At 41.9% G+C, this 63,413-nt stretch overlaps 1 protein-coding gene across 3 annotated transcripts; it reads left to right on the top strand.

Annotated features, from left to right (window-relative positions):
- Nucleotides 1–10,029: 10,029 nt before the first annotated feature.
- Nucleotides 10,030–59,121, top strand: LOC139570874 (apoptosis-stimulating of p53 protein 2-like). 3 transcript variants are annotated; one of them, XM_071393168.1, is made up of 20 exons: nucleotides 10,030–10,531; nucleotides 26,224–26,371; nucleotides 29,550–29,663; nucleotides 34,085–34,155; nucleotides 34,672–34,773; nucleotides 36,784–36,943; nucleotides 37,080–37,261; nucleotides 38,725–38,889; nucleotides 39,129–39,170; nucleotides 44,707–44,754; nucleotides 45,415–45,610; nucleotides 49,215–49,325; nucleotides 49,568–49,692; nucleotides 49,905–50,310; nucleotides 52,451–53,289; nucleotides 55,839–55,976; nucleotides 56,314–56,447; nucleotides 56,644–56,810; nucleotides 56,981–57,180; nucleotides 57,314–59,121. In XM_071393168.1, the coding sequence occupies exons 1-20, from the start codon at nucleotides 10,505–10,507 to the stop codon at nucleotides 57,353–57,355; spliced, it is 3,417 nt and encodes a 1,138-aa protein (XP_071249269.1). In that variant the 5' UTR covers nucleotides 10,030–10,504; the 3' UTR covers nucleotides 57,356–59,121. The 3 variants fall into 3 exon arrangements, with proteins under 3 accessions (XP_071249269.1, XP_071249270.1, XP_071249272.1); XM_071393169.1 differs by lacking the exon at nucleotides 39,129–39,170; XM_071393171.1 differs by lacking the exons at nucleotides 39,129–39,170; nucleotides 44,707–44,754.
- Nucleotides 59,122–63,413: the final 4,292 nt, after the last annotated feature.

Here is a 63,413-nt window from a genome sequence, read left to right on the forward strand (position 1 = left end):
GCTCAGTTAATCCCTACCATTGTGACAATGAGTCGTCATAATGCTGCATCAAATGTACATTGTCTTAGGGGGGTTGGCAGACACAATGTAAGTAACTTAATTTATGTTCCCCTAATTTCCCTGAATACCTCTGATCCTACAGCTATTGTATGCAGTAATCATGAGCCTATGAACCAGAGTTACACTGTTAGCACTGAGGTGGTGTGTCCTAGTGGGAAGACCACTTTGTGCAGCTCACCCTGCACTATCAGCTCCAATATAAATAACATGAGTAAGTCTACTTCTGTGTATCTTCCCAATAAAGCATTAAAAACAATCAAGCAACCCAGAGAAGTGCAAAAAAGAGCCCATATTAACATATGCAGCCTGAGAAACAAGGTTCATGAAGTCAATAACTTGCTTGTAAAAAATTACATTCATATTCCGACTATCTCTGAAGCTCACTTAGATAGTGCCTTTGATACAGTGGTAGCAATACATGGTTATAACATCTACCGAAAAGACAGAAATGCCAACATGGTGGTGTTGCGGTTTATATTCAGAACTGCATTTCTGTAGAGATAAGAGACAATCTAATGTTAGATACTGTTGAGGTAATATGGCTACAAGTTCATCTTCCTCACCTAAAGCCCATTCTTGTGGGAGGCTGCTGTAAATCACCAAGTGCTAACTGTCAGTATCTGGATAATATGTGTGAAATGCCTAATGGTGTATGTGATAGCAACAGAGAGGTATATTGACTGGCTCTCAGCAAGCTGCCACCTCAAGAAAGGACTTCAAACTGTTGCCAGTGCCTGCAACCTGGTTCAGGTAATCAATCAACCTACCTGTCACATTCTGACCTTAGTTCCTTTTTTATGTCTCCTTTTTGGTTTGGTCAGGGTGTGAGTTGGGGTGGGCATTCTATGTTTCATTCTAGGTTTTGTTCTAGGTTTTGTATTTCTGTGTTTGGCCTGGTATGGTTCCCAATCGTTGTCTCTGATTGAGAACCATACTTAGGTAGCCTGTTGTGTTTGTGGGGAGTTGTTTCCTGTTTTGTCACCTGATAGGACTGTTTTGTTTTTTTGTGTTTTCTCCTTTGTTATTTTTGTGTTCAGTTCAATAAATTTAACATGGACACGTACCACGCTGCATTTTGGTCTGATCCTTCATACTCCTTGTCAGAAGAAGACAATCGTTACACTACCGGGGTATTTAGTAGCACAGGAAGGAAATCATCAACATGTATTGATCACATCTTTACTAATGCTGTAGAAATTTGCTTTAAAGCAGTATTCAAGTCCATAGAATGTAGTGATCACAATATGGTAGCCATGTCTAGGAAAACCAAAGTTCCAAAGGCTGGGCCTAATATAGTGTATAAGAGGTCATATAATATGTTTTGTAGAGATTCTTATGTATTTTCTGGTCTGTGCTGTGTAATGAGGAGCAACAAGATGCTGCACTTGACACATTTATGAAATTGCTTATTCCAGTTACTAATAAGCACGCACCCATTTAATAAAATGACTAACAACTGTTAAATTTCCTTGGATTGATGAGGAATTGAAAAATTGTATGGCTGAGAGAGATGAGGCAAAAGGTATGGCAAATAAGTCTGGCTGAATGGCAATATACTGCAAATTAAGAAATCATGTGACTAAACTAAATAAAAATAAACTATACTATGAAACAAAGATGAATGATAAAAAGCTTTAAAGCACCTTAAATTAAATTTTGGGAAAAAAAGCCAACTCGGCTCCATCATTCATTGCCTCATTCATCACAAAACCCACTGACTTTTTCATTGACCAGATAAGCAAACGTAGGGATGACATGCCAGCAACAAACGCTGACACTACACATCAGAGTATATCTGACCAAATTATGAAAGACAAGAATTGTACTTTTGATTTCTGTCAATGTGTAAGAGGTGAAGAAATTATTGTTGTCTATCAACAATGACATGCCGGATCTGACAATCTGGATGGAAAATGACTGAGGATAATAGGTGACAATATTGCCACTCCTATTTGCCACATATTCAAATTAAGCCAACTAGAAAGTGTGTGCCCTCAGACCTGGAGGGAAGCTAAAGTCATTCCGCTACCCAAGAATAGTAAAGCCCCCTTTACTGGCTCAAATAGCTGACCAATCAGCCTGTTACCAACCCTTAGTAAACTTCTGCAGAAAAAAATGTGTTTGACCAGATTTAATGCTATTTCACAGTAAACAAATTGACAACATACTTTCAGCACGCTTATTTTTTACCATCAGCTTTGAAATGCAAGACAAAGGCCATAATGTATTATTCCAGCCCAGGCACAATTTAGGTTTTGGCCACTAGATGGCAGCATTGTATGTGCAAAGTTTTAGACTGATCTAATGAACCACTGCATATCTGTTCAAAATGTTGTATCAAGACTGCCCAAACGTGCCTAATTGGTTTATTAATACATTTTCAAGTTCATAATTGTGTACTCTCCTCAAACAATAGCATGTTATTATTTCACTGTAATAGCTATAGTAAATTGGACAGTGCAGTTAGATTAACAAGAATTTAAGCTTTCTGCCCATATCAGATATGTCTGTGTCCTGGGAAATGTTCATGTTACTTACAACCTCATGCTAATCACATTCGCCTACGTTAGCTTAACCGTCACATGAGATGGACACCGATCCTGTAGAGGTTATAATTAAAACCCTGAATGGGAGACCAAAGGGTAGCTCTAGATACATAAATTCTCCAGTAGGTGCTGCCCAGTCTATAGTTTTTTTTTCTGACAGTGGATATAAGGTTGAAGACCTGACATTGTTTTAAAGGTACAAATCCCCCCAAAAATTACAACGTTTGTCTATGTTGAAATTTGGTTACCATGATTACAATCCTGTGGTTGAAATTTCACCCTCAAAATAACGTTGATGACTTTATTTCAAATCCAATGTATTTGACTGCACGTTTGTTTATTCCATGTGTAACTTTGTGTTGTTTGTGTCGCTTTGCTTTATCTTGGCCAGGTCGCAGTTGTAAATGAGAACTTGTTAACAACTGGCCTACCTGGTTAAATAAATAAAATAAAAAATGTGGTTTGTGACGTATTTCAACTCTCAATTATACAAGTCGTTTCTTAGTCTCACCACTAGGTGTCTCTCTTTACCATGACACTATTCCCCTCATTTCAAAAGTTTCGACATGACGTGTTAATGGAAAAATCAGTTTCTATCTATTTTCTACTGCAGTCTCAAAACAGCCTCCTTTTCTAATTACTAATTTATATCCATTCCACTGCACAATTTGAGATATTTCTTGATATTCAATCATCTTTGGTTTTGCATGTATAATTGATTATTGAAGAGTGTGCCTCGTGAGCTTAGTACAACAATATTGCCATATCACAACCCAAAATATTATTTTTTTGTATTTTGTCTTTGTTAACAATAGCCTCAAAATATGTAAAATCATGTCAATTATGGACTGTCATCGCTTGAATCCATGATTCTGAGAGTGTTTACATGTGTCCTGTCTGTCTCTCTGATATTTGAGACCATCTGTCAAATAAAAGTGTTGTTCTGGAGGAATGATCAAGCAGGGAGGTAAAGGTGGTCCAACCATAGGGGTTTGTCGTCCAACTCAGTTGACTCCGTGGCTGTGAAGATGAGTCATGATGACTGCTCATGGAAAGGTGAGATTCATTATACTCAACCCAGTAGCGTCAAAAAAAACAACGATATGACATGTAAGCCTATCCTATTTTACATGGTTGATGATTATTTTAATGTACATGCTAAATAATGTGTCAGAGGCACTCAAATCTGCTTCCATACGTGGCCACTATGTCCCAAGGAAAACTATACTGAATAAAAATATGAATGCAACATGATTTTACTGAGTTACAGTTCATATAAGGAAATCAGTCAATTGAGAAAAAAAAATATTGGGCCTAATCTATGGATTTCACATGACTGGGAATACAGATATGCATCTGTTGGTCACAGATACCTTTAAAAAAAAAGGGGCCTCAGGAATTCGTCACGGTATCTCTGTACATTCAAATTGCCATCAATAAAATGCAATTGTGTTCATTGTCCGTAGCTTATGCCTGCCCATACGATAATCCCACCGCCACAATGGGGCACTCTGTTCAGAACGTTGACATTGGCAAACCGCTCACCTACATGACACCATATACATGGTCTGTGGTTGTGAGGCTGGTTGGATGTACTGCCAAATTCTCTAAAACAATGTTGGAGGCTGCTTATGTTAGAGAAATTAACATTAAATTCTCTGACAACAGCTCTGGTGGACTTTCCTGCAGTCAGCATGCCAATTGCACGCTCCCACAAAAGTTGAGACATCTGTGGCATTGTGGTGTGACAAAACTGCAGTGGCCTTTTATTGCCTCCAGCACAAATCAAATCAAAGTTTATTTGTCACGTGCGCCGAATACAACAGGTGTAGTAGACCTTACAGTGAAATGCTTACTTACAGGCTCTAACCAATAGTGCAAAAAAGGTGTTAGGTGAACAATAGGTAAGTAAATAAATAAAACAACAGTAAAAAGACAGGCTATATACAGTAGCGAGGCTATAAAAGTAGCGAGGCTACATACAGACACCGGTTAGTCAGGCTGATTGAGGTAGTATGTACATGTAGATATGGTTAAAGGGACTATGCATATATGATGAACAGAGAGTAGCAGTAGCGTAAAAGCTGGGTTGGCGGGTGGCGGGACACAATGCAAATAGCCCGGTTAGCCAATGTGAGGGAGCACTGGTTGGTCGTCCCAATTGAGGTAGTATGTACATGAATGTATAGTTAAAGTGACTATGCATATATGATAAACAGAGAGTAGCAGCAGCGTAAAAAGAGGGTTTGGGGGGGGGGGGGGGGCACACAATGCAAATCGTCCGGGTAGCCATTTGATTAGCTGTTCAGGAGTCTTATGGCTTGGGGGTAAAAACTGTTGAGAAGCCTTTTTGTCCTAGACTTGGCACTCCGGTACCGCTTGCCATGCGGTAGTAGAGAGAACAGTCTATGACTGGGGTGGCTGGGGTCTTTGACAATTTTTAGGGCCTTCCTCTGACACCGCCTGGTGTAGTCCTGGATGGCAGGCAGCTTAGCCCCAGTGATGTACTCGGCCGTACGCACTACCCTCTGTAGTGCCTTGCGGTCAGAGGCCGAGCAATTGCCGTACCAGGCAGTGATGCAACCAGTCAGGATACTCTTGATGTTGCAGCTGTAGAACCTTTTGAGGATCTCAGGACCCATGCCAAATCTTTTTAGTTTCCTGAGGGGGAATAGGCTTTGTCGTGCCCTCTTCACAACTGTCTTGGTGTGCACTTGTGTAACGATCATGCTGTTTAATAAGCTTCTTGATATGCCACACCTGTCAGGTTGATGGATTATCTTGGCAAAGGATAGATGCGCACTAACAGGGATGTAAACAAATTTGTGCACAACATTTTTGCAAAATAAGCTTTTTGTGAATATGGAAAATTTCTGGGACATTTTATTTCAGCTCATGAAACATGGGATCAACACTTTACATGTTGCGTTTATGTTTTGGTTGAGTGTAGTTTAATTACTAGTTGAACTACATTAACGACTCCAACATTACACATCCTTTAGTGATTAGCATAACAGTTTACAGTATAGTCATCACGATGACATAAGATAGATTTCTTAAAACAGATCAATATCTTTGGTTTTGTACCGTTGATTTTATCACACGTGCTGGGGTGCGCAGGACTTAGAATGCAGAGTTCATTTTCGAACTCTCAACCCACTGGGCACATGTCGTCATTTCAATGTTGAAATCTGGGTAATAATTGGTTGAGACTTTAATCAATGAGATGTATTTAATCAATGAGTGAGATGTACCCACTCAAAAATAATTCCCAATGTGTTATCACTATGCTTCAACCATCTAAAAGCACAACGAGTTTCCAATGGAAAAACATAATCAAACATAATTTATCTAAATGTGATAGAACTGCGCTTTCAACTATTTAAAAAACACAACAAGGCTCAAATGAGAATACAACATCAGATACACTTTTGGAAAAAGTACCCAATGTCATACTTGAGTAAAAGTAAAGATACCTTAATAGAAAATGACTTAAGTATAAGTAAAAATCACCCAGTAAAATCTACTTGAGTACAAGTCTAAAAGTATTTGGTTTAAAATATATTTAAGAATCAAATGTAAATGTAATTAGTATAAATCATCATCTCAAAAACCAGACGTCACCATTGTGTATGTATGTATATGTATATATACACTGCTCAAAAAAATAAAGGGAACACTTAAACAACACAATGTAACTCCAAGTCAATCACACTTCTGTGAAATCAAACTGTCCACTTAGGAAGCAACACTGATTGACAATAAATTTCACATGCTGTTGTGCAAATGGAATAGACAAAAGGTGGAAATTATAGGCAATTAGCAAGACACCCCCAAAAAAGGAGTGATTCTGCAGGTGGTGACCACAGACAACTTCTCAGTTCCTATGCTTCCTGGCTGATGTTTTGGTCACTTTTGAATGCTGGCGGTGCTCTCACTCTAGTGGTAGCATGAGACGGAGTCTACAACCCACACAAGTGGCTCAGGTAGTGCAGTTCATCCAGGATGGCACATCAATGCGAGCTGTGGCAAAAAGGTTTGCTGTGTCTGTCAGCGTAGTGTCCAGAGCATGGAGGTGCTACCAGGAGACAGGCCAGTACATCAGGAGACGTGGAGGAGGCCGTAGGAGGGCAACAACCCAGCAGCAGGACCGCTACCTCCGCCTTTGTGCAAGGAGGTGCACTGCCAGAGCCCTGCAAAATGACCTCCAGCAGGCCACAAAGCATGAAAAATCATGCTTTGTGGTATTTCGCAAAGGCTCTATGTTAAACAGATCGCACTATACGTTTTTGTGCGTGTAGATATGGTTGGCCTTGTTTGATAGACCCATTGGACGTCTTTCAGCGATGTTCCTATCGGCGAATTCATTGCTAAATATGCAAGCTGACACAGTTTTTCCACTCTCTGAAAGACTACAACTGGAGTGGGGTGGTGCTTCGTGCTCTGGCCTGGTCCCTCCCCCAATGTGGGCCTTTTTGAAAGGGATGCGGATAGACCGCAATGGCTTCAAATGATTCCTCTCATCACCACAAATCCGACATTGGAGCAATTTTCTGTGTACTACTAGCTACATGGAGAGATTCAACTATACATGTTTCAACCAGAGTATACAAATATTTTCATAAGCATGCCATATCTTTCTATTAGCCTAGTTATCGTTCTAAATGTAATCTCTGTGCCTGTGCACATGTATGCATGGTCAACTATTCTACCCTAATGTTGATGTTATGCTGACACAGTTCAACTGTCATTCACACTGTATAATTGATTTAATTTATTTGCCTTACAGACAATACTGGGTGGTGCCTGGGCTTCTTCCTGCAGTGGATTCTATATAGATAGAAACAGAATTCCTTTGCCTGCGTGTGTCATTGAAGCAGAACGGTATCCCTTGAACTGTATCTCTTTTGAAGATCATGCTGGATTTCAAGCAGAAGATGACTCAAAATGAGCTGAGTGGCAGTTTGACCATGACAACACTCTGCACACAGCTGTACAAATATTCCCTGAACTTTACTACACTGATCATACTATATTTTCTTACTATATGTGGCTTTGTGAATGGCATATTCATCATGACCACCTCTCCCATCATCTGCTGTTCACCATTTCTCTTAGCTACAGATTGTTACACCAGATAATGTGATTTAACCCCAGAAAATGTGTATCCATTACTGGGAGGTACAGGATAGGTAGTGTTTGGTGTAACACAAATAATGTTTTTACCAACCTTAGCTTGGCAATGCTGTCTTCTTCCTCGATTTGTGGAAAAAGGAGGCTCATAAAAGGTCCATGTCCAGTTGCAGGGGATCAGTTTGAATTAAAAAAAAAAGCTCTGTTATTAAAATAAATACTTCTTTTGCCCCATTAAGTAATCCAAGAATGTGTACGCCACCATCTTGTCTATTTCAAGTCTTCTCTCATTGATCGAGACAGGTGGGTGTCCACCCCAAAGTGTCGCATGTCATGATGACTGACACCTGCCTCGATCAATGAAAAATCTTTGGTTAAATCACATTATCTGGTGTAACAATCTGTAGCTACAGTTCTCTGCACTTTACTACACCTGAGACACACTCAAACACGCTGAACTGTACTACAATGTTCATACTGTAGTTTTTTGTAAGTTACTTTTCTCATATAACATTCTTGTTGAATACCCAATTCTCTTTTTGAGTTAGCATTAAATAGTGTACACTCCCCTGTATTTTAGATTTTCACAGACATTCTTTGGACATACGTATTTGAATGTCTATCATTTATTTGGTGCTACAGAGCCCTGTACAGTTTATATAAATCTATTCTGGGAATCTATGAAGGCAGACAACTTTCGAAGGATGATAGAAAAGATCCATACTTATTTTATGTTGGTTCTACGTGGTCTTATGCTGAGCCATACTGGCTGCATTTACACAGGTAGCCCAATTCTGATATTTTTTCCACTAAATGATCTTTTGACCAATAACATCAGATCTTTTTCAGAACTGATCTGATTTGTCAAAAGGCCAATTAGTGGAAAAAATATCAGAATTGGGCTGCTTGTGTAAACACAGCCATAGTCCTTCATCCAGCTTCAGTACACTAGCAATGGTGTTTGGCATGGTGGGCTGTGGAAGCTGACACTCTTTGTGCTTGTGGCGAATGGTCTTGTCTGAGGTTTACGGCCAGCTGGATAAGACTCTGCCTAAAGTGGTGTAAGGCTCATAGACCTTGACCACCAACTGTTTGGACCTCTTGCAGAAGATTGTCTGGTACTGCACGGCTCCTGGGAAGACATGGTTGTGTTATGTGGTGATACCATTTTACACTTTTTGTGGAAGGGACGTAAGGCAACACGCCATTGTCCTTGGGTGTGTTTACAGACATATTCAATATCTCGCTATCCCAGTATGCTGTCCCCACTTGCTTCAAGATGTTCACCATTGTTCCTGGAACCAAGAAAGCAAAGGTAACTGAACTAAATGACTATCGCCCCGTAACACTCACTTCTGTCATCATGAAGTGCTTTGAGAGGATAGTTAAGGATATATGACCTCTACCTTACCTGACATCCTAGACCCACTTTAATTTGCTTACCACCCCAATAGATCCAAAGACGATGCAATCGCCAACGCACTGCACACTGTCCCATTCCATCTAGACAAGAGGAATACATATGTAAGAATGCTGTTCATTGACTATAGCTCAGCATTCAACACCATAGTACTCTCCAAGCTCATCATTAGGTCGGGCCCTGGGTCTGAACCCTACCCTCTGCAACTAGGTTTTAGACTTCCTTACAGTCTGCCCCCAGGTGGTGAAGGTAGGAAATAACACCTCCCCTCCGCTGATCTTCAACACAGGGGCCCCACAAGGGTGCATGCTCTGCCTCCTCCTGTACTCCCTGTTCACCCATGACTGTGTGGCCACGCACACCTCCAACTCAACCATCAAGTTTGCAGACGACATAAAAGTAGTAGGCCTGATTACCAACATTGATGAGACAGCCTACATGGAGGAGTTGAAGGCCCTGGGAAAGTGGTGCCAGGAAAATAACCTCTCACTCAACGTCAACAAAACAAAGGAGCTGATCATGGACTTCAGGAAACTATTACTTTACAAATTTTACAATTACTATTACAAATTTGATTTGATTTGATTTGATTTTACGCACCATGTTGCCCTTATCCTACAGTCGATGGAGAAACCAACTTGAGTGTTCAGAGATAACACTTCCGTTATTCCGACTGGCATGGAAGTGGCTAGAGTCTTCCGAGGTTGAAGGATAATTAGTCTGAAACTAGGGAATTTGGTGCAGTGTGCGCCCTCACTGCTTGCACCCGGTTCAGCTTAATCGAACTCCCTCATTGTCCGAAACGAGGCGGGGCTTAAATTCCAATGGGATGAGTTGCCTCCTGCTACGTCACTCTGGGATAGGCTGCTAGCACTCCACCGAACTAGTACGCTGTCAGCGGTGTTTCAGGCTGGATAGGCACCTACGGCCTCGGGAAACTATTGCAAAAATATATAAACAAAATCTTCGCACATATCCGTGTTATTTGATCGGTTTGGGTAATGGCCAGGCAATAATTTGAGATTCAAACGCAATGCGTTTCCGTCCACGACTACCAACTTCTAAGCAATACAATCGCCACTAAAAACTTTCTTTTCCAGAAGGCCTTGCATTTTGTTACAACAGGTCCACGGCATTTGAAGAGAGGAGACTGATTAGGCTATTAGACAACGAAATACATTGTATTATCTTTGGCCTTTTTTACAATTCAACAACAAGAAGAGAACTCATCGACTCGATTTTATTGGACAGGCTACGGGACAGGATCAGGATTAAAAATACATTGAGCTGCAACGCCACCAGCTTTCCTAGATACTACGATCCAAGGAATTATTTAACTGGTTAAATGCGGTACGAGGCTAAAATGATGCCGGTGAGAAATTCTGCCTTTAATTGCTTGAGAAAAGTTGTCACCATACTCGCCTATTTGCCTCTATGGTAGAGATATCTTACGCAACATTGTAGCGTTCTCGTCGGGCATTAAATTGACACATGGGGCCTAGCCATACTGTTGGTTACATTGTTGTGATCTCCACCAATGTGTTTTCAGTCATAAAGAAAAACTCAAGTTGCATTACACGTTATACATTACAATTTACACCGTTTTAATTGTATGTATTGTGTGTGTGTGTGTGTGACTTTCTTTCTGTAGGGTTGATGCAATTTAATGGTAGATTGCCTAATTCACGACAAATTCTAGACATTTAACAGATTTTCAGATAGTGTTCGTTCTTTTAAAAACGGCACGTCTTGATGTTTTTGTAGAGCCTGCTAGGCTAAAACTTGTATGGTGGGAAACCTTTTAATAATTTATTCACTAGGAAGCTATTATTATTGTTTACATTGGAAATACCCATACACAGCACTAAGGACTTGTAGTGAAGCCTAATGCATAATCAATCACCCGAGTGTCTACATTTATGTCCATAGGAGATTGAGCATTTCTCATCGATCTTTGTTCAAAAGCTCATTAATCCGATAGTTTTGACACAGATACATCATTTTGAACGTGGCAGTTATTTCTTTCCTTGAACAAGTCACCAACCAACTCTGTAGTAGAGGGCTGCATTCCCGACAGATAATTGCAGGTCCCGACAGATAATTTCCGCGCGGTCTTTTTTTACATGCTGCGGGTGGTCAGACAGAACTTTTGGATTAAACGATAATTTTCTACCTATTGTATTAAAAGCAGCTCTGTTCCATTATTCACAGACTCAGAATTGACTGCGTCAAGTTCAGTAGCCATTATAGCCTGATGAAGACAGCTTCTCTGTCGAAACATTGGTTATTCAATTATTGCATCGGAGCTCCTAGAGTGCGGCTATAGCAGAGATACTGACGAGATGCTTGTCTCCGCCCTAAGAATGACATTTCTTGACCACAGAGTGGAACGGCGGGCTGTCAAGCGCACGCCTATTCCTACCTTGGAATTGTTAGATTCATCTTGTTATTTGAATATTTTTTTTAAATATTCGATGAGGGGTGTTGACGTCATCTGTCTGTGTTCAATGGAGAGTGAGATGTTATGCTAGCTTTCTGAATATGCATAGACCATTTCAAACTCCCCCCCCCATACATAAACTGCTTGCTTAATTATCTGCTTAAAGTGGACAGATTTTTGGGCTGAGTAAACCCTCTTGCTTTGCCTCTTCTCTGGCTATATGAAAGAGTAGGCTGCCTTTGTCTATGTATGGGTGTAGAATCAGGTGGCAGTTATCTTTCCAAGGAAATTAACTAAAATATGATTAGGCAATAGTGAACTACATTGCCTAGAAATAAATATTGATCCCCATCTGAAAATCGTCCCACTACTAAAAGACAAGTTTTGCATATAGCCTATCTCAAGAGAAAGTGCAAGTGTCTGCTCTCTCAACTCTTCTCCCTTCAAACTGCGTTTAGCCTATTGGCTGATATAGCCCAGTAATACCGATAGCCTAATATATTGGGCCACGTGAGAATCCCTTTTAGCACATTTTGATTTAGCCTTTAGTGTGCAAAAATGCTGGGACCATGGTTGGCAGGTGAGCTGTGTCACATACACCTAAAATAACATTGCAGGACTGTGGTTGGGTTCGGGAGCGGGTGGGAGTTGGACAAAAAGCGAGCGGGTACGGAATAAAAAGCTGCTGGCAGGAGTGGGATGAAGTGATCATTCCCACACATACCAGTTGGTAATGTGGACCCCTGCCAACATGAGAGATCCATTCCTTTTGCTGCAGTGCTGAGCTCCATCTTTCAACACTTTTATTGAAATAGAGTATTACTTACTATACAGACGGGTATCCTGCAGTGTGTGCATCTCTCCCCCTCATTCCTCTCTTTCCAGTAACTGGATGAGTGAGTGAGTGAATGAATCATGTTGTCGGGCAGCAGTGACAGAGTACTCTCAGGATGACTCCCGTCTGCTAGATATGACCTAGCGCCACTATTCACACCCAGCCATTTGTTATCAGCAACCTCCGTTCACATGGAGATCAATATAAATCCTTATTCTTACCATACCATGTAGCTCTTTATAGGCACAGGAGACCTTGGGCCCGCGGGGGTGTGTCCGTATGTGCACGTGTCTTTGGTGTGTTAGCATCTACTCTGTGCTGTTAGTACGATCAGCATAATCCCTATCACAATATAGCCACGTTAGAACATGAGGTATTGTCTGTGCTTGTACAGTGCTCTGTGGGAGTTAGAATGTAGCAGCATTGTGGCTGGCTTGAGTGGGGGAGGGTGATAAAGGGGGTCACTGTTTTCTTAGGACAATGGGCAGCGACTCTTTATGATAGTGTGGAATAGGTGATTATGTGTGTCTTGTCGGTCTATGAAAGGAGATGCTCTCCATTTATTGGCACATTGTGGGCGTAGGCTAGTTGTACACAATAGTTTTACTCTGATTTACCTTCTGTCACAGCAAGCAGTGATTAACACATTTGGTCTTGAGCTGTGTACACAGTGTTGTAATCAAAGCTTGTTTTTTTACAGGTTTATTTTAGGGAGGTTAGTGTGGTTTTGAATTGATTAACCCCTGCCATGTTACAGTTTTGAAGGCTAAAGAGGTAATCCTGGTTAGCCTATAGGCCTAACTTTCTTTATTGGCCAAATCTCATGTTTAATTATTTCAAAATGTATACTGTTACAATGAGTTCTTAAACCTATACACATTTGTTCCTAAACAACAATGAAGTGTTCAATGTTGACTTAAACATATTGTCTTAATCAACCAAAACAACAACCACGTCAAACTAGGCTTGTGGGAAAATTAGGTAGTGTTGTGAGCAGCCCTGCTTTACTTTGCTGTATGTCAACAGAAACTTGAGGAGGCTTTCTTTGTGTCATGACTGACTGGCTTTGTGTTGACTCTCTGGGAGGGCTCCTTCTTATGCAACACCTGACATTCACACCAGTCAGGTGGAGGTTGGCTAGGCTGGGAGATCCAAGGACACATACAACTGTAAACAAATGGACCTCCACATGAAATGATCATGGGACCATGATCATGTTGTGGCCAATATACCACGGCTAAGGACTGTTCTGCCTGGAAGCAGCCCTTAGCCGTGGTATATTAGCCATATACCACAAGCCCCGAGGTGCCGTATTGCTATTATTAACTGATTACCAACGTAATTAGAGTAAAAATAAATGTTTTGTCATACCCATGGTATACGGTCTGATATACCACGGCTTTCAACCAATCAGTATTCTGTGCTCCAACCACAGTTTTATAAATATATTCATTAACTTTAAGCCTGAGACCCAAATGAGAAATTCTGTGTTTTCCTGGACCCAAGTTTTCGAAAACATGCAACTATATGTACATATCGGTACATTTCATTGCTCTTATGCCCATTAACAAAGCAACATAGACTAATAACAATTAAATGAAATACCCATAAATAGCTATTCATGTTTATTTTTCCCCCTTAAAAACACTCTTACATATCTGTCTAGGTTGGAACTGTTGCTGTTAAAATACAATAAATAATTACAATTCCTAACTGATTGATCACATCAATCAGATGTAGACCAGAAAACACACTCACAGTCCTAATGAGAGGTGTGTGGCTGGTTGAAGTTTTCAACAAGCAGGTATATTCTGGGCTCAGGTTTTGACAGTGCAACCCTGAGGTCATGCTCAGCATGGAGTCTGTTTCTTAAGTATGCCAGAGATGAGAACCTTGACTCGTATAGGTTTCTGGTGCCAAACTGGATCAGAACATCTACTGCTTTCTCAGCCAGGCAGGATACCGCTTCCTGCTGTAAATGAGCAACCCAGAACTGTGTGTGTTTGCATCAAAAAGCATCTTGTGTCAATCAGTGTATTCCAGTTCAGAATAAAAATGATTACTTGTATTTTAACAGCAACAGTTTTTTGCCATCTTCATCTGTACTGTTACTTAGTGCAACACTATCAGTAGCTAGATAGCTTGCTTTGGATAAAGTTAGGTAACTAGCTATTAGGTGTGTACAAGGGGATTGTTTGAAAGATAAACTCGCATCGACTACTATGAGAAATAGTACTCCCTTCTGCTTATCGTCACTTGTTATAAAATGACAAAAATGCTTTGCTAGCAGATTTACTTTTCCACTGTCGAAGCACTGTTTCCTGAAGCATTCTGCCCTGTTCTGAAAAAACTCCATGGGTTTACCGTCATGCAGTGGATGTTTGGTCAGGACCTGTCATTTTAATCTGTTCGTTTTGAGAGACTCATTACTAAGCACTTCCCTGTACAAAACAGATTGTGGGCGCTCCTCGTTATTTCTCTAAGTTTGTATTAAACCAAGAGAAACACATCGCTGTATTTGCGTTTCATGACAATTGAGCTCAGTCAGAACCTGTGGCTAAATTGAGTCCATTACATGATGGCGAGTTGGAATGACAAGCCAGTGGCTGACAGCGCATCATCTGCTGCTGAAGAAACTGCAGAAAAAAGATCTGGTAAACCGAAGCACTTCGGCATCTTCCACCCTCTCGCGCAGCTGCCAACCTGAGCAGAGACACTGCTGCTAAGCAGAGAGCGCACTGAACCGAGTGCATTTGCACTTGGCCAAAATCAATTCCGCACTGAACCGAGTGCATTTGCACTTGGCCAAAATCAATTCCAGTAATTAATGAAATAATTATACATGTACTGTGACACGTTGCGACCGGTTTCTGGTTGGCTTGAAGGGCATTCTAGAGCGTGCATTATTTCCATTTAACGCACGGTATAATTGTATGGTTTTGAAGTTCTTACATGTTATTTCGATTTTCATAATAGTGTAATGAAACAGCAGGGAGCAGGTCTCGAACCCTCGTCCTTCGAGCCCGAGGTCCGGCACGCTATGGACTGTGCCGCAAAAACATGCTCGTGCGGCAGAGTCGATTTCCGCGCTTATAAACCCAGGGTCGTTACACTACTCCCTCCTTTCAAAGAGCGCGTCCTCTCGCTAGCGACTCTACGTCTTACAGGAACGCGCTCACCGTCCAAGCACACGCACTGTCATGGATGCAAGGTCCGATCACTTCTGACACCAATGTAATGAAACAGCAGGGAGCAGGTCTCTTACCCTCTACTTTCTAGCCCGAAGTCCAGCGCGCTATCGGCTGTTCCGCAAAAGCATGCTCGTGCGGCAGAGTCGATTTCCGCGGTTATAAACCCAGGGTCGTTACACTAGCAAGATAGGATGATGATTTGTTAGCTGAGCTAGAAGTCTGTTTGTATGGTTACCAAGGCAACTATTCTAGCTAGTAAACATGCTAGCTACTTCAGTGGATGTTGTCATCTTTCTACTGGCAAATTAATACATTTCTAACGGCAAATATGTTCATTTATAGCGATGGTATCAAAGGGATAATCAACTCAGGGCTCTGTGTTCTCTAGAAAATAGTGCAATGCCATGGAAGGTCATGCGTTGTGGAACACACCTTCCACGTCTGGTACTATTTTCCAGAGAACATAGCCCCTCGTTGAGTGTCCCTAGACATTTTGGGACAGAAAAACACTTTCAGTATAAACTTAAAAGACTGAAACAGATATAAAGTATGGACCTATACAATTTGTAAATAATATAGGCCTAATCTTTGAGAACTAACAATCACCAAAATAAAAGCCAGACAGTCGGAGAATTGCAGGAAATTTGCATTAAAACTACAAAAACTTGTCTCAGCTCCATGGAGAAATTTGTAGAATTGAAGGAAATGGGTTTAAAAATGTCTACGCCACCAAGATGGGGACTCTAAAATTCAGACGGGCTGATGGTGCTTCTGCCATGTCCACCACCCAAGCCCCTTTTTGATCCCAATAAATCCCTGGAAGTGATTTGTAGAGGAGTGATTATGTTATATGCTAATATTAATATCTAGATAGGTTACTGTGTCATGTACTTTACAGCTGGAGACTCTGCTGAATAGCCTCAGTCATGAATGAGTTTCCTCCCCATAGCAGCTGAATGAGAATGGTTTTAGGTGTAGCTACTGAACCTGACCCTTCAGAAGAAGGGAGAAGGCACAGCACCATAGAATCACCCGACCAGGTGTCTACTTACCTGGCATAGAATCCAGAGTGACTGACGTGACGTCCGTGGTGGATTCAGGTGAAAGGGGCAAGGGTGTGTGACTATACTGTAGAGAGACTGACACAGTGAGGACATTGGGTGTCATGTCAGGGGCATTAATCCTCGTTCACCCATGGGGATGAGAGAGCCCAGAGCAGAGCACTGCAGCAGCCAGGGTTGGTCAGAGGAATTTGGGTCCCACACTCACTCACCTGTGCTAATGATCTCGTTATACTTTATCCTGCTTGTTCCAAATTCAGCTTAATAAAGACATTAAAACCTCTTAAGGATCTGACCCTTTTTAATTTTTTTCATCTCAATTTTCGCCTAAAATGACATAACCAAATCTAACTGCCTGTAGCTCAGGACTTGAAGCAAGGATATGCATATTCTTGATACCATTTGAAAGGAACCACTTTGAAGTTTGTGGAAATGTGAAGTTAATGTAGGAGAATATAACACATTAGATCTGGTAAAAGATAATACAAAGAAATAAAAAGCATTTCCCCCCCCATCTTTGAAATGCAAGAAAAAGGCCATACTATAATATTGCCGTTTAGGCGCAATTTAGATTTTGGCCACTAGATGGCAGCAGTGTGCGCAAAGTTTCAGATTGATCCAGTGAAGCGTTGCAATACTGGACCATATTTGTGCCGAATTGGTGCTGAATTGGTCAATTGATACGCATTCAAGTACATAACTATAGAGAACATACAAAAATGATATGGTAATACAACATTTTTGTTTACACACTACCAGGAATGTCATACATGATGGATCATTAGCTTTATACACTAACTTTCACACGTCTAGATGGCCGGCGTGGTGGGTGTGGAGCCAGAGACAGCAGGGATTCAAACCGTAGAACCCAGTTCTTATATTTGAATATAAAAATTGATTTTATCAATCAAAACTATGCTACATTTTATCTCTGGGACCCTCAGGATGACAAATCAGAGCAAGATGACTGAATATATGTATATTATTATGTGAATGTATCAAACCAGTTGCCATGATACATTTGTTGTGTTGTGCACTCCTCAAACAATAGCATGGTCATTTTTCACTGTACTAGCTACTGTATATTGGACAGTGCAGTTAGATTAACAAGAATTTAAGCTTTCTGCCCATATAAGACATGTCTATGTCCAGGAAACTTTTCTGTTACTTACAACGTCATGCTAATTACATTAGCGCACGTTAGCTCAACCGATCCCGTAGAGGTTAACTTGTCCCTTCTAAAATATCAATAAATGGGATTGGGGTTGTTGATCAACTCATTTGCCTAGTTAAATAAAAAATAAAAAACAGTTTGTCTAGGATAGGGAAGAATACGATTCTTGTTAGTTGGCTCATTCTGATTAATTTGGCTCCCATTTCTCTTTTCTCTTGTAGAAGGCTCATGTTTGCCTCACATCACAGTATAAAATGCAGAATGGAGAGACCATGAAAGGAGGAGTTTGGAGGGAAACATGGTGCAGTGCAGACAGAGACTGGAGGTTATGCTGAATTTAAGTAGGGAGTGACGTAGCCTACTGCAGACTACAGCACAAGTTGTTAGCTACCGCTCTCACCAATGACCTTCTCTCCTCTGTCTTCCACTTTAGTGGAGGTAGATGAAAAGGAATAATGTATAGAATATTCTGCCATGCGTAGATGAAAAGGAATAATGTATAGAGTATTCTGCCATGCGTTTTTGAAGGACTGCCTAGCTGGAGCAGATCCAAGTCTTCAGGCCCAGAGTTCTGCAGAGAGGACGGAAAAACAGATGCACACACCGAGAGATGCAGCCTGTCTTGATGCAGTCTATTGACTTCCTTAGAGGGGGCTCGTCGCTCAACAAGACCTAGCTGGATCGCTTTATCACCCTAGGAATATATGTAATGGACAGAGACTGTGTGCGCTTGCATATGTGCGTGTGGGACCCGGCAGCATGTCGTAGGTAACTCTGACTAGGTGCACACGGTGGTATTGATGTTTGCTCTCTAAGCAGGCCTTTAGTTATTAACTAGTTACTTTGACATTGAAGTCTATAACTCTTACTGTGCCTCATGTTTAGTCCTGGGGATCTGATAATGCAAACTGCTAAGGGGACAGTTTTGATACCCCCCCCACCCCCTCCCCTTCTCTCATGGTAACTCAACAAAATAGATATTGAGTTTGTACTAAAGGAGAATAACATACAGCAGTATCGACCCTTATTTTGCGGGACAGTGTAGCCTACATAAATCGTATTTCTTTTGCAGCACCACATGTGTCGTAGGTAACGTGTTCATTCTGTTTGAGTGGGAGCGGCACACACACACACACTGCCCTCATCCTACTTGTAATTGGCTATTTTAAACCCAGTAGATCTGAAAGAATGCCTAAACAACTGGAGAGGCCTGATAAGCCGTTCCCCCAGCAATCTGCCTTAATGGTTAACGTTAGGATTGGGAGTAGACCTGTCTGATCTTAGATCAGGGCAGTCAATACCTCAATCCCATTGGGCTAGGTCATCATGACTCTACAAGGAGGGTGTGTGCGTGTGTGTGTGTGTGTGTGTGTGTGTGTGTGTGTGTGTGTGTGTGTGTGTGTGTGTGTGTGTGTGTGTGTGTGTGTGTGTGTGTGTGTGTGTGTGTGTGTGTGTGTGTGTGTGTGTGTGTGTGTGTGTGTGTGTGTGTGTGTGAGAAAGAGAAAGGCACAAAATTGCCCACTTGGTCAATCTTGTTTGGAAGGGCAGCAGGGTGTAGCATGCACGCAACACACACATGTGCACACAGGAACCCCCTGGGTCATGGTTGAGAGGGTACGGTAGTGTCATCAGCTGTGGCTGCTCTCCTGCTCTCAGAAGTGCTTTCATAAAATGAATCATAGACAGACAGGCTTTGATGTTGTTCTGCGTACCAGCGGCTTTCATCAGACAGACCCATGCCTGTCTAGTCACAACAGGATATTGTGTGCACCTGCTAATTTGACTGGCAGCTGGCACACTCTTTTAGGACATTATTAGAAACCACCCATGTTCCTCAAGTGGGTAATGCAGCACAGCATCTGGTTCCATCCCCTCTTTTTTTGGTTATGATACTGAAATTAAACCTTCACTTTCAGGGCTGATATACTAGGCTATGTTTTTGATAGTGTATAACTATTGTATCTTAGTCATTGCTCCTGATTGCTGACCTGTGCAGGTTTTTGTCCCTTATCTCCATTCAGACCATGTAGTACCCTTGGCCTGTGTGTTACTGGAGATCTACGGTGATGCTGAATCTGCTACACTCTCTCTTGGGTGAAAGTGTCAAGGTTTAGACTAGTACAGTCAGTGGTTCCCAACCGGGGTACTAGGACCCCTGGGGGGTACTTCGCCTATCCCCAGAGGATACTTGAGAAGACTCATGAGACCATAGGCTTACTGGTAAAATGCACATGAGGGGGTACTTCTGAGCAGAGCATAATTCAGTTGGTGGTACATTAACCGAAAAAGGTTGTGAGCCACTGGACTAGTACATTGCTTTTTTATGGCTTGGGTTAATTGTTTTGATACTGAATAGGAATGTCAGATTAATGTAGGCCTATTTGTCTTAGACATTTTTTGCTCTGCTTTGTTAAACAGCTGTTATGCTGTTTTGTTATTTCTTAATCGACTCATTAGGTTTTTATTGACCTGTGTTTATTTCTCTGGCTGTGGCGTTAATGAATATTTTAATGAGCTCTGGGGTAGTGTCTCAGCACCACTCTCCACACTTTAGTGCACTTTTCTACTGCACTTCCACTCTCCCGTTCTGCTCTAGCATTTGTATTAACTTCAACATTATTATAGATCATGTTGACATAAGAGAATGAACGTCATAGAAAATTGTTTCATCAGGACATTGATAAAATAAATGGTATTTACAGGTAACTGCCAAAATAAAGGAAACGCTAACAACTTGACATAATAGGGCATTGGGCCACCACGAGCTGCCAGAACAACGTCAATGTACCTTGGCATAGAGTCTAGTGTCTGGAACTCTATTGGAGAGATGTGACACAATTCTCCCATGAGAAATTCCATAATTTGGTGTTTTGTTGATGGTGGTGGAAAATGCTGTCTCAGGCACCGCTCCAGAATCTCCCATACAGTAAGTGTTCAATTTGGTTGATCTGGTGATTGAGACACACACACCCTTTAAACCCCCTATGGTCCTTTGAGACCTCTCTTTGAAAGTCACAGATCTATCCTAGCCATGGTAGCCCAAAAAATGGGTAACTGGGCATTTCTATACATGACCCTAAGCATGATGGGATGTTATTTGCTGAATTAACTCAGGAACCACAACTGTGTGGAAGCACCTGCTTTCAATATACTTTGTCTCCCTCATTTACTCGTGTTTCCTTTAATTTGGCAAGTTAACTGTATGTGCTACTTGTTGGCAACAAATGGGCAATATACTGGCCATAATATGCAGTACTGTATATTTTTTGTATCCACCACTCCTCTCTAATCTCTTCCTCTTCCTCTCTCGTGATATATTCAGAAGTATTTTACATACAATGTATTTTGTGTGAAAGGGAGGGAGAGATGGAGGGAGGGGGATGAAGGTCAGGAGCAGAAGCCACCAAGTGCCAACTCATCCAGTGTAGGCTGAGAGAGAGCGCAATGGCATGGTCTGTCTGGATCATTAACTTTAGTGCTGAGCCCCAGAGGGCTTTACCTTATGTCACAACTCTTTCTCTCTCTCTCTCTCTCTCTCTCTCTCTCTCTCTCTCTCTCTCTCTCTCTCTCATTTCACTCTCTCTCCCCCTCCCTATCCCTCTCTCCTAACATTAACAGAGTCCTCTGGATGTCCTACATTCCTTGCAAGAGCTGATGTTGTCAACTGAACTCCATGCTTGTCTTACATGATTTGTTGCCCCCACACAACAACCAAGCAGCCATAAACGATCATGTATCTGGGTCACTGTTATTTGAAACGTTGCAGAGCAAATCTGGCAAACCCCTCCTGCAAAGCTGAAGCTTCTACCCTCCTAGAGCTGTTGAATGATCCACACACGCTGTAGTCCAGTGGTCCAAAAATCGAATCTAATTTTATTGGTCACATGCACACATTTAGCAGATGTTATTGCGGTTGTAGTGAAACGCTTGTAGAGAAGTGGAGTGCTGGCTCGAGGTTGAGGTTTCCCTTCTGCGCAAAGGCTGATCCCAGATATTTGGCACAGATCTTGGATAAGCTTTAAGCACAGATCTAGGACCAGGACAAAAAAACAACAGCAACTAAAAACTCTTCCGTGTTTAGGAACTTAATGAGGGCAGGGGGCTCCCCTTTTAGGCGACGTTTGTGAAAGATTTGTCTGTCATTGTTAACCCTTTCTCTTTATCTGGGGTGGTACTTTGGAGGGTTGGCGTGAATCACTGAAACCACTGTGACCCTTTCATTTACAACCCCCCCATCACCCTACTGTAGTAAGCCAAGCATGAGCTATGGCTTATTACCTAATTGTTCTATAAAGTGTCCATTTGCGTCCTAATTTACCAAAGCTACTGGTTAGGTCTGGACCACCTAGATTATCTGCATCATCAGCAGTGATTTGAATTGTTTGTATTGGGCGGTTACTTTTGATTACTTACACCTGCACATTTAAAAAGAGAGAACATTTATGGTTAGAATGGACTCTGAGAAGTATGGCTACCTAGTTAGGACAATGTCAGTGTTCTGAAAAGACAGAGTAAGTGAATGGAATGTAGTTGATGCCTTTTTGGAATCTGCTCTAACTGTTCTGGTGCTCTCACTTAAAGCCACACAAGGATAGGAACCCATTTTAGACCATTGAGATCCAGTGACGTGTGTGGAGCCCACTCCTTTGAACAGTGTGCCTTCGGAAAGTATTCAGACCCCTTGACTTTTCCACATTTTGTTACATTACACCCTTATTCAAAAAATGTTAATCCCTAGCATTCTACACACAATACCCCATAATGACACAGCAAAAAGATATTTAGAAATGTATGCTAATTTATAAAAAATAAAAATCATACCTTATTGACATAAGTATTCTGACCCTTTGTTATGAGACTCAATTGAGCTCAGGTGCATCCTGTTTCCATTGATCATCCTTGATTTTTCTACAACTTGGGAGTCCACCTGTGGTAAATTCAATTGATAGGACATGATTTGGAAAGGCACACAACTGTCAATATAAGGTCCCACAGTTGACAGTGCATGTCAGAACAAAAACCAAGCCATAAGGTCAAAGGAATTGTCCCTAGAGTTCCGAGACAGGATTGTGTTGAGGAACAGATCAGGGGAGGGTACCAAAACATTTTTCTGCAGCATTGAAGGTCCCCAAGAACACAGTGGCCTCCATCATTCTTAAATGGAAGAAGTTTGGAACCACCAAGACTCTTCTTGGAGCTGGCCACCCGGGCAAACTGAGCAATCGAGGGAGAAGGGTCTTGGTCAGGGAGGTGACCAAGAACCCGATGGTCACTCTGACAGAGCTCCAGAGTTCCTCTATGGCGATGAGAGAACCTTCCAGAAGGACAACCATCTCTGCAGCATTCCACCACTCAGGCCTTTATGGTAGAGGGACCAGACAGACGCCACTCTTCAGTAAAAGGCACATGACTGCCCGCTTGGAGTTTGCCAAAAGGCACCTAAAAACACGATTCTCTGGTCTGATGAAACCAACATTGAACTATTTGGCCTGAATGCCAAGCGTCACATCTGTGCTCTTATGGGAACTGTCAACTGTAGGACCTTATATAGACAGGTGTGTGCCTTTCCAAATCATGTCCAATCAATTGAATTTACCACAGGTGGACTCAAATCAAATTGTAGAAACATCTCAAGGATGATCAATGAAAACAGGATGCACCTAAGCTCAATTTCGAGTCTCAGAGCAAAGGGTCTGAAACTTATGTTAATAAGTTATTTCTGTTTAACATTTTTAATATGTTTGCAAAAATGTCAACCGTTTTTTTGCTTTGTCTTTATGGTTTATTGTGTGTAGATTGACGAGAAAAACTATTTAATCCATTTTAGAATAAGGCTGTAATGTAACAAAAAAAAAGAAAAGTGAAGGGATCTGAATACATTCCGAATGCACTATACACTTAGTGTACCAAACATTAGGAACACCTGCCCTTTCCATGACAGACTATCCAGGTGAAAGCTGTGATCCCTTATTGATGTCACCTGTTAAATCCACTTCAATCAGTGTATATGAAATTTAAAGAAGTAATTAAAAACCTTGAGACAATTGAGACATGGATTGTGTATGTGTGCCCATTCAGAGGTTCAATGGGCAAGAAAAAATATGTAAGTGCCTTTGAACGGGGTATGGTAGTAGGTGCCAGGTGTACTGGTTTGAATGTGTCAAGAACTGCAACAGTGCTGGGTTTTTCACGCTCAAGTGTCCCATGTGTATCAAGAATGGTCCACCAGCCAACTTGACACAACTGTGGGAAGAATTGGAGTCAACATAGGCCAGCATCCCTTTGGAAAGCTTTTGACACCTTGTAGAGTCCATGCCCCGACAAATGTAGGCTGTTGTAAGGCCAAAAGGGAGTGCAACTCAATATTAGGAAGGTGTTCCTAATGTTTTTCTATTTTCAGTGTGTTTATATGGACACACCTACTCGTTTAAGGATTTTTCTTTAGTTTTACTATTTTCTACATTGTAGAGTAATAGTGAACACATAAAAATTATGAAATAACACATGGAATTATGTAGTGACCAAAAAAAGTGTTGAATAAATTACAATTTATTTTATATTTGAGGTTCTTCAAAGTAGCCACCCTTTGCCTTGATGACAGTTTTCTACACTCTTGACATTATCTCAACCAACTTCATGAGGTAGTCACCTGGAATGCATTTCAATTAACAGGTGTGCCTTGTTAAAAGTTAATTTGTTGAATTTCTTTCCTTTTTAATGTGTTTGAGCCAATCAGTTATGTTGTGACAAGGTAGAGGTAGAATACAGAAGATAGCCCGATTTGGTAAAAGACCAAGTCCATATTATGGCAAGAACAGCTCAAATAAGAAAAGAGAAATGACAGTCCATTACTTTAAGACATGAAGTTCAGTCAATCTGGAAAAAGTCAATTGTGGTCTCCACAATCACCCAACATCAACCCATTTGAGATGGCTTGGGATGAGTTGGACTGCAGAGTCAAAGAAAAGCAGCCAACAAGTGCTCAGCATATGTGGAAACTCCTTCAAGACTGTTGGAAAAGCATTCCAGGTGAAGCTGGTTGAGAGAATGCCAAGAGTGTGCAAAGCTGTCATCAAGGAAAAGGGTGGATACTTTGAAGAATCTCACATTTTAAATATATTTTGTTTAATACTTTTTTGGTTACTACATGATTCCATATGTGTTATTTCATAGTTTTGATGTCATCACTATTATTCTACAATGTAGAAAATAGTAAAAATAAAGAAAAATCCTTGAATGAGTAGGTGTGTCCAAACTTTTGACTGGTACTGTGTGTGTGTGTGCGCGCTCACACAGGTAACTGCCAAAATAAAGGAAACACCAACATAAAGTATCTTTAGTAGGGCGTTGGGACACCACGAGCCAGAACAGCTTAAATGCACCTTGGCATAGATTCTACAAGTGTCTGGAATTTTATTGGAGGGATACGATGCCATTCTGCCACGAGATATTCCATAATTTGGTGTTTTGTTGATGGTGGTGGAAATACTATCTCTAGCGCCACTCTAGATTCTCCCATAAGCATTCAATTGGGTTGACATCTGGTACCCGAGACAGCCATGGCATATGGTTGACATCGTTTTCAAACCATTCAGTGACCACTCTTGCCCTGTGGATCTGGGAATTGTCATCCTATGGGAGCATAGCCATGGAAGCCAAAATAATGGTCAAAATTACAATGTTAAGCACTTTTAGTACCTCAGTAGGTAGAAAGACGCTATATAAAGCCAATCCATTATTTTTATTTATTTGTTTAATTTTATTTAACTAGGCAAGTCAGTTTATAACAAATTCTTATTTACAATGACGGCCTACCAAAAAGCAAAAGGCCTCCTTAGGGGTCGGGGGCTGGGATAAAAAAAATATATATAAAATATAGGACAAAACACACATCACAACAAGAGAGACCAAAGACAACAACATAGCAAGTCAGCAACACATGACAAAACAGCGTGGTAGCAACACAACATGGTTGCAGCACAAAACAGGGTACAAACATTATTGGGCACAGACAGCAGCACAAAGGGCAAGAAGGTAGACAACAATACATCACGCAAAGCAGCCACAACTGTCAGTTAGAGTGTCCATGATTGAGTCTTTGAATGAAGAGATTGAGATAAAACTGTCCAGTTTGAGTGTTTGTTGCAGCTCGTTCCAGTCGCTAGCTGCAGCGAACTGAAAAGACGAGCGACCCAGGGATGTGTGTGCTTTGAGGACCTTTAGCAGAATGTGACTGGCAGAACGGGTGTTGTATGTGGGGGATGAGGGCTGCAGTAGATATCTCAGATTATTGTTAAGATGGCCTGCCCAGAATTTCATGTCATCATGTTAATATCCTGTGTTTGTCTCTCTCTGCCCCTCAGATGTTCTTGACAGTGTACCTCAGTAACAATGACCAGCATTTTACCGAGGTGCCCGTTACCCTGGAGACGCTGTGCCGGGACGTGGTGGAGCTGTGTAAGGAGCCCGGAGAGACAGAATGCCACCTGGCTGAGATGTGGCGCGGATCTGGTGAGCCTTCTCCCATTTACACCTGTAGATGCCTGTCAATCTGACAACTAACACATGTAGAGGCCTGTGAGATAAGGAACCTGGACCAGTAACAATACCTATGATCTAGTGATTACATGAGGAAAACACATCTAGGCTAATCTTCTAATCAAACTTCAAGAGCATATGAAACATAAATAGGGAGAGTTTTGAGACAAAATACTATTTTGGAAAGCACACAAAGAATAGAGGTGTGCTGACTGTGTGCCAACTGGCCAGACTTGATGCTTCCTCTGAAGAGCTAAACTTTGTCTGTGTCTCTGTTGCTAATAAACTGGGTGTGTTATTCCCTAAAAAAACAGTTGCACACTGTTTTGGGGTCTGCACTGATGTAAAACTTTCTGTGTGTTCTAGGCTTGGGCGATATACTGTTTATACAGTTTTTTTTCTAAATTATTTGGTTTGCTAACTTTCTAGCTAAGTGGCTAGATGTCAAGATCAAGCTTTTTGGTTACAGCAGAGACATTCAAACCCCTCCTGGATCAAGATCCCTGTTGCCTAAATTGTTTTATTCGTCAAAAACATTAGCACACGTTGTGTGCAATTCCGGTAATACCGTATGCCCCGGTATGATACAGAAACGGTATGACGGTATGAAAATCTGGATACTGCCCTACCCTAGTGTGTAATGTCCTGATTATTTGACTGTTCTTTTTTTGTTTAAGAGTGACAACATGATCGATATGGTTGGAACATTCTAAATACATTGCTGCAATAATCAACTATGTGATTAGTACTTCTGTATAATGAAGAGAAGATGGATGAGGGTGTTAAAGGTTGGAGTGGTTGACTAATAGGCCTGTTGGATCAGAACCAGCTCAGCTGAAAGCATCAACAACATATCTTTATCCTTCCCTGAGGCACCACCTCTCTGGGACATGAAGTGAAAATGTGACTCGTTTCAGGAAGCTATGCGTATGTCACGTGTCACTACTTCACTGGAGAGGCATTTGAATGTAAACATGTATTTTTTTAATCAAAATGTGTTTTTTGGTAGAAATGCCTTCTGGAACGTGAACTGCCTTAATAAGAAACTTGTATGCCATCTGTAAATATGAATACAGTTGTTACATTTACGAGCCTAGTTGGTTTAGCCACGGTAAAAGTCAGGAACCTTCCCACTAGCCATGCTTGGTAGAGATAATGGATGGGCTGGACATGCCGAGAGATGAGTTCGGATTGGTCTGCTATGTAGCACGTTTCTGTCTAATAACAAAGGGCTACTCTATGTGTAGGTAATCCTTCCTAACACAGCTTTTTTTAAAGATATCACAATTAACTACAAAAGTGTTGCTCTCCACTTTCTGGAGGACAGTTTTGAAATCAGTGGAATGCCCGGTGGAAGCAGAGTGTGATAGCTAAGGAGATGGAGAACATTCTGGTGTTTGATTGCAAATATGTGTAGGGAGTCAAAGAGAACACACGAAGGCTGTTGTATAAAAAAACCTGTCTCCGGATTACATCTTCAAACTAAGGGCAACCATGGCATCCGTGACAGAGAGGGAGAAGAGTTCATCCATGGTTACTGGTAATTGAGTCTAGTTTGCTACATTTTCAGATATTATAAGTTTCTCTAATTTTATCCGAAAGTCGTTTCCAACAAGTTAAAGAGTACTGTTAGCTAGCTAGTTAACATGACCTAGCTGGCTCACTAGCTAAAGTTACATGTATGATCTGTGTAGTAATATTATTTGTATCTCAGAGCCATTTGAATTGCTACATGTCTAAACAAAAGACTCCACTATGCAAGGTACCATTTCACTGTATCGTTTACACCTTCTGTATCCTGTGACAAGTACATTTAGATTTTAGTTGATATAGTGTGTGTTTACCAGAGATAGTAATGTGAAGAACAACATGACCTGCGCCAAATTCAAATTAGGATACAACGTTAGGCCAAGTTCTAAAATTCTCCGGGAGAATGCCCTGCTTTTATTTCGTCATGATCACATCCATAAACTATTTTCTGTAATTAGCTTGCCATCAACTTGTAAATAATGATCTTGTTGTGAGTTTATTTTCCTGTAATAATGAATACAAATTAGCTGAAGTTAAGACGTTGTCAGCTATATAATGTGGTCATTATTTGAACTGGCTAGCCTGCTAACTTAACATTTTGCTAGCTAGCTAACAAGCTAGAAACGAACCAAAACATTGCTTAGAAAGTTGCGTTTTGTTGCCTGGTTTGCTAGATTGACATATACTGAATTCATGTTCAAACGGATAGGTTTATTGGCGTTAAATTATACCAGTTATGCAACCCACATTACACACACCTGGCAACCATCGTTATGCACAACTGGACTTCATCAGTACCTTGATTACTTCCCCTTTTATTTAGCCCTCAGTAGCCTCAGTCTTCAGGCAGTATTGGTTTGTTTTCATGTTCAGTACGCAACTCCTGTTTTGTTCATTTGCCTTTCATCATTGTTATTCAACTCTCCTTCTGCACCTGCTTCCTGACTCCCTGTGTATACATGACAAAGGGCCATTTTCTCAAGTGGGGTTACACGTTTTTCAACTTTTAAAGCAGAATGACTTTCCCAGTGTTCCTCAGCTGTAGTGTATGATGTACCATTTTCTAGCTATGTCTCTACTTTTATCCAATGTTAAAAAAAAACACAATTTCAAGTTTTGCTACTTAAGTCTTGATTAAATGCATATCCTCAAAATGTAGACTAGCCTCCCCCAGTCAGTCAGTGGGGTCTGATCGGATTCACAAACCACACGACACGTGTCATACGACACACACATTGACTGCTTTTCTTTTGAGATTAAATTACTAACATTTACAGATGAATGTATGTTTGTCCAATGCATGGATGCTGGATTTGAAGTTGCATGCGTGTACATTTGTTCTACTCCTGTCACTTTAAACCAATGATGTAAAACACATCAATACTGCTAGGCAGGGTTAGAATTAAACACTGATCTTTTTTAGGATGATAGTGGGTTTAAACTTTTTCATTTTATAGGAGGTGCCCATGTCATTATTTCCAAATCTTGGGGGGTGCAAATATTTGTGCTGGTTTATTGTTACCCCAAGCACCACTAACTCGATTCCATAACATCCTAAACCTGTGAGTGTGTGTTCTCTAGTCTAACACCTTCTTCTCTTCCCCACCTCCACTCCCATCAGAGCGACCTGTAGGAGATGGGGAGCGGATGTTGGACGTGCTTCAGCGCTGGGGACAGCACAGGGCAGAGGTGCGCTTCTTCCTGCGTCACGACCGAGCGCCCAGCAGAGAATCAGGTTAGTTCCCAACCACCTAACAGGATGAGATGGATACAGAAGAACAAAAGCATGCCACACACCACACATACAGTACCAGTCAAAAGTTTGGACACACCTACTCATTCAAGGGTTTTTCTTTATTTTTACTATTTTCTGCATTGTAGAATTATAGTGAAGACATCAAAACGATTAAATAACACATATAGAATCATGTAGTAACCAAAACAAGTGTTAAATCAAAAATATATTTTATATTTGAGAACCTTCAAAGTAGCCACCCTTTGCCTTGATGACAGCTTTGCACACTCTTGGCATTCTCTCAACCAGCTTCATGATGTAGTCACCTGGAATGTTTTTCAATTAGCAGGTGTGCCTTGTTAATTTGTGGAATTTCTTTCCTTCTTAATGCGTTTGAGCCAATCAGTTGTGCTGTGACAAGGTAGGGGTGGTATTCAGAAGATAGACCTATTTGGCAAAAGACCAAGTCCATGTTATGGCAAGAATAGTTCAAGTAAGAAAAGAGAAATGACAGTCCATCATTACTTTAAGACATGAAGGTCCGTCAATCCGTCAATCCGTCAAGCATTAAGCGCTGTGTTGAAACTGCCTCTCATGAGGACCGCCACAGGAAAGGAAGACCCAGAGTTACCTCTGCTGCAAAGGATAAGTTCATTAGAGTTACCAGGCTCAGAAATTGCAGCCCAAATAAATGCTTCAGAGTTCAAGTAGAAGACACATCTCAACATCAACTGTTCAGAGAAGACTGCGTGAATCAGGCCTTCATGGTCAAATTGCTTCAAAGTAACCACTACTAAAGGACATGAGTAAGAAGAAGAGACTTGCTTGGGCCAAGAAACACGAGCAATGGACATTAGACCGGTGGAAATCTGTCCTTTTGGTCTGATGAGTTTGGTTCCAACCGCCTTGTCTTTGTGAGACGCAGAGTAGGTGAACGGATGATCTCTGCATGTGTGGTTCCCACCGTGAAGCACGGAGAAGAAGGTGTGATGGTGTAGGGGTGCTTTGTTGGTGACACTGCCAGTGATTTATTTAGAATTCAAGGCACACTTAACCAGCATGGCTACAACAGCATTCTGCAGCGATACGCCATCCCATCTGGTTTACGCTTAGTGGGACTATTATTTGTTTTTCAACAGGACAATGACCCAACAGACCTCCAGGCTGTGTAAGGGCTATTTAACCAAGAAGGAGAGTGATGGAGTGCTGCATCAGATGACCTGGCCTCCACAATCACCCGACCTCAACTCAATTGAGATGGTTTGGGATGAGTTAGAGCGCAGAGTGAAAGAAAAGCAGCCAACAAGTGCTCAGCATATAACTCCTTCAGGACTGTTGGAAAAGCATTCCAGGTGAAGCTGGTTGAGAGAATGCCAAGAGTGTGCAAAGCTGTCATTTCATAGTTGGGATGTCTTCACTATTATTCTACAATGTAGAAAATAGTAAAAATAAAGAAAAACCCTTGAATGAGTAGGTGTGTCCAAACTTTGGACTTGTACTGTATATACACATGTTCATAAACACACCAGACAGTGTAAAGACACAGGCCTGTTATCAATTACGTAACAAGTTGTTAGAAAGTAGAAACTCGGATGGCCCTCCCTCCCCACAATACATGGATTGTACAACAGAAGCCTAAGACCCCCTTGATCCACATACAGTGGGGAGAACAAGTATTTGATACACTGCCGATTTTGCAGGTTTTCCTACTTACAAAGCATGTAGAGGTCTGTAATTTTTATCATAGGTACACTTCAACTGTGAGAGACGGAATCTAAAACAAAAATCCAGAAAATCACATTGTATGATTTTTAAATAATTAATTTGCATTTTATTGCATGACATAAGTATTTGATCACCTACCAACCAGTAAGAATTCCGGCTCTCACAGACCTGTTAGTTTTTCTTTAAGAAGCCCTCCAGTTCTCCACTCATTACCTGTATTAACTGCACCTGTTTGAACTCGTTACCTGTATAAAAGACACCTGTCCACACACTCAATCAAACAGACTCCAACCTCTCCACAATGGCCAAGACCAGAGAGCTGTGTAAGGACATCAGGGATAAATTGTAGACCTGTACAAGGCTGGGATGGGCTACAGGACAATAGCCAAGCAGCTTGGTGAGAAGGCAACAACTGTTGGCACAATTATTAGAAAATGGAAGAAGTTCAAGATGACGGTCAATCACCCTCGGTCTGGGGCTCCATGCAAGATCTCACCTCGTGGGGCATCAATGATCATGAGGAATGTGAGGGATCAGCCCAGAACTACACGGCAGGACCTGGTCAATGACCTGAAGAGAGCTGGGACCACAGTCTCAAAGAAAACCATTAGTAACACACTACGCCGTCATGGATTAAAATCCTGCAGCGCACGCAAGGTCCCCCTGCTCAAGCCAGCGCATGTCCAGGCCCGTCTGAAGTTTGCCAATGACCATCTGGATGATCCAGAGGAGGAATGGGAGAAGGTCATGTGGTCTGATGATTCAAAAATAGAGCTTTTTGGTCTAAACTCCACTCGCCGTGTTTGGAGGAAGAAGAAGGATGAGTACAACCCCAAGAACACCATCCCAACCGTGAAGCATGGAGGTGGAAACATAATTCTTTGGGGATGCTTTTCTGCAAAGGGGACAGGACGACTGCACCGTATTGAGGGGAGGATGGATGGGGCCATGTATTGCGAGATCTTAGCCAACAACCTCCTTCCCTCAGTAAGAGCATTGATGATGGGTCGTGGCTGGGTCTTCCAGCATGACAACGACCCGAAACACACAGCCAGGGCAACTAAGGAGTGGCTCCGTAAGAAGTATCTCAAGGTCCTGGAGTGGCCTAGCCAGTCTCCAGACCTGAACCCAATAGAAAATCTTTGGAGGGAGCCGAAAGTCCGTATTGCCCAGCGACAGCCCCGAAACCTGAAGGATCTGGAGAAGGTCTGTATGGAGGAGTGGGCCAAAATCCCTGCTGCAGTGTGTGCAAACCTGGTCAAGAACTACAGGAAACGTATGATCTCTGTAATTGCAAACAAAGGATTCTGTACCAAATATTAAGTTCTGCTTTTCTGATGTATCAAATACTTATGTCATGCAATAAAATGCTAATTAATTACTTAAAAATCATACAATGTGATTTTCTGGATTTTTGTTTTAGATTCCGTCTCTCACAGTTGAAGTGTACCTATGATAAAAATTACAGACCTCTACATGCTTTGTAAGTAGGAAAATATGCAAAATCAGCAGTGTATCAAATACTTGTTCTCCCCACTGTATGCCTACAGTTTTCTATTACAAGTCTTCAAATCCCAGACAAGCCTTCATTGACCTAATGCTCCAGGGCTGTCATTGTGAAGGGGTGTTGAAATTACATCTCTATAAATGAGTTAGTCCTCTGGTGGTGGGGATCCTCTCAGCCCCTCATTGCGTAACTACTAAGCCCTTGACCCCTCACAGCTTTGATCTGGCTCTGGGATTAGATGGCTGTTTTCCTTTCTGGCCATTTTAGCCTGCTCTTTTTTCCCCACACTGTTAGCTTGTTTGTACTTAGGCCATGTCTTCGTAGTTGGTGCCCATTGCGTTCTTTCCGATAGAGTTAGTTAGCCTTGTTAGTTAGCCTTGTGATACAATCAGCTAACTAAGCATTGTGTTTTCTCCTATAGGGAGAGCTTAGCCTTTTTTTCTCCCATCTCCTTTCTTCTTTCTCATAAAGTGAGCTTAGCTAGCTACCAAAAGAGATGGCTATTTGCTCCATTAAGTTAACAAAGTAGCCTATTAAGTTAATTTGCCAATGTGATATCATTAGCTTGTAGGCTAATTATTTATCCAGAGTTAGTTTAGCGTATTATTTTGCCCCTGAGTAGTCCCCAGGCATAGCCCATGATTGTAACAGAGGTTGTCCAAAACTATTATTTAAGTTACTTGGTAAAGGCTTTATCTAGGGCCGGTGCTCAAGGGATTAGATCAGGTTCATTGGCTCCCTAAAACCTCCCCAACCACACAAATACGCTACGCATGTGCACATACACACATTCTGACTCGATGAGCAGCTCCTCAGAAACCCAGAGTGCTGTAGTAAATTTGGAGATTATGACCTGTCTCTGGCGACACTGATCTCTTTGTGCTGGCTGAGTGGTTTAGCTCGTTGCTAATGCTGGCCAGTCTGTATTTGTGTAACCTCCTTTTGAACCCTACTCTCCAGCTGAAGGAACCTTTTGCAGAACGTGTGTCAGTGTATGGTATCTGAGCGAGCAATCACTTTTTCAGTCACTCATATCATCTGTAATTCCAACAAACACTTTTCAAGAGTTTCTCATAGTTTCCAAAACAGACTTGGTGGCTTTTTCATGTTTCCAGTCCCCCAGAAAACTTCTGCTACTTTACTCTTCTCTCCGAGTGTCTTTGACTGAGGTTTTGAACATGTGTTTCAGGTGGCTCCCGAGGATCAGACTCAAAGAGGAATGGAGTGAAGAGCTCCTCAGATAGACGGATGGAGAACGGGGTGAGTCCCGAAACCATTGACTTTAGACAAACACTTGGAGACCTTTTGAAAAGTGTTTCATTCAGTCACTCACTTTGTGCAGTATACAGTTGCTAATTGCAGAGTGTACATGTACATTTCCTATCCTATGAGTCGTTGGACTGGGCTATGTTTGACCATTTCCTCTCCCTGCTCTTGGTATGCTGGTGTTAGTTTCAGACTTTAAACCTGTAACAGCTATAGCTTCCAAAGAGAAGGAGCGGGAAAAACAGGTTTGGTTACTCCTGTGTCACCAATTGCACAAAAAAAATCCCTATATTTGAGCTTGTGCTATTTACCCACATGCAGAGACTGTACTTGTTCTACTTGGCTTCAGGCCTGTCCTAACAGATGCAAAACACATATTTCCCTTGTTTTAGAGTGAGAGAGAGAGGGTGTTTGTACGTAGACTATTCGGTGTTTGTCTTACTTTGCCAACTCCCGTGTGTGTGTGCGTGCGCGTTGGAGTGTGTAGCTGACTCTCTTTCTGTTGTGCAGGTGTCGGCCCCACGGATGGACATGACTCTGGCTGAGCTGCAGGAAATGGCTGCCAGACAGCAGCAGCAGATAGATGCACAGCAGCAACTCCTCGCCTCCAAGGTAACGAGGGAGGGTAGAAAGAAAGAGAGGGGGGATGGAAAGGGGCTAATGAGACATGGATGAAGAAAGAATGCAAGGGCGAGCAAGTGGGGTCGGATGAAAGACGGAGATGCTGAGAGAGCAAGAGAAAGTGAAAGAGGGTGGGTAAAGTAATGGAAATAAAGGAGAGATTGAAAAACAGAGATGGGGTGAGAGACAAAGAGGGACGATTAAAGGTGAGGACAAAGTGATAGAGAAAAGTTGAGAAGGGGGAATTATCAGGGAGCGAAAAAGGTTTTTAAGGAATAGGAAGAGATTGCAAGATAACCCTTTTGATGAAGCATCTGGTTCATGGGATGACCTTGAGCAGGTGGAGTGATGGAGAAGCTAACAAACAGGAAAATCAAAACATGTTATGTCACATGCACCAAATACAACTGGTGTAGACTTTACAGTGAAATGCTTGCTTATGATCCCTTCCCAACAATGCAGAATTTAAAATAATAATAATAAAAAACATTTAATAAAATAGTAAGACAAGGAATAAAATAAAATGCACAAGAATGGAGCTATATACAGGGAGTACCAGTACCAGATCGATGTGCCAAGGTACGCGGAATGTGAGGTAGATATGTACACGAAGGCAGGGTAAAGTGACTAGGCATCAGGATAGATAACAATAATAGTAAAACAAAGAACAGTAGCAGCAGCAAATTATGAATGTAAAAGTGTGTGTGTGTGTGTGTGTGTGTGTGTGTGTGTGTGTTTGAATTGTCGGGTTTTGTGTGGGAGTGTCAATGTAGTGTGTGTGTGTGTGTGTGTGTGCTTTCTTGTGAATGACCTCCATTACTGAGCGCAAAGTTGATTGCATGTGTCTCATTGAAACATGGCTGTCATCAGACTGTAGTGCTGCTCTTATTGAATCTTACCCCCCGGACTACAGCTTTTCATATTCTAACAGAAAAGGGGAAAAAGGGTGTGGGGTCAGCCTCTATTTTTTACTAATGCTCTCCGCTGTAAGGACATTTCGTTTGGCAACTTTGGGTGTTTTAAGCATCATGTTTTACTCTTTAAATGTCAGCCACCAGTACTGGCCATAACCCTGTATAGATCACCAAGGCACTAACCCACTTTCTTTACTGATGTATCTGAACTATTGTCTATTGTCCTTAAGAACTATGCTAAAGTCATTGTCTTGAGTGATACTCCACCTTCCTCTTGTGATGATTTAATTGATAACTTTAATAGCAAATTAAGGGCAACCATTGATGCCATAGCTCCAGTAAAGTTGAAAAAGGCCACTTGGATGAGTGAGGAAACTAATCAATTTAAGAGAAATTGCAGAAAGGCCGAGCGGAAGTGGAGAAAGTCAAAGTTGCAGGTCCGTTATGCTATTCTGAGAGAGCAAGTTGGCATATACAGTACCAGTTTGGACACCTACTCATTCAAGGGTTTTTCTTTATTTTTACTATTTTCTGCATCTCATCCATGCCTTACTGCATTCCATGTCTGAAATGTGCTGTATAAATAAAGCTTGATTTGATTTGATCAACCAGGAGAGCGTTGCTGGAAAATACACTATTGTTTTAAAGTATAACCTTTCTCAGGAGATTCATGTCACGTTTATGGCACAATGAGTAGTTCATTGTTAAACTTTGACTGTAGTGATATTCAAATGTTCAATTATAACTAATGACAGGTACTGTATGTTTGGCAGGATAGCATGCCAGAAAAGCAGCATTTAATATAATTGAAAACAGGTCATAGATACACCAAAATGTACATACATTTAAAATTATATAGTAGGCTGTCAATTAAATGATGAAGTAAAGAAATGACTTTGTTCAGGGAAGGTGTAGGAGCAGCTGCTATGGTTTATAAAACAGCAAGCCTCCGTAACCATCCTCTTTCTTTTCTCTTACTCTCCCCTCCACAGGAGCAGTGTCTGCTACCTGAAGCCACAGCAGAGGCAGCAAAAACACTGTAATAACGCAATCTCTCCTCTCTCCTCTCGACTCCCCCTGTCTATAGGAGCAGCGTCTGCGCTACATGAGGCAGCAGCAGCAAGCGTCGGAGCAGGAGAAGTTGCAGCGTCTCAAGGAGAATGTGGAGAACCAGGAGACCAGGCTGAAGAAGGTCCGGGCCCTCAAGGGCCAGGTGGAGCAAAAACGCCTCAGCAACGGCAAGCTAGGTGAGCACAGTGTTGCTATGAATGGGCGAGGGATTGGTTGTTGTTTGGATTGATTGAGCGGTGAATTGATTGGGGGATTTGTGTAGGATGACTGACTGATCGATTGGTTCTAACCTCCTCTCTCTCTCATCTTTAGTGGAGGAGATAGAGCAGATGAACAGTCTGTTCCAACAGAAGCAGAAGGAGCTGGTGGTGGCTGTGTCCAAGGTGGAGGAGCTCAGCAGACAGCTGGAGATGCTCAAGAACGGCAAGATGGACTCCTTCCACGACAACCAGAGCTCTGTGGCTGAACTGGACCGCCTCTACAAGGAGCTACAGGTGTGATTGGAGTTTGCAGATGTGGGACAATTGAAAATTCCATTGCACTTGAACTAAATCCCAGGTGCTCAGTTGTTAGAAAGTGTTTTACATATGCATGCTATTTAACCAAGGTCTGATTCCAAATCACGTACATTTTGTATGTGGCTTGTGTGGGACTCAAACCCTTAACTATCTCTACTACCATGCCATAACTAATCAACTGAGCCATCAGAACCACTGGTTCATAGCCTCATACAGTGCCTTCAGAAAGTATTCACACCCCTTGACTTTTTCGACATTTTGTTCTTTTACAGCCTGAATTTAAAATTAAATTGCGATTATTATTATTTTTTTGTCACTGGCCTACACACAGTACCCCATAATGTCAAAGTGGAATAATGTTTTTCGAAATGTTTACAAATGAATTAAAAATGAGGAGCTGAAATGTCTTAAGTTAATAAGTATTCAACCCCTTTGTTACGGCAAGCCTAAATAAGTTTAAGACTAATAATTTGCTTAACAAGTCACATAAGTTGCATGGACTCACTCTTTGTGCAATAATAGTGTTTAACATGATATTTGAATGACTACCTCATCTCTGTACTCCACACATACAATTATCTGTAAGGTCCGTCATTCAAGCAGTGCATTTCAAACACCGATTCAACCACAGACCAGGGAGGTTTCCAATGCCTCACAGAGAAGAGCATCTATTGGTAGATGGGTAAAATTTTTAAAAAGCTGACATTGAATATTCATTTCAGCATGGTGAAGTTATTAATTAATAATTAATGAATAATTAATTAATTAACACTCAGTCACTACAAACATACAGGCGTCCTTCCTAAAAACCTAGTTCAGTCTACTTTCCAACAGACACTTGGAAACAAATTCACCTTTCAGAAGGACAATAACCTAAATCACAAGCCCAAATATACACTGGAGTTGCTTACCAAGACGACATTGAATGTTCCTGAGTGGCCTAATTACAGTTTTGACTTAAAACGGCTTGAAAATCTATGGCAAGACTTGAAAATTGCTGTCTAGCAATGATCAGCAACCAACTTGACAGAGCTTGAAGAATTTTTTTAAAGAATAATGTGCAATTGTATTGTACAATCCAGGTATGTAAAGCTCTTAGAGACTTACCCAGAAAGACTCACAGCTGTAATCGCTGCCAAAGGTGATTCTAACATTTATTTACTCAGGGGTCTGAATACTTATGTAAATCATATATTTCTGTATTTCATTTTCAGTAAATTTGCTAAAATTTCTAAAAACATGTTTTCACATTATGGGGTATTGGGTGTAGATGGGTGAGAAACAAAATACATTTTAGCAATTTTTAATTCAGACTGTAACACAACAAAATGTGGAATAAGTCAAGGTGTATGAACACTTCTGATGGCGCACTGTATTCCCTTTACCCTGTCCTCCATCCTAGTTCAGCTCTCTGACATGGCACCTCTTGTCCCCTCTAGCTGCGTAACAAGCTGAACCAGGAACAGAACTCCAAGCTGCAGCATCAGAGAGACAGTCTGAACAAGCGCAACCTGGAGGTGGCCTCTATGGACAAAAGGGTCAGTGAGCTCCGAGACCGCCTCTGGAAGAAGAAGGCCGCTCTGCAGCAGAAAGAGAATCTGCCTGTGAGTGTACACACACGCACATAGTGTACATGCACACATACTGTACACGCACAAACGCATGCGCTCTCGCACACACACATGCACACACATGAGTCAGAACACCTACTTTGACATCTTAAGACTTTGTGAAAGAAATGCAAATGTTTATAGTGAAGCACACCCCATCAAAATTGATAACCTGAGCGCCCCCTTGGGGCTGTAGAGTATAAACACAACTGTATTTTGTTTACCTCTGAAAGCCCCAGATGCCCTGGCCCTCAGAGCCGGCCTCTATCAAAAAAGTAAGACTCCTCAAACCTGTCTCTTGCTGCCTTTCTACACTGACAAACAAATCACTGACTCACAGGACTGAAATACCCTCAGATATCTCCTTCCACAGTTCACTTTTTCAATCTCTCTCTATTCAGTGTTCTTCAACCCTCGTCCCTGGGACCCACAGAGTGGGGGCTTCTCCCAGTCCAGTACTAACACCTGATTAAGGTATTTTAGTGCTTGGCTGGAGCAAAAGCCTGCACCCAGGTGGCTCCCAAAGATCCGGATTGAAGGACACTGGTGGAATGAATCATTGTTTTGATCCTTGTCACAGGGTTGATTTTGCTATCTCAGTTTACACTCAACATTCCCTCTCTTCAGCCCAACTTGGCAAAAACAACTCCAGGAGAGGGGAGGAGACTAGAGCTTAGGCAGGCAGGCAGACAGACAGGAATGCCAGAGGAGATGGTATCACTGCCTGGTATCTCTCTGCTCCTCTTCCTCTGAATTGTTTTTGACTCCTGTGGTTTCCATTGCACTTTTTAATCTATGTAAACATGGAACTTTTTAATCTGTCTTTGAAAGATTTTGTGAGGAAATTGTCAGGACACATGAGATTTGCTGTAGCTATTAGTGTACTAGAACAACGTGTAAGGGTGAGGAGTGTTTGTCAAATGGAAACTGATTTGCTCAGGCACTCAAATTCTTAAATTACGTTAGTAAATCCCAGGCATGATTTATTATGATTTTACATGTTTCATGTGGTGGGCAATTTACAGAATCTATCCTCGATCAGTGGTATTTTAATAGAGAAACAAAACCACTGTCAAATGAATAGACAACACTCTTTACTTTCCTCCTTGATAACTCTATCATGTTGTATCTCAATCAAACTAACTTAATGTGGGGAGTCTAGATTTACAGTGCCTTCAGAAAGTATTCTTACCCCTTGCCTTATTCCACATTTTGTTGTTAGAACCTGAATTCAAAATTAATTAAATATGTATATTTTCACCCATCTACACACAATACCTCATAACTACAAACTGAACAAATGTTTTTAGAAATGTTAGCAAATTTATTGAAAATGAAATATAGAAATATCTACTTTACATAAGTATTCACACCCCTGAGTCAATACTTTGTAGAAGCACCTTTTGCAGCGATTACAGCTGTGAGTCTTTCTGGCTAAGTCTCAAGGAGCTTTCCACACCTGGAAGGTGCAACATTTGCCCATTTATTCCTTTGAAAATTATTCAAGCTCTGTCATTGGTTTTTGATCATTGCTTGACAACCATTTTCAGGTCTTGCCATATATTTTCTTGTAGATTTAAGTCAAAACTGTAACTTGGCCACTCATGAACATTCTGTCTTTTTGGTAAACACCTCTAGTGTAGATTTGGCCTTGTGTTTTAGGTTATTGTCCTGCTGAAAGGTGAATTAATCTACCAGTGTCAGATGGTGAGCAGACTGAACCAGGTTTCCTATAGGATTTTGCCTGTGCTTAACTCCATTCTGTTGTTTATTTATCCTGAAACATCCCCCAGTCCTTAACAATTACAAGCATACCCATAACATGATGCAGCCACCACCATGCTTGAAAGGGGATTTGCCCCAAACATAACACTTTGTAACTACAATGTTGTTGATCCATCCTCAGTTTTCTCCAATCACAGCCAATAAACTGGTGAAATCCCTGAGCGGTTTCCTTCCTCTCCGGCAACTGAGTTAGGAAGGACGCCTGTATCTTTTTAGTGACTGGGTGTATTGATACACCAACCCAAGTGTAATTAATAACTTCACTTTGCTCAAAGGGATATTCAATATCTTTTTTATTTTTTATCCATCGACCAATAGGTGCCCTCACTGGTCTTTTGTGGTTGAATTTGTGTTTGAAATTCATTGCATGAGGGACCTTACATATAATTGTATGTGTGGGGTACAGAGATAAGGTAGTCATTCAACAATTATGATAAACACTATTATTGCACACACAACTTATTATGTGACTTGTTAAGCACATTTTTACTCCTGAACATATTTAGGCTTGCCATAACAAAGGGTTGACATTTCAGCTTTTCATTTTTAATTTAGTTGTAAAAATGTCATAAAACACAATTCCACATTATTGAGTGTTGTGTGTGTAGGCCAGTGACAAAAACAAATCTAAATGGAATCCGTTTTAAATTCAGGTTGTAACACGACAAAATGTGGAAAAAGTAAATGGGTGTGAATACTTTCTGAAGGCACTTTATCTGTCCGTTTGAGTAACTTTATGCCTACTAATCCAAGTTTAAATTTTTTACATTTTATTATAATTTAAAGGGCCATTTCCCAAAATGTTAATCTCCTGCACCACCCAAACATCAACATAATATTATGTGAAAATGCCAAGTTTCTATGTGTTGTAGTCATAAAGATGCCCACAAAGTGTTTTTGGATAATGTCATCGGAAAATCATCTGGTGTGTATTATGTGATTTTAACCAACTACTACTAACCTTTGCCCTATTCATAGTTGGTTAAAATCACAGGATGCACACCAGATTTCATAAGTGTCGCCAGATGGTGTCATCAGAAACACTTAACTTCCTGTTTTTTACTTAACATAGAAACACACCACTTTCACATTTTGGTATGGTGCTGGAGATGATGAATATGAAGTTGAAAATGTTTCCTTAAAAGTGTGCATGCCACTGATCACAATATTCTCTGGTTCATATGATATTTGCATAGAGAATGTCATAAAGTATATATTAAGCTGTATATGTACAAATGTGACCACATTTGAAATGGTGTTTTTTTACATGAGATAAAATAGACTCAGAGCTAGAGCATGGTATATCGTACACTGCAGTTGAGGAACAATAGGAAAGTAATTCTGGTTTTGAAGTTGATAAACTTGTAACCCCACTTTTGAGAAAATGTCCCTTGAATGTTTTGGTACACCTTCTGGAGAGCTCTTTGTCTACACCCATTCAGTATCGTTCACACCCTCTTAAGCCCCACCCAACTCTTTAAGGATTCACATGTGAGGCCATGTGGTAATCAAATAAAATCTAAGTTAATTTGTCACATATACAGGTGTCAACGGTACAGTGAAGTGGTTACTTGCATAGTAGCAATATAAAAAACAGAAGTGTACAGATAAAAATATTTTATTATTAATAGATGACGCTTACCCGACACACTAAATTGATGTGTCATCTGAAGGAAATGCTATAACCACCCCCCATACACATCTAGCTAAGTGGATGGGTCATACTTTTCTAGACATGTACACATGTTCATCCAGTAGATGAATCCAGTAGATGGCCGCAATCAACCCCACACCTGACACACCTGGCAAATTTTTGTTTAGACATGTAGCTAGCTAATCAATGAACCGGCATAATCCCAACTCATACTACTACCAATACAAACATTGTCATAGATGTAGTATGAATCTGCAGGCAGCTAAAGCTAACAAAGTAGGTTCAATGTTAGCTAGCTAACATTAGGCTATAACTAGCAATGCAAATGGGTTTCTGATTCCAAAAATATTACTACACAGATCATACATGTAATGTTAGCTAGTGAGCCAGCAAGCTAACCTTTCCTCGCTAACTAACAGTATGCTTTAACTTGCAATAAAAAATACTTTCTGACCAAATTATAAACATATCTGAAAATATAGCTAGACTCTTACCCGTATTCATGGATGAATGCTTCACGGCAGACTGGAACCATTTAACTCCATTTTGTTTGTAGCTACATATTGTTTGACCAGCGTTGTGTCAAGTCACTCCGGTTCACATTGACCGTGGTGTGTGCAGAAAGTAGCCCATCACTTTTTCCAACTGATCTGTCGATAGCGCCGGCTAAATTCAGGGAATCAATGTTGTTGAGGAAAGTAGAAAACTTTTGTAGTTCTCAATGGCTAACTTTATATCTTTCAAAAACAGCGAGGTAGAAAAGTCTGTCAACACTCACGTTATAGACAGAAGCACGCTACATGGCAGACCAATCCAAACTCATCTCTCGACATGTCCAGCCCATTCATTATCTCAACCAATCATGGCTAGCAGGAAGGTTCCTGTATTTATCCGTGGCTAAACCAACTAGGCTCGTAATTTAATAATTGTTTTCATATTTATGGATGGAATACAAGTTTGTTTTTAAGGCATTTCTGCCAAAAAACACATTCTGATCAAAAATAAATGTTTACGTTCAAATGCCGCTCCTGTGAAGTAGTGACGTACGACATACGCCTAGTTTCCTGAAACGAGTCACAAATAGTCTGCTTTGTAAACTGCTTTGGATGAAAGTGTATACTAAGCAAAACACATTCTATGCCATTAGACCCCCCTCCAAGCTGCAGTGCTAAAACTCACAGAATGAATAATTCAACCACATACTGTAGTGGAATTAATCCTTCTCTTAATAGGCATACTTAATCATTTTATATACATGAAAACCACCAGTGTAGCTCTCACCAGTAACCACGAGCACAACCGTTCCTTGATTTTAACTGGCGGTTTTATTCTGTAGATTTAGTCAGAATTATCACCTTCTGTGAGAACTATAAAATAGATGAAAGTACAGTTAAGCACACTCTTACAACTTTCTTGTCTTATGAGTCACTTATTAGCTTTATATAATTCTGAAGTGCTTACATACATAAAAAAACGTTTAACTGGAGATAACAGTATCAGATTAAACACATGAATAAAGGAAAAATACTTAATTTTTCTGCTTATTACAGAAGGGAGGAAAATCAAAAACGTCACACTTTTTATTCCTGGCATGAATTTACACTTCATCCTTAATTGTTATAACGTTACAATCCTAACATACACGCTTCAACCTTTACGAACTACACCCGAAGACATGAAAAACCTAGCTAACACAGTGTGGGATTGCCTTCACTCGACAAGTGTGTTGCTACGATAATAATCCCCGTTACAACAGTTCTTAGCCACGTAGTTCTGCTTGTTTTACCATTTCCCCCGCGTAGCGAACACGTAAACAATTCAAACAAAAAACAACGACATAGACTGACAGGTTAATTGTCAGTTACAACCAGTAGAAAATAATGTAATACATTATTAAAGAAGTCCACCATCTATTGAAGTCCTCTCTCCTATGTTGAAGGGAAGAGCTGAGGTAAAGAAAGGAGAGAGCTGAAGAGGTAAAGGTGTAATATGAATGGACTGTAGTTATTACAGATGAAAGCAGAGAAGCTGAAGGATGAATAGAGCAGGACTCTTTGAGGAGGGGATTTAGTGACAGTCTGCCTCGAATTATAATGAGCAGGGCTTTTTCAGGCGGCCACAAAGAGCCGTTACGTTTACCCTTCTCTCTGGCCAACTGCACAGCAAGGGTCTGTCTGACATCACCTGGAAGGCATGTTTCAAACACATTGGTTGCGAAACGCTAGCCTGAAAGATGTCAGCCTAGAATCACCTCACCTCGCTCCGTCTGAGCATATGGGAGGAACTGATCAATAGCGACTTATGTACTTGTATGGGGTTTGACTACTAGTGTGTTCAACTGCTGTTGCCTTTTGTGTTTTTGTTTTCTCAAGAATGGCTACCCTGGTAAGGAGAGGGCTTCAAAAGACGCTCATCCCCAGGTACAGTAACTAATGGCAGAGCTGGACCTGACATAGACACACACTGATCTCTTCAGCATGACTTGGTAGAGCAGCATTTGCCGTAGGATTATCTGCATTTCTGTTTCCAGTAGCGGAGTGCAGTTGATTTGATCTTGTTTTAAAGGGCACGGCTTGACTTATTTAATCTGTAAGACATCATTTTACACAACTGCTAAAGTTTGTTTTCTGAACCAAAAACTTTCGGAGAAAGACTTTGGTTATATTGGAACGTAAAAGAGAGCTGATAGTTTGGTCTGTGTTTTTTTCCTAAATGTTTCAGAGTTCAACTTGATCAGGCTTTATGTGGGGTAGTTGGAGTATTTTTCAACACAGTTTAGCTCCCTTAAATGAGCTTTTATCATATTTTCATCCATAACTTCAACCACGCCTATGTGTATTTAGGATAGTGGCAAATAGACTAACAGCGTAATCTACTACTAAGCTGAGGGAGATGCTTAAAAAATGTATTATTTCTGTTTTTGTGCTGTACTTTTCACTCTTTACGTACTGTGTCTGTCAGTGAGTGACCCTGTTGTTCCTCCACACTGATGACATGCTGGATCTGTGTGTTTGGCTTGCTCTGGACTGTCTGTCTAACTCTCTCTATCTCCCTCCCTCCATCTCTCTTTCTCCCTCTAGCTGCCCTCTGATGGTCCGGGTGGTCAGCAGCAGCATCAGGGTCCTTCTCGTGTGGCGGCTGTCGGCCCGTACATCCAGTCGTCCACCATGCCTCGCGGCCCAGTGAGACACGAGCTGCTGGTCAAACCTGCTGTCTACCCCGACGGCACCGCTAACATGCCTGCACAACCAGATCCCCAGGGCGAGGCCAACACAGGTGCGACAGTGACCTTTAACCTTACAGATGTTCATTTCACCTTTCCCCTCTCACTTCCTCCCTCTTGGCCCTGGCAAACGTTTGCCTGTCAATTCTTCTGCTGAAGTCTCCACTCCACCTCTCACGCTCACAGTCTCCTTTTAATTAAGGTACTCTATATCTCTACCTCAGCTGAGTGATAAATAAAATCCAGATGACGAGCTTGAAAGAGGTTTGACATGTGACTGAGTTCCCCACCCTCAACAGGAGCTGAGGATTCTGAGATACCGCGGTTGATAGATGGGCTCTGGTTGTAAAGTGACTCTGAGCTCAGAAGGTAACCTAGGGGCTTGGTGCTCTGGTGTGGCTACTTCCTCTACCAATCCCCCTAACCATAGATCTAGGATTCGATTACCCTACTAATTTGAACCTGAACCATTAGGGGGATTGAAAAGCTACCAGACCTTGAATCAGGAGTTATGTTGCTGTGTTGTGGTGCCCGTCTGAGATGATAGCCTACCTTCTCCTTATCCATAATTCTTCCGCCACTAAATGGTGACTTATGTCTGCCAGGGTGGAATACCAGCCCTCATGTTGCTGTGTGATTGTGCATTCAGAGGTTGAACCAGGGAAAGCTCAGTAGTATCCTCTTCAGATTGGTCAAATAGCTACTATGAATTGACCTAATCTACAGGTAACTGCCAAAATAAAGGAAACATCAACATAGTCTTAATAGGATGTTGGGCCAAAACAGCTTCAATGCCCAGATTCTACATGTGTCTGGAACACTGTTGGAGGATCATGCAACACCATTCTTCCATGAGAAATTCCATAATTTGGTGTTTTGTTGATGGTGGTGGAATATGCTGTCACATTCTGTGATGTTTCTGTTCGTTCCCAGCTAGCAATGAGGGCCGCCCAGAAGTGGCCCTCTAACGGGGAGCCAGAACTGATTGAATCAGCCCGGTGTCAGACTCGGCCCGGAATCAAAATGAATGACTGCCCAGAATCGGCCCAAGTACATCGGGCCGTTTCCGTCTACCAGAATTCAGCCGACTTTGCCGGCATCTTACCAGAATCCCCCCAGAAGCGACCCGATGAAAATGTAAATAAATCTATACAAAATTACCGGATTTAGTCATTTTAAATACTACTATTAAACATTTTATACATACAAATTATACCCATCCACAAAAAACATTTTGTCTCGGAGGAAACACCATACAACTGGTGACCGTGTCAGCGTGCATGCGCCAAGCCTGCCACAGGAGTCACTACAGCGTGATGGGACACGGACCTCCCGGCCGGCCAAACCCTCCCATATCTCGGACGACGCTGGGCCAATTGTTCATTGCCTCATGGGTCTCCCAGTTGCGGCCGGCACGGGTCTCGAACCAGCATCTGTAGAACCGCAGTTTGCACTGCAACGCTGTGTCATAGACCGCTGTGCCACTCGGGAAGTTCCACCTACAAAGTTTTTAATGCTTATCAATTGCCTTGCACAAGTATCAAAATACTAAAATACTACACAAGACTCTTAAAGAATTTCATTTAAATGTTAATTGTATTTTTTGATCACAGAAACAATGAGGAAAATATGGGGAAATAAATAAATATTAATTAATTATATAAAGCAGCATGTGTATTCATCTGCCAGAGAGTAGCCCCAATCTGCCCGAGCCCCAAGTAATACATTTGGGCCAGATAACTGTCACCGGAATCGGCCCGAGCCCCAAGTAATACATTTAGGCCTGATAACTCACACCGGAATCGACCCGAGCTCAATCCCTACATCCTAGCCATAAGTAATACTGCCAAAGGCGGCCCAGACTCAGGCCACATGACGTCGGCCGAGTCTGACTCTCAGCCGAGTGCTCCGACTCTCAGCCGGAATCGGCCCAGATCCACTGTGCTAGCTGGGTTTTGGTCTTCAGCAAGGTTTTTTTCCGGCTGTTCATGCAAACAGATTTTGGTAGCCGAAGTCTACACCCATTCTTCAGTCATTGGTCAACAGTAGAGATTCTTCAATTACATTCAATTACATGTAAGGAAATTGACCCCAACACTGACAATAAGAGCTTTGATTCAGTCAGGTTGCATAAATGCCAAACTAATGACACACACACACAAAACCAGTTAAAGCACATTAGAGGTTGGTCTTTTTGTATTATCTACAGAATGACTCAGTCTTACTCATGCACTTGATCACTCACTCGTTCAGTCCACCTTAAAGAACTACCCTGGTAGAAGGAGGTGTGTGTGTGTGTGTGTGTGTGTGTGTGTGTGTGTGTGTGTGTGTGTGTGTGTGTGTGTGTGTGTGTGTGTGTGTGTGTGTGTGTGTGTGTGTGTGTGTGTGTGTGTGTGTGTGTGTGTGTGTGTGTGTGTGTGTGTGTGTAAGGGAGAGGCATCAATAAACATTTATGATATGAAATCAAAACTAGTCATTTCATCGGTCCATCTTTTCCTTTACACGTCCTCTTCAGCGCAAAATGAGAGAAAAACAGGAGTTAAAGTAACAAGTTTTCCCCAGTCTGCCGTGATGTTACATGCAATTACTTCTGCGTGATGAGCCAATATGCAGTGGGAAAGAAAAGCTGAACATCGAACATCTCTTCCCAACTATTTTGCTATCTATATGGCACGGCTGTACATTTGTTGGTCCTTAAATGAAATTGGTGTATATTTTTATGTATCTGGGAAAAAAAGGAGACCTAGGGGAGGAAAGAGGTGAATCTGCGGCCGGTCCAAACCCCTCCAGAGCTCTCCTCCATCGACGGGGAGTCTCCTTGCCTGGCCCCGGGTCCAGCCAGACCTGCACCCCTCACCATGCCCACACTGGGCCCCCTGCTCTGGCCTATAACGGACCGAATCTTTAACACTAGATATCTGGATATCTAAGGCTCCTCTGCTTTTTGTCTCTCGTGCATTTTTGGTTATTTTAGAATCCATGTTCTTGCTTAAGCCTCTGAAAGAGCTGCGGGCTAAGATGAAAAGTACACACTCCCTCTGGTGTGGTGTGCTCTGTGTGAATGTGTCCGCTTGTGCTTGCTGTTTCTTACCCTTTCAGTCGATGCTATATGGACAGAGAGAGAGAGTTGTGTGGGCGTGGAAATACGCTTTGAGGGGGTATGTTTGTTATGGAAGAAAGAAATTTTGTTAGTATTGTCATCGTCATCTCTCTTTCTGCCAGATCTCTGTTGTTGTATGTGTTGCTGTGAGGCAATACTGCCTGTTTGTTGAATTAAACCGTGCCAGTTGCTATTCTAATTCCACTCTGGATTGAGCAGCATTCTAAATGGGTCCGTTGGAACGAACACATTACCTCCAGCAGAACTGACAGTCTGACAACCATGTGGTTTCGGGCTGTCCCGATCAGGTCTAAATCAGTTACTGAGGAAATTAGAAAGATGGAAAGAACTAGCTAGTTCTACCACATTTTGCGCTCCTGTACTGTCTTAATCCGGCTGAGAAAAGAACCTGCCACAGGGTATTGCTATATAGCCCAGCTTTGGCCAGACCCTTTCTAAATATATTTTGCCTTCCATTGGTTTCAATTGAAAGCATTTTTAGAAAACACCCCTTAAACCACAACTCCCTAACCACCACCCTCACCCCCCTCTCTCAGCTAAATTGGCAGAGTGGGGCCCTTCTGGACCAGAGCCTAACAGCAGTAGTCATGGGTCATCCTCCACACTGCCCAGAATGACCTCTCACTCCAGCCCCAACACAGAGCAAGGTAACCACCCCCACAGCACAACAACCACACATAAATATGACTGTACACTCGACCACACGATGACCAGATATGTAGTGGCCAAATCATATCTGCGAACCCACACAAACATGAAGACTCAAATTGCCACTTCACTTTCCTTGAATATGCACTTAATAACTCACACAGTCCAGATAGGGTTTTGCTATTGTTTTCCCTGTATGTTTGCATAGTTATGTTTTACACCTGTGTTGTTGTGTGTGTAGATGAGACTGAGGGGATGATGAAGGACAGGAGGGTGCGTCCGTTTTCCATGTTTGAGCCCACTGAGGTGCCCGCCGCCTCCCTCCGCAAGAACCAGAGCAGTGACGACCTGGTCAGAGACTCCCAGGTAAGAACTGTGTATCTCAACAAGAATGCCCCTAAGCTATTTTTACTGCAGACCCAATGGATGGTGCCCAGAATGTCAGAAAACTGAAAATTCTTTAAACATGAACACTTGACATCAGGAGTTGTCCTTGATCAGTTGTGTGTGCGTGCGTGTGTGCGTGCATGCCATTCCTCTGTGGTCTAACCAGCTCCTCTCTGTTCTCCTTTCCCCAGTCTGCTGCTAAACCCCCAGTTAAGGTTCCCCCACCTGTTGCCAGTAAACCTAAAGCCCCCAGTGGTGCCCCCTATGGCAAGCCAGGCTTCAACACAGGCACCTTCCCCAAGGCCAAGCCTCCCAGCCAGCACCAGCAATCCCAGGGGGGCCCACAGGCCCATGTCTCCCTGCCCCCCTCCCAGAGCCAGACCCTGCCCCTGCCCTCAAAGCAGGACCCCCCTCCGGCCGCCACTGTCAGACCCTTCACCCCAGAGCTGCCTAAAGACCTGATCAAGCCCCAGACCCTGGCAGCCAGCTCCATCTACTCCATGTACACCCAGCAGCCCACCCCAGGCAAGCCCTTCCCACCGGTCTTGCAGGGGGCTCTCAACAGGAGCCAGAGCCGCGGCAACGGATTTGTCAGTGGTAAGACTACCTGGTAGTTCTGGATCCTCTTCTGTTCCTGTTGACTTTATCAGGGCTACTGTCTGTCTGGAGTCATTTGGCTATTTGTCTTAAGACTTTGTCACTCAAGAAAGATGTGTGAACCATGGCTCCAAAGCATTTCACTGAACACCAGAGTACTAGAAACAGTCTTGTTTCTGTTCTTTTCTGTTTTACACTTACTGCAAGAGTAACTCCTAACAGAGAGGTCAAAGCAGGCTACCATAAGTCTTATGTTAAGTACCTAGGAGAGTACAGTAATTGAATTTAGCCAGTGGATAGGAGAGGGTCCTGACTCAGAACAAGCTGCAGTTAGTGAATCTAATTAAAGGTAATAAGCCCCGAGGCATGGCGATCGTTAAATAAAACATCAAAGTAATCCTCATCATCACCCTGTTACTGTTACCGGTTTGCATATGCAGATATGTCTGACTAGGTTTGTAATGAGTTAGTCTCACCTGTGGGATTTCTCCTCTAGAGTGAAACAGAGGACATGAACTCTCAGGGATCTGCTCTGCTCTGGCCAGGAAAAACTTGATGCCCTGGTTATGATAAGACAAACTACATTTAGGATATGACAAGCACCTAGAGTTTTTACTGGTCAGGTCACATGATCAGAATAAACCCTTGGCCCTATCTGAGACTGGCTGTGTCTCAATCTGCAGAAGTGAGGTCTTTAGTGTGCTTTCGCAATGTATTAAGAGTCCATAAGGCTGTCATCCCTGTGGATCTCCTTCAGGGCAAAGCCACCAACCTGACATGTTGACACACATCTTCTCCATCGGCAATCACTCGAGTGGAGTATGATTGTCCTCCATGGGGTCTTCCAGGTGTTGAGTCTCTCCTTGGATAGCTGCCCGCTTGTCCTCTGCGGCACGGTGGAGATCTTTCTAGTGGGTTAGCAGCTCCTTCAATAAATGCTTTTTCTTCAGTTGTCTGTTTTAATGCAGCGTGCTCCTAGTTTCCCTTAATTTAATTTAATATATATACTGTATATATATATATATTAGAAATCCAGTTCATAAAGTTATACAAGCCTAGCTAGTAGCTACTGAATGTAATTTTCCTGAGTGTGGACATTTACAAGCGAAAGTGAACAAGATAAATTGTGCAAATGAACAAAGTAGTGATGCATGCTTTTCTGAAGGAAGAGCAGCATGTGTACACAGAGCAGAGGGGAGAAGAACGGAGGGGGGGGGAAACGCTAGTACAGTGGTCACCAAACGGTCAATCTTCAAGGCACTCCTAGTCGATCACTAAACATTTCTGTAGAAAAGCCAATGATAAAGGCGTAAAGGCTTGTGCTCTTTTTTTTCTCCGTGTTATTCGTATTGCGCTGTTGGCAGTAGCTGCACTTGTTTCAGAAGCCCTGCGCACTGGGTAGGCAAAGTGTTCCCATTTTGATGCATTTCATTTGTCTGAAAGAGATTCACTCCACCTACCCGGCAGACTGGGAGATCTGTGGCTAAATTGAGTGTGCCTACTGCGGTGATCAATCGAACTGCTCAAATCACAACCCCGGCCACAGCAAAGTTTGATACTGGCATACGTGAGATTTTCATAACTTCATAACCAGAGAGAGACTGTCAAAGAATACAGCAAAGAGCTGCTGATTTTATTAGTGAGTTCATGTCTAAGTCTTTAACGTTTGCAGTCAGAATGACTGCTCATTAGCTTGAAGGGGGTCCCTCGGGGCCCAGCCGGTGCTTCTGTTAACGTCGGGAGACTGATACAAGGGCAGCAACCACACGGTCCTTAACAGATAGGGGCCGGGTCCAGTGGCATGGAAAAAACTGGCAGTGTGCCCTTGAGCAAGGCACTTAACCCTAATTTGCTCAAGGGGCGACGTACTACTATGGCTTTCCTGTAAAACAACACATTTCACTACACCTGTGTGTGTGACAATAAAACATATATTTTTTATTTTAAAATTATTTTATATACTGCCTGGATGATATTCTTAAAAGCTGATTCAAATGTTACATGTTCTCCAACTCTGGTCCTGGTGTGTCATTGTTTATTAGCAGGAAAAGAGGTTGTCTGTTTGTTGTTTTTATAAAGCCTGCTTTAAATCCTAACCGATTCTCTCTGTTTATTTCTGTGTCTCTCTCTGTGTGTGTAGTGTACGGTAAGCCTGTGATCCCCAGCGGAGGCCCCCAGCACCCAGAGAACCCTTACAGCGAGCAGCGACACTCCCCAGACCAGCACTGTGAGGTGGACCACGGGGCCCCCCATGTCCCCCCCACCGAGGGCCAGCAGGGGGAGACAGAGCGCACCCCTCGTCCCCTCAGCCCCACCAAGCTGCTGCCCTTCATCTCCAACCCCTACCGCCACCAGAGCGACGGGGACCTGGAGGCCCTCAGGAAGAAGCTGTACAACGCCCCGCGGCCCTTGAAGAAACGCAGCTCTATCACAGAGCCCGAGGGCCCCGCGGGGCCCAACATCCAGAAACTGCTATACCAGAAGACCACGCTGGCTGCTATGGAGACCATCCTCACCACGCCCACCACACCCGAGGCTGTGAAGGAGGAGGGAGGGGCAGGGCCTGGTGTTCCAGGGGCCCAGATTGGTGGGGATAGCAGCCAACCGGAGAGTGTAACACTTGAGGCTTGTGAAGTCCTGCCCCCCTCCCCTAACCTCCTCCCCGCACTCCCTGCAGAGCACACTCCCCCACCAGCCATCCCAAAGGGAGAACGAGAGGAGTTCACCGCCCCTCCCCATCCGGCCCATCCTGCACCGCAACCTGACCAGCCCATGTTCCCCCCACCGTCCCCTGTTGCTGCTGCTGGCATGGAGGAGCCCAGCCCACCCAGCCTGACCCCTCCTCCAGAGAGTTTCACGGAGGAGTTCCCCCCCTACCCCCCACCACCCTACCCCAGCGGGGCTGGGCAGGAGAGCCTGGGGGAGGACACTCTCAGCATGCAGGCACCAGAGGTCACCGGACAGGTCACATTGCCACCTGTAAGAAACCTAAGTTACACTGTTGTTTTAATGATGATGATACATTATATTTAAAGTACCTTCCATGACATTCATAAACATCAGCTCGCAATCAGTCACATTTAACATCAGTACCAGATCAAACAGATCCACTCTACTTGCTGCAAATAGCTTAACACCAGTCTTAAGCCATAGCATGTATTAACAATAGCCGACTGTACTCTACAGTACTGTATGTGCCTCATGTTGTTAGTCTCATGGTCGGATCATGGGTTTTTCTGACTGTTCAGATTATACAGTACATGTTCACCCTCCACACTCTCATTGGTTATATAAGCACATTAATCCTGATCAAGTGCAATAGGAAGTGGAACCTATTCACTCTTCGCCCATCCAAAGGTGACAATGAAATGAGCTTTGGTTATTTTCTAGCCCTGTAAGTAAACAACAAGTTGCATTCCATTGTTGATCCCCTCTAAGCTGGGTTATCAGTGGGGTCCTACTAGGGCTGGGCGATATCGCCAAAATATCATATCACAGTATTTAAAATAAAATAAAATGGACGGTATGACTATTTGACGTTTTTGAATAACAAAAGTTCTAAATTTGCTTCATGAGTAGTGCGTGACCCTAGGGTGTCAACATATTCTAAGTGATTTTAATGGGTCTATCTCCATTCTGATTGTTATACTGTTCAATTCAACCAAAATTTATTTTCAATTTCTGCATTTCCTGCACTCATTTGAGATCATTTCCACACTGCCGCGTAGGGCTGCATGATATAGGCAAACAATCCAAGCCTTATTTTTAACCAAATGTTGCAATTGCGATTTAGAGCAAAACACTTGGGTGAACTGTTGGAATCATGACATGGAATCATAGACACTTTGAATACAGTGTTGTTTGACATGACAGTGAATGAAAATCCCATGGAGGAGTTATTGTGACAGGGTAGGAACCAAAGTTTTGATAAGTGTTACCTAGGGGACCCCATAATCTTTGGCTACATTGAATGTTTTGTCTTAGCTACTTCATGAAGTTAACATATTCTTCGCATATTCCTATTTGATTTAGAAGATAGGGTTGCACAAACAACATGCGGATTTAGGTCTACACCATCACTGGTATTATTAGGCTGTATAGCTAATTACCTTTTCTCTGACTGAGTACATTTGTTAGCTAGATAGCGATTTGCATTTAAGATTAGCATTAGTGGCTAACAATTAGCGGCTAACAAGATTTATGCCCAACTTGCTAAGAAAAGACAAACTAGCTGGCCTCCCGAGTGGCGCAGCTAAGGCACTGAGGCGTCACTACAAACCCAGGTTCAATCCCGGGCTGTATCACAACCGGTCATGATCGGGAGTCCCATAGGGGGGCGCCCAATTGGCACAGTGTCGTCTGGGTTAGTGGAGGGTTTGGCCTGGGGGGGGGCTTTACAGGCTGACCTCGGTCATCAGTTGAACAGTGTTTCCTCCGACACATTGGTGCAGCCGGCTTCTGGGTTAAGCGAGAAGGTGTTAAGTGATGCGGTTTGGCGGTTCGTGTTTCAGAGGACGCATGAACCGACCGCTGGGGAGTTGCAGCGATGAGACAAGAGAAAAATTGGAGAGAAAAATGCAATGAGTTCTGAAAATAAAATACTAACTAGCTGTTTGCAGATGTAATAAACACAAACTAATAGTGTAATTATACAACGAAAGTGGATTTATATTAAGAAGCAAAGTGAAACAGCATCGTTTCACATGACTGACTCAAGTGTCTCATGGTCGAGGAACAACACATGTGCTCCTTGAGTGACGGGGGGCTGGGCTAGGTCTGTGTGAAAAGCGGCATGGAGAGAGAGAGAGAGAGAGCGGAGAGAGATGACTCAAGTAGTGAAGTAAACTATAAAAATTGACTTTACACACAGCGTATCACATTTAACCAAACATTCAAATAACGTTATAGAAGGTAAAGTAAAAACCCATTGCTACCTGTAAATTGTAAAATACGGTATACTACCCAGTAATAGGTCAGTAATAGATCCTACCCTAGGAGTGTTGATGAATGGTCTGATCCATTTTTGCCTCCCAGTCCCTGCTCTCTTCCACTGAACCCAATGGGCCCCTGTTAAGAACCAAAAAGGGCCCTTTCTTTCATGGGGCCAGTAATAACCATAATCTGGTTGAGTAATAATCAGGTTGCTTAGTGAAACCAGTAGTTTCTTCATTGATTTGGTCCCCTCACAAAAAGCTCAGTACTGAGCTAGGAGCTGAAGGAACAGGTCGCTCATACATTTTCTCTCTTTTAAGCCAGGCTATTCACATTCAATGGATACTCTGGATGCTCTATCGAATCGTTTTTTGCAATGTGTTTATTATTCTTTAGCATGGTGTTGCATTGTGGGCTGGCACCCATTCATATGAACTGAGCATTGATTTGAGCACTATCCGTTTGAGCACAGATGGGACCGGACACTAGCTAAAATCCTTAGACACGTCCTTGTGAGTGTGTGTCAGTGGCTGTGTGACTTCATCAAGGCATGACATTGTTTGAAAAGTGTTCTCACCTCCGTGTGTCTGTATTAGGGGAAGAGGACCAACCTGCGTAAGACTGGCTCAGAAAGGATCGACCACAGTATGAGGGTGAAGTTTAACCCCCTGGCCCTGCTCCTGGATTCCTCTCTGGAGGGAGAGTTTGACCTGGTCCAGAGGATCATCTACGAGGTAAGACTACGTCTGTGTATGTATACATGTATACTGTATATTATTCCCTAAAGTGGCTCTCTATTAAGGTATTTTGTAAGCAAAGATTTTCATAGACGAACAGTGTTTACAAGTGCTTTTTAACAGGCTTGTGTGTAGTGAAGGAAAATGTGTAAAGTTGTTTTTGTAATAGCAGGTAGCATGGTAGCTGGTTAACCATCCCTCTCAAAGTGAAGTACTGTAGTCTTAATGTTTGTTTTGTAGTCTTAGCTGATTATAATTTTTATTAAGTGGGTGTAAAATAGTCTGTGTGTAAAGCGAGTTGTGAAATCGTATCCACCTCTCTCTCCCCTCTCAGGTGGAGGACCCTAGTCTGCCAAATGATGAGGGGATCACAGCCCTCCACAACGCAGTCTGTGCCGGACACACGGAGATCGTCAAGTTCTTGGTGCAGTTTGGTGTCAACGTCAACGCAGCCGATAGTGATGGATGGTGAGTGGACCCTATACTACCAATATCTCTGATTGTGATTCTTACTGCCGTCAGTGATAGGAGTGTTGTAAACTGCAGTCCAACTTGAACTCTTACTTGAAAGTATTTCGGAATGTAGGATTTTTTCCCCCCTCTTAATATCACACTCCTTTTTCCTCCCTTTCTTTCTTCTTTTCCCTCTCTCGTTCTCTCTCAGGACTCCGCTGCACTGCGCGGCCTCCTGTAATAACGTGCAGGTGTGTAAGTTCCTGGTTGAGTCGGGAGCAGCGGTGTTTGCTATGACCTACAGCGACATGCAGACGGCAGCAGATAAGTGTGAGGAGATGGAGGAGGGATACACCCAGTGCTCCCAGTTCCTCTACGGTCAGTAGCTCAACATATCTACTGATCTTATAGCCTTGACTGTTATGTCTGGGGAACGTTTGTGTGTATGCGTGCATATATCTGTGTGTGTGTGTGTGCTTTGTACATTTCTGTATGAGTGTATGTGTTCTTGCTCTGCTAAACCCTCTTTCTCCTCCTCTTTCCTCCAGGAGTGCAGGAGAAGATGGGCATTATGAACAGGGCTGTGGTCTACGGCCTGTGGGACTACTCCAATGACAATTCTGATGAGCTGGCGTTCCGTGAGGGTGACTGCATGACCATCGTTCGCCGGGAGGATGAGGACGAGATCGAGTGGTGGTGGGCGCGCATGGGCGACACCGAGGGGTACATCCCTCGGAACCTTCTGGGGGTGAGTCACAGTGTCACAACTGAGTTTCCTCAAGTTAAACCTTACTGAATAACTTTGCATTAAGAGGTTATTAATTATTGTTTGATAATGTTCCAATGTATCTAATAAGCAGTATGTGTGTCTTTCTCAACAGCTTTACCCAAGAATCAAGCTCAGACAGAGAAGCCTGGCTTAGACCGGCTCATCCTGAACTGGACACGGTCTGCATCTTAGGCTATGTTTACATAGGCAGCCCAATTCTAATATTTTTTTCCACTAATTGGTATTTTGACCAATCACATCAGATCTTTTCACATCAGATCTTTTTCAGAGCTGATCTGATTGGTCAAAAGACCAAATGTTGAATAAAAGAAATGCAGAAGCGGGCTTCCTGTCTAAATGCAACCTAATTGGTCCACTGTAGCTTCCTCTCCTCGTCTTTTTCTGCTTCATCTGCTCTGACCTGTCATGTCAGGATGGGTACTAGTAATATGTTAGAAGGTTCCAGGGTAATTTGATCTCACTTTGCCAGCTCTTTCACATCAGTGAGGATGGATGAAATGAGGCAAGGGAAGGGAGCCAGTCGAGACGACTGAGACAACAATTGATATGGAGATCCACGCAGGCTTTAACAGGACTTTACAAGGACAGGCCAACAATCACATGAAGAAACGTTGAAAGACCAAACCACTTGAAGGATTTTAAACTGACCTATGAACACTACTTGTCAGGCGGGCCTATAACCACTGACTCTATGGCCCGACTGTGGCACTTTTATATACCAGCAGAAGAGGTTTTCCACATCTATTTTTCAGACCACTTTGTGCGTATAAGGCACTAAAGGCATTATGTTTCTCTACATGTTCGTCATATTGTTTTCAGATCAGATTTAAGTATCTGCAGTTATATTGATCGGAACTCTGGGGATAAATGGAACAAACAGTATTTTTATGTAGAAAGGTGATTTTTACACTTCTAAATACTCTTTCAAACTGTGTTTTCTTCTGGGTTATTATTTCATTTTAACCCTGTTAGAAAGAGCTGGAGCTGAAGAGAGTATTAGGTGAGTGAATGAATGAGTGTAATGTTTGGTGATGCGTGACATTCTGTCTGAACAGTTATTCTGTTACCTCGACAATCCCTGTGGGGGCTCGGTCTGCTTGTCATTTCCTGTTTTTAGTGGTCGTGTCCCTCTGTGTAACTAAAATGTGTAACCCATGTTTCAGCATTGACCCTACTGTATTGGCAAGAGTTAATGTATGTTTGTGTATGTGTGGCGCTATTACCACTGTTCAGCTTATCAAATGGGGGGGGGGGGGTATAATGTTAATGGTTGGCAAAATTTAGCCTATGCCACTGTTGATTTAGCAATTGCTATTGACTCTTGTTCTTTTATGATGCCAAAATAGCCTGTGGTATGTTTTCTATGTGAGCAGATTATTAGCATCGCTCATCATGTTTCTCTACACTGGCTTTATGGTTGAGATATAACAAACATAATTGTACTGCGGTTGTGCTATTGTCACAATGAGCATTCCTCTGAAACTAACTCACTTGTCGAATCCATGTTTTCTGTTGCTGAAATGATGTCCATACAATTCATTTGGACCATTTAGCCATGTAGGAAGGATGAGACTAAACTTCAAGAAACATTTTTCACATGTTATACCTGTGTAGCTTTTGATTGAAGAGTAAGAGAGGGCAAAAGATTCATGGTTACAATGGCAGACAAGGATGTCTTTCCTTAAAATCTCTCAAGCAAGTTTAATTGAATGAAAACTCAGTTAATCAGCTCATTCATAGTAAGGAATTCTGCATCAACTCGCCTCCACCCTTACCACTGTCTACTCAACAGATGTATTTATTTTTGTTACCTTATTATCATCATTTTTTTGTCTCGTCAAAACTATAACCTCACATGGAGAATTGTAAACATTTACAATAAAATACTTTGCAAACTAATGGCTGTGACTGTGTCTTCTAGACCTGGAGCCATATGTATCAAGCATCTGAGTAGGAGTGCTGTTTAGGATACATTTTGTCTTTTAGATCACCATGAACAAGATTACATGGACAGGGGGGACCTGATCCTAGATCAGCACTGCTCCTCTGAGACGCTCGATGCATACGGTCCCAGATAGTTGTGTGCTAGCATTAGAATGATCCTGTCCTCTTTTTGTGAGATGAAATAGTGCTCTGCATTCTTAAAAATATGTAAGTATCTTAATCGCCTGTGAATTTGTTTCAGGTAAGTATTGTTATAGAAGTGTACTTGAGATATGAAGCATTGAAATACACATGAAGCAGTAGACTACATAAACATTAGAATACACAGAGGAACACTGACCTGTCTGTTATATACTGAACAGAAATAAAAATGCAACATGCAATAACTACAAACATTTTACTGAGTTACAGTTCAGGAAATCAGTCAATGGAAATAAATTCATTAGGCCTTAATCTATGGATTTCACATGACTGGGCAGGGGTGTTGCCACGGGTGGCATGCTCACTAACAGTGATGTAAACAAATTAGTGCACAAAATTTGAGCGAAATAATCTTTTTGTCCGTATGGAATATTTCTGGGATCTTTTATATTAGCTCATTAAACATGTGACTAACGCTACATATTGCATTTATATTTTTTGTCAGTTAAGTTTTTCAGAAAATCAAAAATAACAATCTGCCTTTGTCTAGAATACCTCATCGCTGGCAATAATTAAGCCAGCAGAGCCTGCGCAATGAAAAAGAACAAGACTGTGATAGACTGGTATTAATCAATTTCTGCACCTTACCCATTCACCTTAACCCTACCCTTTCTATTATTATTATTATTATTATTATTATTATTATATATACCAGTCCTTCCAGAACAGTAACCCCAAAAGACGTAGGTACTAGGGACTGAAATGGAACTGGGCCTAGGTTTGTCATTTAGAGGGACTTCACTCTGTTAACCTGCTGCCACCTGCTGGAGAGAACGAGACCACCTGAAAAAGACCTGAGTCCCCCTAAAATCGAACAAAGTCAACTGGGGGGGTTAAGAGCGTTCAGGTGTCCCAACTTTTCTTTCTACATAAAACGGTAATTTTGTCAGCATCATCAATTCATTCAGGCTACAGGAGTGCAGACCGAATGACAATCGCTGAATGTCATTACACTTTTGGTGTTTCTTTGTCTCTTTCCATTAATAAAATGGCTCGTGTGGCCTAGGCAGCTGATAGTGGCAGCTAGATCTAGGTTTGATGTGCATTCCCGGTAATACTAGGCTCATACATAAAGCATCCTCCAATCAGGCTGCATAGGCATAATTTTCCTCCTTAGCTAGCTTTAATGGCGAGACGCTGAAAAAAAAAATATAGCAAATATATGTACTGTCTTAATAAAACAATTTTCCACCTCAATTTTGGGATTTTCAGACAATTTAGGATGTTGTACACCCTTGCGTATGTATGAACCGGTCCACGGGGGACATGAGTGTATTACCAGGAATGCACATCCAGCCTAGACGATGGGACGAATAGCAAAGCCGGGAGAAGAGGAATATTGGGACAGGGACATGAAAAGGTGGATTTCGAAAGAGAAGGAAGAAAATGTCGAGGAGAATTAGGAAAGCAGAAGTTGAATCTGAATTTGATGAAAATGACGATAAAAAGGGAGATGGTGTGTTGAAGAAGACTGGGGTCAAGTACAGACAGAGTGAGATGTCCGCCAGACCGAGCTCTGGATGTGAAATGAAAGTGAATGAGGGAGATTTAATTACACTTTGGATGGTGTATCAATACTACCAATCACTACAAAGATATATGCGCCTTCCTAATTCATGTGCCAGAGTGACTTTTAAACAGTTACAGTTTAATGGCAGTGATAAGAGAAAACGGAGAATGGATCAACAACATTGTCATTACTCCACAATACTAACCTAATTGACAGATTGATCAAATGGAAGCCTGTACAGAATAAAAATATTCCAAAACATGCATCCTGTTTGCAACAAGGCACTAAAGTAATACTGCAAAAAATGTTGCAAAGCAATTCACTTTTTGTCCTGAATATGAAGTGTTATATTTGGGGCAAATCCTATATAACACATTACTGAGTACCACTCTTCATACTTTCAAGCATAGTGGTGGCTGCATATTGTTGTGGGTATGCTTGTAATCGTTAAGGACTGAGGAGTTTTTCAGGATAAAAATAAACGGAATGGAGCTAACCACAGGCAAAATACTAGAGGAAAACCTGGTTCAGTCTGCTTTCCACCAGACACTAGGAGAGGAATTCACCTTTCAGCAGGAGAAAAACATTGAACAAAAGGCTAAATCTACACTGGAGTTGCTTACCAAGAAGACAGTGAATGTTCGTCAGTGGCCGAGTTATACCAAATCTACTTGAAAATCTATGTCAAGACCTGAAAATGGTTGTCTAGCAATGAACAACATACAATTTGACAGAGCTTGAAGAATTTTGAAAATAATAATGTGCAAATGTTGCACAATCCAGGTGTGTAAAACTCTTAGAGACTTACCCAGAAAGACTCACAGCTGTAATCGCTGCCAAAGGTGCTTCTACAAAGTATTGACTCAGGGGTGTGAATATTTATATAAATGAGATTTTTCTGTATTTCATTGTCAATAAATTAACAAACATGTCTAAAAACATGTTTTCACTGTGGGGTATTGTGTGTAGATGGGTAAGAAAAAACTTTTGAGTTCAGGCTGTAGCAACAAAATGTGGAATAGGTCAAGGTGTATGAATACTTTCTGAAGGCACAGTATATAGACAATTTCACGGCACCAGAGTAACGCTGAGACTCGCGTCATGGGTCCTTGATCTGTACTATACATAAATGCATAATTATGAATGCCCTTCTCTTCATGGTGATGTGTCCTGAATAGGTACACAAATGTAGAACAATTTAATATCCTCCCTTTGCATGTTTGGGTATTATTCTGTAATAACAGGACCAAATCTGTACCAATCATAGACATCTATGTTTCACAAGTTTGGACATCACAGCAAAGTACATTAGAGTTCAGTACAGTAGAGTTCAGTAGAGTACAGTAAAATAGAGTTGAATATTTCATTTAACCTTTATTTTGACAAGTAGTCATGCTGAGACCAAGGTCTCTTTTACAGTACAGTACAGAACAGTAGAGCAAAGTACAGTAGTGCACAGTAGAGTACAGTACAGTAAAGAGTATAGTTCAGTACAGACAAGTAGAGTATATTACATTATACTGCACTCTACCCATGTGTGCTCTAGTCTTCTGTACTTAACTATACTCTACTTTTTACTGAATTGTACTCTACTGTACTGTACTGTAACTGTGGTTTGTGACTGTTATGAATACCCGTTGCGTCCAATTCAGTTGCAGTCATTCTGTTACAGATTTTGTACCAGAATGACACATTTGAATCACTTAATAATTCATAAACAAAATTGTTATCAGTAAAAACATGAACTAATTCGATGGTCTATCTTTACTTGTTACTTCTGTGAACTCATAATCCTCCCTCATGAGGGACATAAATTAGAGAATATCTTAAAGATATGTGGGTTTCAAGTGTTTCCAAGCGCGTGGAATAGAGCGCGTTCTTTTGTATTTTTCGACGATTTATGATGATTCTCCGTCTTAAATGTAATGTTTATTTACGTATTAGGGTACCTAAGGTTTGATTATGAACGTTGTTTGACTTGTTTGGAAAAGTTTATTAGTAACATTTGGGATTCATTTTGTATGCATTTTGATGGAGGGAAACTGAATGGATTATTGACTGAAGCCCGCCAGCTAAACTGAGTTTTTATGGATATAAAGAAGGACATTATCGAACAAAATAATCATTTGTGATGTAACTGGGACATTTTGGAGTGCCAACAGAAGAAGATCATCAAAGGTAAGGCATTTTTATATCGCTTTTTCTGACTTTCGTGTCGCACCTGCCTGGTTGAAATATGTTTTTCATGTGTTTGTATGCGGGGCGCTGTCCTCAGATAATCGCCGTAAAGCCTTTTTGAAATCTGACACAGCGGCTGGATTAACAAGAAGTTAAGCTTTATTTTGATGTATTACACTTGTGATTTTATGAAAGTTAAACATTTATAATACTGTAGTTTGAACTTCGCGCTCTGCAATTTCCCCAGATGTTGGCCAGATGGGACGCTACCGTCCCACCTGCCCATAAGAAATTAAATATAAATGTTGATATTAGTTGGCAGGGGCCTTTACTTCAAAATGTTTTGAGGCATTTCTAA

Source organism: Salvelinus alpinus, chromosome 3, assembly GCF_045679555.1.
Source record: "Salvelinus alpinus chromosome 3, SLU_Salpinus.1, whole genome shotgun sequence".
NCBI lineage: Eukaryota > Metazoa > Chordata > Actinopteri > Salmoniformes > Salmonidae > Salvelinus > Salvelinus alpinus.

Excerpts from the sequence above, each read along its gene's own strand:
- LOC139570874 (XM_071393168.1), top strand. The coding sequence starts at position 10,505 with ATGCGGTACGAGGCTAAAATGATGCCG. Across the intron at positions 49,693-49,904 it reads ACCTGGTCAGAGACTCCCAG|TCTGCTGCTAAACCCCCAGT; the intron begins GTAAGAACTGTG and ends TCCTTTCCCCAG. Across the intron at positions 57,181-57,313 it reads TCCCTCGGAACCTTCTGGGG|CTTTACCCAAGAATCAAGCT; the intron begins GTGAGTCACAGT and ends CTTTCTCAACAG.